The sequence below is a fragment of the Pseudophryne corroboree genome, chromosome 12 (assembly GCF_028390025.1).
Source record: "Pseudophryne corroboree isolate aPseCor3 chromosome 12, aPseCor3.hap2, whole genome shotgun sequence".
Lineage (NCBI taxonomy): Eukaryota > Metazoa > Chordata > Amphibia > Anura > Myobatrachidae > Pseudophryne > Pseudophryne corroboree.
Genome location: NC_086455.1, coordinates 163,239,080 through 163,311,168, shown reverse-complemented (window position 1 = coordinate 163,311,168; position 72,089 = coordinate 163,239,080). Strand labels below are relative to the sequence as shown.

Below are 72,089 nucleotides of genomic sequence, written 5' to 3'. Positions count from 1 at the left end.
ATTACCGTGGGGTGGGGGGGCAGAGCTACATCAGAGCGGGCTCAGCGACATTTTGGCTCCTTCCTCTGCATAAGCAGCAGCAGCCGCCTCATACAGCTCCTCCATAATGGTTGCAGGCTGGATCACTGGTACCGTGAGGACCCTTGGCCTCTGCCGCTAAGAAGAGATCTTCAGCAAGGATCGTCTGTCTACCCGGACTTACGGCGGCTTCATTTTACAGCATGGAAGTTGAGCGGAACATCCTAGCTCACAAAGGGCTTTCCAAAAAGGTCATTGCCACTATGGTGCAAGCCAGAGAACTTGTGACGTCAAAACACGATCATCATATTTGGCGGAGATATGTCTCTTGGTGTGAGGAACGCACATATCCGTCTGCGGAATTCCACTTGGGGAGATTCCTTCATTTACTGCAGACGGGAGTGGATAAAGGTTTACGGCTTGGATCCATTAAGGTTCAGATTTCAGCTCTTTCCGTCTTCTTCCAGAAGAAGTTGGCTCTCCTGCCAGAAGTTCAGACCTTCTTGCAAGGGGAGCTTCACATACAACCTCTGTTTGTGCCGCCTACGGCACCTTGGGATTTTGATGTGGTGTTACGCTTTCTACAGTCCTCCTGGTTTGAACCTCTGATGATGGTAGAAGACAAGTACCTCACAAGGAAGACTGTGATGTCACTGGCCCTTGCTTCTGCTCGACGTGTCTCAGAATTGGGGGGCCTTATCGTGTAAAAGCCCTTGCTTGTTTTTTTACGAGAACAAAGCGGAGCTGGGGACTAGACAGCAGTTCCTGCCGAAGGTTGTCTTGCATTTCACTTGAATTAACCTATTATTCCGTCCAGTTCTGGCGCTTCTGCTCCTCCGGAGGCATTTGATGCAGTGTGAGCCTTTCAAAATATGTCAAGAGGACGGCTTGGATCAGAGACTGATTCCTTGTTCGTGCTGTGTGATGCGCAGAAAAAGGGTTGCTCTGCTTCAAAGCAGTCCATTGCTTGTTTGATCAGGCTTACTATCCAACAGGCCTATGTGTCAGCAGCCTTACCGGTTCCGCAGTCTCTGAAGGCCCACTCTACGAGATTGGTGGGGGTCTTCCTGGGCGGCTGCCCGTGGAGTCTCGGCCCTCCAACTGTGCTGAGCGGCTACCTGGTCGGGGAAGAACACTTTTGTGAAGTTCTACAAGTTTGATATCCTGGCCAAAGAGGATACCCAGTTTGGGCAGGCGGTGCTGCAGATGTCTCCGCATGTTCCCGCCCGTTCTGAAAGCTTTGGGACGTCCCCATTGTACTAATCTGTCCCCAGTATCTCTTATGGATGCTAGAAAAAATAGGATTTTAAATACCTACTGGTAAATCCCTTTCCACGTAGTCCATAAGGGATATTGGGCGCCCGCCTCAGTGCGGTGACTTTCTGCAGGTTCTCTGGTATGTATTATCTGTTCAGCTGTTGATGTTGCTGGTCCGGTTGTGTTATGGTGTACTGGTGTGTAAATCTCACCACACTTATTATGTTCCTTCTCTCAAGTATGTCATTCTCCTTCGGGCACTGTTTACCTATAACTGACCTGTGGGAGGGGCATAGAGGGGAGGAGCCAGCACACCCAGTTGAAGAAATTGAAAGTGCACTGGCTCCTTTGGACCAGTCTATACCCCATCGTACTAATCTGTCCCCAATATCCCTTATGGACTACAAGAGAAGGATTTACCGGTAGGTATTTAAAATCCTATTTTCCTCATCTGCAGTATGCAGCCGCTGGCCTGCTAATGATCTATGTAACATGGTGTCTGCTATCTGAGCCTAGAGCAGTAGGCTCTGCTGTCCCTATTGCCTAATGGAATGCCCTTCTCCTAAAAACCTCTGTAGCATCTGATCCCTTCTTTCCTAACGTTCTGGCCACGCTGTAGGAAGGGCTCTCCTGGTATACGCTGGGTTTGTTTGTTTGTTTGTTTTTGTTTTGTTTTTCAATTTTATCTTTAGACCGATTTTTAAGTCTTGAAATATTAATGCATATGGCTTTGTTTCTTTACAGGTAATTTTTAAAGCCAGCTGCTCCCCAGAATTCAATAGATACAAGTAAGTTTCTAAACAGACCTCCGGTAACTGTATTTCCAACTTACCAGAATTGTGGAGAAAAGTTGTTAAAGGTGCTAGTTAATAAAGTACAGTACATTAATGGGGGAGGGGGGAGAGAGACGGCATGCGTTATGGCAATCCTTGGCGTGGTGGATACTTGAAGAGGGCACCATGGCATTTTATCTCTTCACCAAGACTTATTGCTCCATGGTCCAGTATCGTCCGAATTTAGAAATTTCTGGCATGAGAATTGGGCAGGATTTGCTCAGTGTTAAAGGCTTATCAGTCCGTCTATAATAGCCAACGCCTTGCCGCACTGCGAAGTTGAACGTAAAAATGAATTCAACCAAATCAACCAGTTCTTGCGTCCTCCGCTTCCTGCAAGACTGGTGGAAGTTAGACACCAGGGATGAGGTGGAGCGGCACTTTATCTGCTCCAGGAGCGTCTACTCTGGAAAGGGAGTTGCCCCATGTAATGAGTATTTCTAGGAAAAGGCATTATTAGTAAATTGCTGTGCTCTTGTGTCTTTACTGCAAACATGAAACTCTCCTAGGGATACGCTTTTCCTTATTTGTGGCTCCTTGTCTGCCATTGAGAATTGTGACTGTCTAAGGCCCCCCTGCTACAGGAACTGCAACTTCAAATTTAGTTTTTGCTTAAAAGATTGCTGAAGCCTAAAAACTGAATTTCCAGTTATGAACCCACAAAAGCGATAACACGTCTTTTTATATGTATGTATGTTACTGAAAAAAATGACGGATCACAGGGGTAAATTTACTAAGGTGGGAGGTGTGTGGGTTTTTTTTTTTTAACTGGCGATGTTGCCCATGGCAACCAATCGGATTATATCTCTTCTCTTCTAGAAGCAGCTAGATATATGTTAAGATGGTCATACACTATACAATTATCTGGCTGGTTGGAAGGAAAATCTGGCGATGGGTGACAATTGACCATTTGCTCCCAAACTCTGGGAAATGGACAACCCGTCATTCAGACAAAATAGTTAAATTATATAGATTTAACCAATTTGTGAACAGCTTTTGCCCATTTTCCAGTGTTTGGGAGCGAATGGTCGAATCCATCCATCGCCAGATTTTCCTTCCAACCAGCCAGATAATTGTGTAGTGTGTGTCCAACTGTAAGCAGACTCTGGTTGCTATGAGCAACATCACCAGTCGTCCCCCCCCCCCCCCCCCCCCCCTTTTTCTTTCCATTTTGTTTTTTCTGGTAACAGACCCTGTAGAACAGCATGCCCAGGCTTAGGCCTGGAAATACAGGTACATAAAATAAACAGGTGACACTTAAATGCTCCAGCACTTAATAAGTTTAATGGTCCATCTGCAATGGCCTGCGGCCACAATCTGCAATGATCCCCTGGCACAGCCAATGCCATCAGTCCCTGGCACTATGGAGACTCTGGCCTACTAACTGGCCTCTAGCAGGCATCAATGCCCAGAACTCTGGGTGAATGGGAGTTTTAACAGTTTCCTGTTCTGTGATGAGTTCCTACTGGATCTGGGCAACCAACAAAACCTGGAATTCCAAATCTCCACTGCATCTGCAGAATGTGCCGGTATTGTTTTCTTATCCCTTGGAGGGAGCTGACCCCACCAGAATGTGAACATATCGGGTGAGAGACCACCCTTTCCACCATATTTTGTTTGTTTTTCCTGCAACTTTTAACAAAGTTGTCTGCAGAGTCCATGAGACAGCTGAAGCTTCTCCACATCGTTGAGTCTAGGTTGCATCTTGTACAAAAGAAAATGCTGCCATGTTTGTAACATAGGTAGCTATAGGTACAATTGGTAGCCTGATGACAAGGAGTGAACCATCATATTGAACCTAATATACTGTATATATTGTTACTACTCGCTCTTCATTGTGCCCCGAAACAGGGGAATCCAGATGTGGAGGTCCTGTTTGCCACCTGTACAGGCTTTATACAAATGGATATGTGGGTTACTTTATCTGCATTCTGTCATATTGTCCTCTTATTTCTGTAGTTGGTCATGCTCACTTTGGCATGTCTTGCTTCTCCAAGTCCAAATGTATCGTGGGGATTGTTACATCCTAATAAAATAAAGTTACTGTAGCTCTAGGCGGAGACCAAGTGGTGGTGGGAGAAGATACATGGCTGTATCTCTACAGAGCCTTGTAGGGGGTGACTATGCTGGGAACATGCTAGTAGCAAGGTTATACATGAGCATACGGTGGTGGTGGGGAGGGGGCAAGGTTTAGGGGTAAGATGAGGGTAGAGTCTTCATCCTTCGTTGCAGGAGAACCTGAACGGAGGCTGGGCGGGAAGTGCAGGAGACAGTGGCTGTACAATATCGGGCATTACAGATTCTGTTGGTCTCTGAAGTAAGTGGCAGAGTTACAGGCAGTAAGTAAGGGGTGGGCAGAGAAGCATAGTTGAGGGTCATAAAGGATTGTTGATGGGTTTAGTAACAAGGTGGCCAACCTAATGGAAACACAGTAGTCTCTTAGCAAGAATGTGTTTTTCATAAATCTGTATTGCAGTATATACATTACAAAGTGTCGGCTTGTAAAACTCTGCGCTTCTATTCTTGTTTATGCCCAATATTTAAAAGGGCAATGCTTCTACTAGGAACGTGGACCCAGGGGCTTATGGGAAATGTCTTTTCTCCACAAAGAGAAACTAGACTCTACCCTTCTACTAGCTAAATGTGGCTAGAGCAATCATTGCCCTTTTTAAATATTGGACATTAACAATATGAGAACACCAGGTTTTACAATCCAATGCTTCATATATAATCCCCATTAGTGTCTGTATGTGGATGCACCAGATTACGCTATGAATGTTTTATGGGAATACGGAGAGTGGAAGAAGTGTGTGGTTTAAATCCCTGTATTGGCTTTTGTCGAGTTTACGGTAGTTTGTGAAATCAGAGATTTGTAAAATTGACAGAACACTGTTTATCCAGAATACTCTGCAGCCACCAAACAAATTTTAATTTATTACTTAAACCTGATATTACACCAATCCCAATCTGCTAGTGTGTGCAGCTTTTAGCAGACGTCTAGGAGTGCATGCCCAGTGGCCGGATATGCCACTCTAGTGTGTGTGTGGCAGATTGGGTGACGTGACTTGCATACCAAACATTACCTAGATTTTAAATACTCGTTCTGTGCTTTAAGTTTCTGGCTGTGGTGGGGGTAACTTTGTAAATCACTCAGTGACAGTGAGGGGCACGCCTGACATGTGGATTCCTCAGTATAGCACAATGTACGTGGTGTTTGTCACATTCCACATGTGTCTGACTTTTGTCTCTTCCTCGTACAGGGTTCCTCTGCATTTCGGATTCTTCCTGATCAGCCTGGCCTTCCTAGTAGTGAACCTATCCTGCATCATGATCAGCAGTGGATCCGATGACCCCCACGGATGGATCGCAATGACTAGGCTAATATTTAGTGACTTTCTGTTTGCTGCCTGTTCAATATGCCTGGCCAATAACACCTACAGGATTGCAAACACCTCCCCTGCGTACGTCTATCTAGAATCAAAGGTAACTAGTATTTTACACTTCTCTGACGTCCTAGTGGATGCTGGGACTCCGTAAGGACCATGGGGAATAGCGGCTCCGCAGGAGACAGGGCACAAGAATAAAAGCTTTAGGATCAGGTGGTGTGCACTGGCTCCTCCCCCTATGACCCTCCTCCAAGCCTCAGTTAGATTTTTGTGCCCGAACGAGAAGGGTGCAATCTAGGTGGCTCTTCTGAGCTGCTTAGAATAAAAGTTTATTTTAGGTTTTTTATTTTCAGTGAGTCCTGCTGGCAACAGGCTCACTGCATCGTGGGACTAAGGGGAGAAGAAACGGACTCACCTGCATGCAGAGTGGATTGGGCTTCTTAGGCTACTGGACATTAGCTCCAGAGGGACGATCACAGGTTCAGCCTGGATGGGTCCCGGAGCCGCGCCGCCGGCCCCCTTACAGAGCCAGAAGAGCGAAGAGGTCCGGTGAAATCGGTGGCAGAAGACGATCCTGTCTTCAGACTAAGGTAGCGCACAGCACTGCAGCTGTGCGCCATTGCTCTCAGCACACTTCACTCTCCGGTCACTGAGGGTGCAGTGCGCTGGGGGGGAGCGCCCTGAGACGCAATATAACAGATGATACCTTAGGTTGGCAAAAGAATACATCACATATAGCTCTTGGGCTATATGGATGTATTTTAACCCCTGCCATTATTACAGAAAAGAGCGGGAGATAAGGCCGTCGTGAAGGGGCGGAGCCTATCTCCTCAGCACACAAGCGACATTTTCCCTCACAGCTCCGCTGGAAGGACGGCTCCCTGACTCTCCCCTGCAGACTTGCTACAGAATCAGGGTAAAAAAGAGAAGGGGGGGCACCATTGGCAGCTAAAAATTATATAAACAGCAGCTATAAGGGAATAACACTTACACAGGGATAACCTTATATGTGTGTGTGTGTGTGTGTGTGTGTGTGTATGTATATATAGCGCGCTTGGTGTGTGCTGGCAGACTCTCCCTCTGTCTCTCCAAAGGGCTTGTGGGGTCCTGTCCTCTATCAGAGCATTCCCGGTGTGTGTGCTGTGTGTCGGTACGTGTGTGTCGACATGTATGAGGAGGAAAATGATGTGGAGGCGGAGCAATTGCCTGGGTTAGTGATGTCACCCCCTAGGGTGTCGACACCTGACTGGATGATCGTATTTAAAGAATTAAGTGATAATGTCAGCACTTTGCAAAAAACGGTTGATGACATGAGACAGCCGGCAAATCAATTAGTGCCTGTCCAGGCGTCTCAGACACCGTCAGGGGCCCTAAAACGCCCGTTACCTCAGTGGGTCGACACAGACCCAGACACAGATACTGAGTCTAGTGTCGACGGTGAGGAGACAAACGTAATGTCCAGTAGGGCCACACGTTACATGATCACGGCAATGAAGGAGGCATTGAACATTTCTGACACTACAAGTACCACAAAGAAGGGTATTATGTGGGGTGTGAAAAAACTACCAATAGTTTTCCCTGAGTCAGATGAGTTAAATGAGGTGTGTGATAAAGCGTGGGTTTCCCCCGACAAAAAACTGCTAATTTCTAAAAAATTACTGGCACTATATCCTTTCCCGTCAGAGGTTAGGACGCGTTGGGAAACACCCCCTAGGGTAGATAAGGCGCTCACACGTTTATCTAAACAAGTAGCGTTACCATCTCCTGATACGGCCACCCTCAAGGAACCAGCAGATAGAAGGCTAGAAAATATTCTTAAAAGTATATACACACATACTGGTGTTATACTGCGACCAGCAATCGCTTCAGCCTGGATGTGCAGTGCTGGAGTCGCGTGGTCGGATTCCCTGACTGAAAATATTGATACCCTGGATAGGGACAATATACTGCTAACTATAGAGCATTTGAAGGATGCATTACTATATATGCGTGATGCACAGAAGGATATCTGCACCCTGGCATCAAGAGTAAGTGCTATGTCCATTTCTGCCAGAAGAGCGTTATGGACGCGACAGTGGTCAGGCGATGCGGATTCAAAACGACATATGGAAGTATTGCCGTATAAAGGGGAGGAGTTATTTGGGGCTGGTCTATCGGACCTGGTGGCCACGGCAACGGCTGGAAAATCCACCTTTTTACCCCAGGTCACTTCACATCAGCAGAAAAAGACACCGTCTTTTCAAACTCAGTCCTTTCGTTCCCATAAGTACAAGCGAGCTAAAGGCCATTCCTTCCTGCCCCGGCGCAGAGGAAGGGGAAAAAGACTGCACCATGCAGCCGCTTCCCAGGAGCAGAAGCCCTCCCCTGCTTCTGCCAAGTCTTCAGCATGACGCTGGGGCTTTACAAGCAGACTCAGACATGGTGGGGGCCCGTCTCAAGAATTTCAACGCGCAGTGGGCTCACTCGCAAGTGGACCCCTGGATTCTACAGGTAGTATCGCAGGGGTACAAACTGGAATTCGAGGCGTTTCCCCCTCGCCGGTTCCTGAAGTCTGCTCTACCAAAGTCTCCCTCCGACAGGGAGGCAGTTTTGGAAGCCATTCACAAGCTGTATTCCCAGCAGGTGATAATCAAGGTACCCCTCCTACAACAGGGAAAGGGGTATTATTCCACGCTGTTTGTGGTACCGAAGCCGGACGGCTCGGTGAGACCAATTTTAAATCTGAAATCCTTGAACACTTACATAAAGAGGTTCAAATTCAAGATGGAATCACTCAGAGCGGTGATAGCAAACCTGGAAGAAGGGGACTATATGGTGTCTCTGGACATCAAGGATGCTTATCTCCACGTCCCAATCTACCCGTCTCACCAAGGGTACCTCAGGTTTGTAGTACAAAACTGTCATTATCAGTTTCAGACGCTGCCGTTTGGGTTGTCCACGGCACCTCGGGTCTTTACCAAGGTAATGGCCGAAATGATGATTCTTCTTCGAAGAAAAGGCATCTTAATTATCCCTTACTTGGACGATCTCCTGATAAGGGCAAGGTCCAGGGAACAGTTAGAAGTCGGAGTAGCACTATCTCAGGTAGTGTTACGTCAGCACGGGTGGATCCTAAATATTCCAAAATCGCAGCTGATTCCTACGACACGTCTACGGTTCCTAGGAATGATTCTGGACACAGTCCAGAAAAAGGTGTTTCTCCCGGAGGAGAAGGCCAGGGAGTTATCCGAGCTAGTCAGGAACCTCCTAAAACCAGGCCAGGTGTCAGTGCATCAGTGCACGAGGGTCCTGGGAAAAATGGTGGCTTCTTATGAAGTGATTCCATTCGGAAGATTCCATGCAAGAACTTTTCAGTGGGATCTGCTGGACAAATGGTCGGGATCGCATCTTCAGATGCATCAGCGGATAACCCTGTCGCCAAGGACAAGGGTGTCTCTTCTGTGGTGGCTGCAGAGTGCTCATCTACTAGAGGGCCGCAGATTTGGCATTCAGGATTGGATCCTGGTGACCACGGATGCAAGCCTGAGAGGCTGGGGAGCAGTCACACAGGGAAGAAATTTCCAGGGCTTGTGGTCAAGCATGGAAGCATCTCTTCATATAAACATTCTGGAACTAAGGGCCATTTACAATGCCCTAAGTCAAGCGAAACCCCTGCTTCAGGGTCAGGCGGTATTGATCCAATCGGACAACATCACGTCAGTCGCCCACGTAAACAGACAGGGCGGCACGAGAAGCAGGAGGGCAATGGCAGAAGCTGCAAGGATTCTTCGCTGGGCGGAAAATCATGTGATAGCACTGTCAGCAGTGTTCATTCTGGGAGTGGACAACTGGGAAGCAGACTTCCTCAGCAGACACGACCTCCACCCGGGAGAGTGGGGACTTCACCCAGAAGTCTTCCACCTGATAGTAAACCGTTGGGAAGAACCAAAGGTGGACATGATGGCGTCCCGTCTAAACAAAAAACTAGACAGATATTGCGCCAGGTCAAGGGACCCTCAGGCAATAGCGGTGGACGCCCTGGTAACGCCGTGGGTGTACCAGTCAGTGTATGTGTTCCCTCCTCTGCCTCTCATACCAAAGGTACTGAGAATCATAAGAAGGAGAGGAGTAAGAACTATACTCGTGGCTCCGGATTGGCCAAGAAGGACTTGGTACCTGGAACTTCAAGAGATGCTCACGGACGAACCGTGGCCTCTACCTCTGAGAAAGGACCTGCTCCAGCAGGGGCCTTGTCTGTTCCAAGACTTACCGCGGCTGCGTTTGACGGCATGGCGGTTGAACGCCGGATCCTGAGGGAAAAGGCATTCCAGATGAAGTCATCCCTACCCTGGTCAAGGCCAGGAAGGACGTAACCGCAAAACATTATCACCACATTTGGCGAAAATGTTGCGTGGTGAGGCCAAGAAGGCCCCTACAGAGGAATTTCAACTGGGTCGTTTCCTCCATTTCCTGCAAACAGGACTAGCTATGGGCCTAAAATTAGGGTCCATTAAGGTTCAAATTTCGGCCCTGTCGATTTTCTTCCAGAAAGAACTGGCTTCAATGCCTGAAGTTCAGACATTTGTAAAAGGGGTACTGCATATACAGCCTCCTTTTTGTGCCTCCAGTGGCACCTTGGGATCTCAATGTTGTGTTGAGTTTTCTAAAGTCACATTGGTTTGAACCACTCACCACTGTGGACTTCAAATATCTCACATGGAAGGTGACGATGCTGTTAGCCCTGGCTTCAGCCAGGCGTGTGTCAGAATTGGCGGCTTTATCATATAAAAGTCCTTACTTAATTTTTCATTCTGACAGGGCAGAATTGAGGACTCGTCCTCAATTTCTACCTAAGGTGGCTTCTGCATTTCACATGAACCAACCTATTGTGGTACCTGCGGCTACTAGGGACTTGGAGGACTCCAAGTTGCTTGACGTTGTCGGGGCCCTGAAAATATGTTTCCAGGACGGCTGGAGTCAGAAAATCTGACTCGCTGTTTATCCTGTATGCACCCAACAAGCTGGGTGCTCCTGCTTCTAAGCAGACGATTGCTCGTTGGATTTGTAGTACAATTCAGCTTGCACATTCTGTGGCGGGCCTGCCACAGCCAAAATCGGTAAAAGCCCATTCCACAAGGAAAGTGGGCTCATCTTGGGCGGCTGCCCGAGGGGTCTCGGCTTTACAACTTTGCCGAGCAGCTACTTGGTCAGGGGCAAACACGTTTGCAAAATTCTACAAATTTGATACCCTGGCTGAGGAGGACCTGGAGTTCTCTCATTCGGTGCTGCAGAGTCATCCGCACTCTCCCGCCCGTTTGGGAGCTTTGGTATAATCCCCATGGTCCTTACGGAGTCCCAGCATCCACTAGGACGTCAGAGAAAATAAGGTTTTACTTACCGATAAATCTATTTCTCGTAGTCCGTAGTGGATGCTGGGCGCCCATCCCAAGTGCGGATTGTCTGCAATACTTGTATATAGTTATTGTTACAAAAATTCGGGTTATTGTTGTGAGCCATCTTTTCAGAGGCTCCTTTTGCGTTTATCATACTGTTAACTGGGTTCAGATCACAAGTTGTACGGTGTGATTGGTGTGGCTGGTATGAGTCTTACCCGGGATTCAATATCCTTCCTTATTATGTACGCTCGTCCGGGCACAGTATCCTAACTGAGGCTTGGAGGAGGGTCATAGGGGGAGGAGCCAGTGCACACCACCTGATCCTAAAGCTTTTATTCTTGTGCCCTGTCTCCTGCGGAGCCGCTATTCCCCATGGTCCTTACGGAGTCCCAGCATCCACTACGGACTACGAGAAATAGATTTATCGGTAAGTAAAATCTTATTACTCATCCATGTAGGACGGATTCTTAGTGGGTAATTATGTAGTGGGTGGGGTTTTGCTTTTTTGTTTAGGTCAAAGAGCTATTGCTGTAACAAAATTATACATGAATACCTGTGTTTTATTGCATCGGTCATTGTGATGTGACTGACATTAGAGCTTCGGACTGGGCATTCAGATCTCTGTGCTGGTGGCCCCAGTCTTGCAGTGGGTGACTGTTACAGCCTGTATCCAGTCACTTTATTGGGATGGTCCCAGGAGACGTGAGCCACTCTGGTAGTAGGCTGTACCTGCCCGCTGTGGGACTATACCAGGACTGGAGGTGTGTGGGAAACCACCAAACTAAATTCTGTAATCCTAATAGAAGGTTGGTGGAAAGAGGAGCGTCCCTGTTCCAGCCAATAGTAAAGTGGCACTGCCATTCCTGATGGGAAGTATTTGAGTGGAAGATGCATCTTGGGAGTAACACTTGGAAAGTCTGGCAGCGGAATGTTGCCCTATGTGTAAGTAGACTGGCCCAGCTTAAGTGTATGGTCTACTTCACCAGTTGTGGCCTTAGGCCTCTCTTATCTGCTGTAGAGCATCAGAAGCAACGATTTAACTGTTTGGTTCTGTCCCTAGACAGGCTCTCGTTGTCATTCTGGCTGCGGGCTGGGGTTCTATGCCTATAATGGTTCACGTTGTCATTCTGGTTCCGGGCTGGGTTCTGTGCCTACAGGCTCCTTTATGTAATTCTGGCACAGATTCTGACCAGAGGCAAAACATCAGGTGATGTTTTACTTGAACACATGCGTCTAAGATGCCCTGCTCACGCGTCATGGTGACTTCAGGGACCCATGCAGTTCTGATAGGTGATGGTGGGGGGGTGACTAAGTCTGAGGTGTGCCGGGATCAGGTGCTGCATTGGAAAACATCCCTCCGGCAGCCAAATTCCGATGGGCATTTTGAGCAATCATAGGGTTGCTTTGATGGTGTGGCTGGTGTCTTTGCTCGAGGGTCTGACTCTGCATAGCATGGCGTACTAGAGTTGCAGCCATTGGGTGTCTCAATAGCCTGCACATCAGCTGCTGCAGCATTAGCGTAACTTTGCAGTGTCGGCCGCAGCAAAAGTCTCATCCGCCTCTGAATCTGCCCCTGGCCTGAAGAGATCCTTTTTATTCTCTCCATAGCTTTGACCCATTTTATGTGCTTTCCTCTTGCCCAGGGCACCTCGGGAAGCCAAGCAGTCGTGACGGGTTCCGTAATCAGCGTACTCTATATTTTGAGAGCCTTGTACAACTTTGTAGTTTCCATCCAGCCAGAGAACAAGCCAAGTCCTTTCAGCTATGGCTGGAATGGAGTCCACGATGAGGTAAGTCTGTCACCTGGCTATGCCTCCCTATAATGCATGATGATCATGTGACACTGTCACTGGCTCCTACTTTCCCTGTGACACCATAGATCGGCTGTGACATGGGTGGGGGGGATTGGGACGTGTGCAGCCCTGCCCACTGCTCTGCAGCCCTGGCCCCTCTTGACTTCCACATATAGGCTGTGCTAACTTACAAAGCGCTGCCTAGGATGCAATTTAGAGGACGTGACTTAACTGCTATTTAAGTGACGCTATTGCAACCTAATGCATCTCCCATTAGTACAGATGCAGTCTGTTTAAAAAAATAAAATAAAATAAAAATCTAGTCTGGGGTTCCAGTCAGTGGGTAGGCAAAGTCTAGTTCAGAGGTGGGCAGTAAGCAGCTCCCCAGCTGCTATAGAACTACATATCCCAGCATGCTCTGCTACTGTTTTGCTATTTTGGCAATGTTAAAATGGTTGCAGAGCATGCAGGGATGTGTAGTTCAACAGCAGCTTTATTGCCCAATGGCCACCCCTGATCTAGTTAACCAGTCCATAGGTTGGCATGGTCAAAGGGTCGACAAGATAATGGTCGACGCACAAATGCTTGACAAGTTTCTATCTTCAACTTTTGTTTGATTTACTATACACATGGACTGCAATTGGAAATAGTAACGCGAGTGAGGCACCTTGCCCGAATCGTGACGAGCGGAGCAAGCCCACAAGGGTACACGTTTACACTAATTATGGTCACAGGTGATGAAACAAATTAAAAAGAATTTAAAATTGTGTCTAACTTTGACCCTATATGGCCGACACGGTCAAATCTATTGGCGGTCTATCTAAAAACCTGTAGATCTATTATACCGCAGCCTTACATCTGACAGCAACTGCAACTACAAAGTGCGATTGTGCAGCTACCTTTAGCATTAGTGTGACCCGCTGGTTAGATGGGTCACATGGTCTGTTGCTCACACTGCGGTAAATCTTGTTCCTGTTTGATGCATGATGTAAATGTGCACATCTCACTCCTAGGCTGTCACAGAGAGCTTTGGGCTGGAGTATCTCACCTTTGGCATTTTCCTGGTATTCTGCGAGTTCTTGCCGGTGTGCTTGATGACTTATTTCTTCCGTGCCAAGAAGCTGGGCCAGAACTTGGTGAGTTTCACCGTCCTGCTATCGCAACGCAGTATTCATCTTTACCAGCCTTCATGCTGCGACTAAGGGTATTAGACTGTCATTTCACCCTTGTGCAACTCCATTCCTGCCACAACACACAGTGCGGGCCTAGCTGCCTTACACTTACAAGTCCTTATCGGACATACACAAGCTATCTATGGCCAAAAAGGGCAAGTGAGGGGGAAGAGGGGACTACCAAGCTTACTCTGGGATTATATACCAGCCTACAAAGGCATCTGCATGGCAGGTTTTCTGGTGCATTCATACTCTCTCCTCCTCCTGTAGGAAGCTGCTGGTATGGTAAATAGTCACAGCTTTGGCTCCAGAGCTTACTTCTTTGACAATCCTAGAAGGTACGACAGCGATGACGACTTGCCCAGATTGGCCAATGCCAGAGGGGAGAGAGGAAGGTGAGTAATCTACCTCTCGTAGAGTTCAGCATGTTAGGGAACTGAGATGACTCTTTCCTTAGACCAGGCATGTCCAAACTGCGGCCCTCCAGCTGTTGTGAAACTACATATCCCAGCATGCCCTGACACAGTTTTGCTGTCAGAGAATGCTAAAGCTGTGTCAGGGCATGCTGGGATGTGTAGTTTCTCAACAGCTGGATGGCCGCAGTTTGGATATGCCTGCCTTAGACTGTTAAAGTGAGAGAATATGTACTTAGGTTCCAGGGCGTTTTCCAGCAACATATTGGCAAGTATTACCAAAAAAAAAAAGCCCACGTTTGCTTTTGAGCATAATTTAAAAATAAATAAATACATTATTTTTTAAATTATGCTCAAAAACAAACGTGGGCCTTTTTTTTTTTTTTTTTTTTTTTTTTTTGTGTGCAATTTTATTTAAAAGATAAACCCTCAGTCTGCACCAAAAAGAGAATGTGGTGGATGGTGTAGAGTTTGAGGCTTAAGGCCCGTACACACTGGCCGATATATCGGTGGTCCGTCGGCCAGTGTGTACGGACGATATGTCTGTGAACTCAGTCGTTCAAACATATCACATCGGCCCCGCAGCACAGCTGACTGCCAATATGTCTACCAATATATTGGCGCATCGCTGTGTGTGTGTGTATGGGCAGCATGCTGCAGCAGCCGGCGGTGATTGACAGCTGAACTGGGGTCCAGTTCATGACGTCTGTCCCCGACGGATCGGGCAGTGTATATGCACAGCACACTGCCCGATCCGTCCATAGATATATCTGCCGATCAATTGATCGGCAGATATGTCAGTGTGTACATACCTTTTTAGATTAGCCGTTCTATGCACTGACTCTTCATAAACGGCTGCTTCCCTTTTCATCGGTGGATTAAAGCACTGTAGTCACTTAGTGCCTCATGTCTCTGTTCATACACTGTGACTGCACGTCTGGTTATGTGATCTATTTTGCCAGCATGTGGCTCTTCTCACTTGGACACAACACACTAACCCACTGCTCTCTCTGGCCACCCTCTGTGCAGCACTCTGCTCCTCTATATCTGTAGCCTGTTGGGCTAGCAATAGAAATAGCTTGTAGCTGGTGGTCCCTGGAGAAACCAAGGAGAAGGTGTATCAAGTGTTGAGTGGGGAAATTGCCCATAGCAACAAGCAGCTTTGAGGTATCAAGTACATTCTATAAAATGATAGGCAGGAGCTTGTTGGTTGCTATGGGCAACTTTTTTCCATTCTTTGGAACTTTCTGTGCAAACTTTTAGCATATACAAATAAGCTGTCAAGTCACCCACTGACGTTTAAATGTAGCGTCACCTGACATCCTAGTAGGATCATGTGATGGCTTAACCTGGCAGGTCCTCTAGGCTGGCCTCTAGATTTGGTTCACTCTATCCAGTCTTTGCCTTTTGGGATCTCCCTACCAAATAGACCAGATCATATGAAGTCTACCATCCCCTATTATAATCTACTGCAAGTCCCTGTAGTGAGCACTTATCTCCGTTAGATGCACTCTGTTAGACTGGGGAAGCATATAGGTTTTTGGATAGAATACTTTAAATCTGTGGTTCTCAAACTTCAACACTCTACCTTCACCCAACAGGTCACGTTCTGAAGATTTCTGCCTGTGGAAACTGGTGGAATACCTGTGCATGACTAGGGAAATCCACAAAACATGACCTGTTGGTGGTACTGGAGGACTGCAGTTGAGAACCACTCCCAGTCTCTCTAATCCTTCTAGTTACCAACTGCTTGGTGCAAGGGGGTTTTAGTCCACCCTAGGAATCAAGAATGGGTCCACAAACATCCACACAGGCTCCCATGATCCTATGATGAGGGACGGCCGTCCACTTTCTAATCGCAGGAAGTGTCCTGATCGTGTCTCTCATTCTTGTTGAATTTAAACCTTTGTAACTTGCAAAGCAATTTATTTTATTTAAGTGTATAATTTTGGTTGTTTACAATTTTTAAATGTGTTTTTTTTTTTTTTTTTTGTTTTCTGCCTCTTCAGTTTGTCATCTACCCCAAAGTCCTCTGGATGGTACGGAACGATATGCCCAACCAGTGGCTGTGCCCTCGGACCAAATTTACTGAATGAGCCTCCATCAGGGACTCCTATCCTCTTCACATGTGGAGCGAATACACTGGCGTGACCCTGAGGACGGGCCTGTACACCTGCACTCTTTGCTGGGACACCGTAAGCCGGGTCCAGTAGCTTTTTGTTTACGTCTGGGTTAATGCTGCATCTGCACATACATTCCGTTTTTTGAAGACTGAAACAGTCTTGGATGCAGCTTCCCTAAGACTTGCTGAGGTACTAGAAGGTTTCAGGCGCGGAACGGCAGCTGGCGACACTCGCGTATGTAACTTTTTGTCCTCTGCCATGTATGTATTTCATGTAGGGGAACAACTAATCTCTACCAACTCAAGACATTTCAGAAAGGATAAAGGCGTTATACCGCCGCTGAAGACAAACTCTTCACCGTGATTGGTCTGTTTCCTATTTATAATGAAGTTGCCCTATAATTAATTTACTTCTAAATATTTTATTATGGGGTTGTTTTTTGTTTCTCCATTTTTTTTTTTTTTTTTTTTTTTTCCCCCAAGAACGTCTAGGGCAGATCTGTAAAGGAACAAACATGGGTGCTTATTGGTGCCAACTTACAGGGCTTTGCACATATGTTCTGGATAAAAGCCCTAGACCATATCGGGCAGTTTAAATACAAAGCTCCCGTCACATCACGCACCTGACCCGTAGTGCTAGTCTGACCAGCCTCGAGTGATCCGGCAAAGCACTCTGATAAATGCTGCATTCCCGCTGCTGACTCGCGCTTTCCTGGTGCCATTCCGCTACTGTACAGCCAGCGGAGCTGAGGCAGGTAGGACAAGATTCCACAGGCTGCGTAAGACTACCCTTATACTGTGATAATGTATTTATCGGGTAAATGCGATCTAGCCATAAAAAGGAACTTGTGTGAAATATATAATGTAGCATTTTATTTAATTATCTTTGCAGCCAAATCCACATAGATAAAGATGTACTTTGTGACTTTCCTAAAGAAACTCTCTGCAGTTTTCTAAGTCTCTAGCAGCCAGGTCCAGAGTTCTGCATCCAACATGTAACGGGTGTATGGCTCTCAGACCTCAGGGCCTAACAAAGGGGCCCAATTTCCTGAAAACTCTACTTCTCTCTGCTCTTATAAAAACTCTTCAAGACCACCAGCCTATTACAAATGTCCATAACTACTATTGCAGTGACCTGTGCTGAATATTAATAAAGGAATATCATTATTTGGCAGCAGTAACTGCTACACGGAGTAAGGTGGAAGTTCAGGAGCATTGGGGGTTGTATTCTAGCATCTGTAAGCTTTAAGCCTTTCTGCTGGGCAATGTGGTTACATCCTGTATTACAAGTTGCCCTCTAAATAATGAACTTGGTAACTACAAAAGGCAGACGGGCGAATCGTTGTACCTGTGCTCTTGCCTCAGGAAGCCGTTGGCTTGTGGTCTGAGTAACGGGGATTCGGCCTTTCTGATCTGGTCTGTAACCGATATATCAACTCTGAGAATAAGATACCTTGTATTGAAGGCTTTTTGGCCCAGTTCCTCTAGTAGCATATCTCTAGTAGCCAGTCTGTCATTAACGTACGTTTAATCTCAAGACTGGCCGGCTTGCCCGGGTAGCTTGTTGGACTCTTCCAGTACTGCATGGAGCCAGTAGGGGTCAGTGTTCAGCCTGCAATGACTTGTAGCTGGCGTATTGCCCCTGTTGGTCGTTTCTTGACGAATGGGCAGAACCTGGTTTGGGGTTAATTGCACATGGCAGTGGTCTTAATAGTTTTGGAGACTGCTAGTGGAAGGTGCACGTCGGGACCATCTGTGTACAGGATTAATGTATATTTAAATGGTGGATGACTATATAGGTTTATAAACCTGCCTCGGAGTATAAATGCCAGTCTACAGTATGCCCTCCAGACCAGGTTTGACTCCCATCAGCTAAAGAATATCTCCACTTATCCTATTACACTCCTTCCAAACCTAAAATATCTCCATAATGCACAGTACTTATTACCTGGGGTAAGGGCCCCCAAAGGGCTCAGGTGTGTGTTTTTGTTGGATGCAACTTTTTATACTATTGCAGTGCCGCACATCTTGCTTGCCTATATCACCACTACTAATATTTGGCTATCCTGTCTAAAACGGGCCACATGTCTCTAAAATTAGAAGGCTAAATTCAGAATGTCTCTAGATTCTTACCTGCACCTTTTTATAAATAAGCACAATTATGAAGTCTGTTCCGTGGCCAGCTACCTGAAGGTGTGTACCTGTTTGCAGCCATTTTGTGGGCTGAACCACTGTCCGTGAACATGCAGTCCATTGATTTCTAGAAACAAATGTCCCCTGTGTTCTTGGCACAGTGGTATCATCCAGTCTCGCCGGGTTGGTTTATTGGTTCAGGCCCCAAAATGGCTGCCCTCAATGTGTAAATAGGTATGCTTCAGTGCCAACGTGTTAGTGTTTATAAACCTACATGACGTGACCAGTGTGAGCATTTTTGTTTGATGGAATTTCGTTGCTGTTTGTGTTCTCGCAAACGTTGCGTTACAAACCAAAACTGTGAACAACTTATACTGTGCAGTACACAGAAGGGGCTGTCGCCCATATTATCAGTGTATGGGTGAGCTAGTCTGCTGCAGTGGCCATAGTCTTACATGTTTCTTAATCTTGGCTAGATAAGATTGCTAGAGCATAGGTCCTCAAACTCAGTCCTCAGGACCCCCAACAGTTCATGTTTTCCAGGTAACCCAGCAGGAGCACAGCTGACTCATTTTTATAAAGGTCCACAGGTGAGCTAATTATTTCACTTGTGATTGTGAGGAGATCTGGAAAACATGCACCGTGTGGGGTCCTCAGTTTGAGAACCTGTGTTCCAGATCGTCCTTCATGGTGCCTGTCGTGGTCTGTGTGAGGCACCCTGTCAAGTTACTATTATCACTGAGGCTCAGTCTCCCTCCAGTTTTTGATGGTTCCTGATTGAATATTGGGTCCACTCATTTCAGAATAACGACTCAATTTTTATTTTTTGGTGTGTGCATATTGAATGTGCAATAATTGATTAATCTAGTCCACTTCAGGCAATTGCATGTGGCTTTTTTTTTTTTTTTTTTTTCCTCTTAATATATATTGGTCTTAGAATGTTAAATGTTTTATGTGTTGGTTGATTCTACAGTGGAGGAGGTGATGGGAATCTATCAGACTGGGCATTTGGGTTTGCACTACTGCCTGAATCCATACTGTTCGGTGGTCTCTCGCCCCCTTGCTAAACCCGGCTGGAATTCTGTTCCCTTGTCACACCAGAGAAATTAATTGGCTACACTGGTTTTAAAAGCTGCATTTCCCTGACGGGGGAGGGGGGGGGACAAATGTCTCCAATTGATTTCAGCGTTCCACTTAGGGAGTCCAGCTCCAATAACGCTCGTTTCCTAGCCAGATAATCTGTTCTAAATCGTCCTGATACAGTATAACTTGCACTAAGTTTACATCCATATCCTGTCATGTGTAGCTCTAAAAAAAAAAATTTTATGAAAAAAATCCTCCTATAATGATTGGCTGTCTGGCCTGCACATACAGTACTAATTGCAATGGGTGGCTTGTCCGCCCTCAGGCAACTTCCTCTTCCATGCACAATTCCGATTCTTTGCCTTTTTGATCAACGCAACTGTAGACTAATGCACAAAGCTCCACGTGTCTGTCGGGCAGTGGAAATCTCACTTTTAAACCCCGGACGTGGCATTCAGTTCTGACCTCCAAGCTGTAACCTGTTTGCCCTACACACAGAAGGAAGCTGAGTGCCCTTACTCCATGGGTTGAGCCCAAGGAAATCATCTCGCTGTGCCTCGTTCTAGTTGATGTGAAACGGGCCTATCTTTGTTTCATAATAGTAAACCTTTTTGCCAAAGAGTTACAAACATAAATTTGGCTTTCTTGCTATAAAATTTGAAGCACTTTAAAGGAATGTGTGGGCATGAGTGGAGTTTTTGAAAAACTAGTTTGATCATTATTAGTATAAACTATTTTATTTGGGGGGTGGGGGGGTTGGAGAGTTGCATTGGCACACGTATTTTATAACTTTGTTTGACCCAGGGACTGCCACCAGGCAACATTGTAATGTTATAAGACCCTTTTGAGCGGAGGATTACCAATGACTTCTATGTGCTGGTTTTAATCTAAATTGGCCAATGAATGTATGTATGAAGGTCTTTTCACTAAACTTGTAAAGAAGCTTATGTACTGAAATAAACGTATCTGCACTAAATCGTTTTTGCGTCCTGTTTTTGCGTCCTGTTTGTGTGTTCCAGCAGCTTCCGCACTGATGGTTTGTTGCAAAAAAATTGCATTTTTAATGTGCAGGAAGAAAGGTTATTAATGTCTAGCCCTGGCCTACACAGTGTTGCGTCTTCTCGCCGAGGTGGGGTGCAGAATATTCCTTTATCAGGGGCTTCCAGAAGTCTCATCTGACATTCAGGACACATGGGTTTCTATAGGCTGCACTTCTTGGATATTCTGGGTGCAGATGACGGGGAAAGCAACATTTTCAGACTCTGGTCATATCTTATTGCTTCTAGATATGACCAGTGTACCATGTAAGTGGTATGCAATATGAGCCTAATGCAGGTATACTGGAATGTGCGCTGGAAATACAGCCTACATTTATTGGGATTAATATAAAGGTGAAACGGAGGCTACTGTTGTCACTCTGCCATTAATGAAACCTCTTCCTGACTTGGTCAGTGTAGCTGTCCCTAGTACGCTAGTGTGTAAGTGTCCATACCAGTTACGGCAAGCATACTGAAAGCAAAGACTTCCACACAGGGCTCTGAGCCACTTATACAACTATGAGGCATAATGTACACGTTGATGGACGTCCTGATATAACTCTGGCTGTAAATGGAGCCTTAAGTGTCTTGAGAAAGGGGGCAACTGTTGGTCACATCTAGCAAGGAGTAAGGCTGGAAGCTGCTAGTGACTCACTAGCACAGTGAGCAGATGGTGACATGGAGAAGATGGCTATTGGTAAAAGGCAACAGTGGTTGTAAGTCTATAATACAGAACTGCGATGGCCGTAGTGTGTGAGAATAATGAAAAACCAGAGCCCAACGGAAGATCAATAGGGGGTCATTCCAAGTTGATCGCTCGCTAGCTACTTTTAGCAGCGGTGCAAACGCATAGTCGCCACCCACGGGGGAGTGTATTTTCACTTTGCAAGTGTGCGAACCCTTGTGCAGTCGAGCGGGACGAAAAAGGTATTTTGCAGTTTGAGTAGCTCTGGACTTACTCTCAGCCCTTGCGATCACTTTGTCTTTTTTTTTTTTTTAGGTCCTGAAATTGACGTCTGACACCTGCCCTGCAAACACCTGCGTTTTTCCAAAAACTCCTTGGAAACGGTCAGTTGACACCCACAAACGCCCTCTTCCTGTCAATCTCCTTGCACTCGGCTGTGCGAATGGATTCTTCGTTAAATACATCACCCAGCAATGATCCGCTTTGTACCAGTACGACGCGCATGTGCAGTAGTAACCTGTCTGCTGCGAAAAATGGCAGTGAGCTATCAACACGGAATGACCCCCCAATGTTCATTAAACCTTATATGAGATTGCTTGGATAAATGGATGTGAGCAATTATAGCCATATGTGCTGGTAGAACATCTTACCAAAACCATAGCCATGGATATGACAACATTCCGTTACACTGATTCAGCGGACTTTGGGAATGGTGGTCTGAGACTGGCTGCTTGGTCATGGCTGCGCACGCCTCCAGTGAATGGTTCTCGTGCTGATGTTATGTCCAGAAGTGGTTTGGAACGCTGTAGTGTGGTGACGCCGAGGGACAGTTCACGCATCTCGGTACTCAGATGTCTGCTTGTGTGGATACGGCTGAGCTGCTGCTCTTAGACCTTTTTCCATCTAACAATAACTGCGCTTAGTTGAGTAAGGCAGCAACATCTGGGCAAACATTATAAAGGTGTGTCATCCTATGATGTTGCTACAATGAGTTTCTGAGTTCATCAGTACAACCCATTCCCACTACTAATGTGGTGGTGGTTGAAATAGCAGAACACTAAGTAGAGAGGTTCTCGTCACACCTCTGTGTAGATGATTCAAAGCAAGTGCAGATGATTCCACTCCTCTCTCTTGTGGACAGGTAGTCTATACTGGAAGTGCTGTGGAGAGATGCACTGGCCAGTACTGCCATAGCGTCTGGTATAGAAGATCTAAAGTATCTAGAGACAGTCATTAGGGTGACAGAAGTTGTTTCAGTTTTCTTGGTGCCATTTTGTATGTTTTACCATATCTAAGCACAATTTATGGAAATGTGTACGTTCGCCACAGGTCACTATTCCCAATTGTAGTCCATGTGGCTTGTAAATCAAACAAATGTTAGAAGAAAAAAAAAACTTGGTGACCATATGGGGTCTACCAAATGCATGTTGACCTAGACATTGGAACCTATTGCCACGGAGTCAGAGTGTATTTACATCTGCTGAAACCAATAGGCGAATTTAAAATCTGTGTTACTCCTGCCCAGGGGCACCATACAGTGAATTGACGTGATTGGGCAGAGGCCAGAAGTATAGCCTGCTACAGTACACAGTGGTACAGGGGCAGCCGTTACCCCAACTGCATAAGAGGGTAGCTCTTGGGCAACAACACTGGTGTATGGCTTCAGATGGTACTAAAGAATGAAGTTTGAGAACTAGTCTAATGGTTTTGATTGTTGCAACCATATTGCAGATGGTCAATACTGGAGTATATGCAAGGATCTACTTTCACCCAGAGCTGGAGCAGAAGGTATGAGAACCATGCCGAAAGCCAATATACACCCACGCCACTTACCCTGTTATGTTAGGATGCAAGCTGTAGAACATGGGATCTCTTACCTCTCTATATTCTGTCAAAGTCGGAAAATATTCCAGTACACACATCACGTACTAACCACACACACACGCCCGCTGCGCGTGCACATATCTGCAATTTGCGTATGGTCGCTCCCGCGCGTGGGATGGGTATTTACGGCCGAGTTTGTGAACGCATGGAGGGTTATCAAAACATTACATATTTAATCCAAATAGTGCACATTGTACACACAGCCCCCCCTGCACCACATCAGAAAGAAATAGCTGTTTAAAACGGTTACAGAACAAAGGGATTCACCTTTACAGGATAGGAGGGGACAGAACAAGGTTACAAGGTGGTGTTTGGTATCCAGCTGTAGGGTGTTTTAAGGGAAACATTCTGGTGTTGGTTTTTGAGGAAGATCGCATGTTCCTGAGGATAGTTAGGTGCAGAATATAGGTTTAAACTGTATTTACTGTATATTATGTATGCGGCGGGAATCCAGAGGAGACCACCCACAAGAGCAGTTAAGAAAGACATCGCCCACCTTTTCAAATCAACCTATGACCTCTCTTGTACAGTAAAAGTGCATTCCTGTGTCCAATGGACAAAGGGATTACAGTATCCATTGTATTGTTTATGGAAGTAGTGCATAAAAAGCCTGTTGCTGCCTGGCCGGTCAGAAGACTCATAACGCTATCTACCTGATTAGCGGAGGACTGGACCAGGTTGCGCAAGCGAATATTCTCACGTATGTACATTGACTGTAGCCATTTACTCTGTTGTATTGTAGTGTATAAATTGTATTGTTATCCCCTTCCAGATATATACGCTGATGTGTCGGAGCCCAGTGTTTTAACTACAAATCTGTGTTGTGTCCTCTTTTCCCTGCTAAGGTTTAAAGCGTGTTACATTACCTAACTGTATAAGGTTTAAGAGTGTATTGATAAGTTGTGTACGCACTGCAGGTACTTTGTACCGTCAGCGCTGCATAAGGTTTAAGGTGTAACATCATTGCAGTGCTTTGCTGTATAAGGTTTAGAGTGTAATAATAAGAATTTACTTACCGATAATTCTATTTCTCGTAGTCCGTAGTGGATGCTGGGGACTCCGTCAGGACCATGGGGTTTAGCGGCTCCGCAGGAGACAGGGCACAATAATAAAAGCTTTAGGATCAGGTGGTGTGCACTGGCTCCTCCCCCTATGACCCTCCTCCAAGCCTCAGTTAGGATACTGTGCCCGGACGAGCGTGCATAATAAGGAAGGATATTGAATCCCGGGTAAGACTCATACCAGCCACACCAATCACACCGTACAACCTGTGATCTGAACCCAGTTAACAGTATGATAACAACGAAGGAGCCTCTGAAAAGATGGCTCACAACAATAATAACCCGATTTTTGTAACAATAACTATGTACAAGTATTGCAGACAATCCGCACTTGGGATGGGCGCCCAGCATCCACTACGGACTACGAGAAATAGAATTATCGGTAAGTAAATTCTTATTTTCTCTAACGTCCTAAGTGGATGCTGGGGACTCAGTCAGGACCATGGGGATTATACCAAAGCTCCAAAACGGGCGGGAGAGTGCGGATGACTCTGCAGCACCGAATGAGAGAACTCCAGGTCCTCCTCAGTCAGGGTGTGCCCCTGACCAAGTAGCAGCTCGGCAAAGTTGTAAAGCCGAGACCCCTCGGGCAGCCGCCCAAGATGAGCCCACTTCCTTGTGGAATGGGCTTTTACTGATTTTGGCTGTGGCAAGCCTGCCACAGAATGTGCAAGCTGAATTGTACTACAAAGCCAGCGAGCAATCGTCTGCTTAGAAGCAGGAGCACCCAGCTTGTTGGGTGCATACAGGCTAAACAGCGAGTCAGATTTTCTGACTCCAGTCGTCCTGGAAACATATATTTTCAGGGCCCTGACAACGTCAAGTAACTTGGAGTCCTCCAAGTCCCTAGTAGCCGCAGGTACCACAATAGGTTGGTTCATGTGAAAAACAGAAAACACCTTAAGGAGTTTTGACGAGTCCTCAATTCTGCCCTGTCAGAATGAAAAATTAAGTAAGGGCTTTTATATGATAAAGCCGCCCATTCTGACACACGCCTGGCTGAAGCCAGGGCTAATAGAATCTTCACCTTCCATGTGAAATATTTTAATTCCACAGTGGTGAGTGGATCAAACCAATGTGACTTTAGGAAACTCAAAACAACATTGAGATCCCAAGGTGCCACTGGGGGCACAAAAGGAGGCTGTATATGCAGTACCCCTTTTACAAACGTCTGAACTTCAGGCACTGAAGCCAGTTCTTTCTGGAAGAAATTCGACAGGGTCGAAATTTGAACCTTAATGGACCCTAATTTTAGGCCCATAGACAGTCCTGTTTTCAGGAAATGTAGGAAACGACCCAGTTGGAATTCCTCTGTAGGGACCTTCTTGGCCTCACACCACGCAACATATTTTCGCCAAATGCGGTGAAAATGTTTTGCGGTTACATCCTTCCTGGCTTCGACCAGGGTAGGGATGACTTCATCTGGAATGCCCTTTCAGGATCCGGCGTTCAACTGCCATGCCGTCAAACGCAGCCGCGGTAAGTCTTGGAACAGACAAGGCCCCTGCTGGAGCAGGTCCTCTCTTAAAGGTAGAGGCCACGGTTCTTCCGTGAGCATCTCTTGAAGTTCCGGGTACCAAGTCCTTCTTGACCCATCCGGAATCACGAGTATCGTTCTTACTCATCTCCTTCTTATGATTCTCAGTACTTTTGGTATGAGATGCATAGGAGGGAACACATACCCTGACTGGTACACCCACAGTGTTACCAGAGCGTCCACCGCTATTGCCTGAGGGTCCCTTGACCTGGCGCAATATCTGTCTAGTTTTTTGTTCAGGCGGGACGCCATCATGTCCACCTTTGGTTTTTCCCAACGGTTTACAATCATGTGGAAGACTTCCCGCTGAAGTCCCCACTCTCCCGGGTGGAGGTTATGCCTGCTGAGGAAGTCTGCTTCCCAGTTTTCCACTCCCGGAATTAACACTGCTGAGAGTGTTATCACATGATTTTTCGCCCAGTGAAGAATCCTTGCAGTTTCTGCCATTTCCCTCCTGCTTCATGTGCCGCCCTGTCTGTTTACGTGGGCGACTGCCGTGATGTTGTCCACTGGATCAATACCGGCTGACCTTGAAGCAGAGGTCTTGCTAAGCTTAGAGCCTTGTAAATTGCCCTTAGCTCCAGTATATTTATGTGGAGAGAAGTCTCCAGACTTGATCACACTCCCTGGAAATTTTTTTTTTTTCCTTGTGTGACTGCTCCCCAGCCACTCAGGCTGGCATCCGTGGTCACCAGGACCCAGTCCTGAATGTCGAATCTGCGGCCCTTTCATAGATGAGCACTCTGCAGCCACCGCAGAAGAAAACACCCTTGTCCTTGGAGACAGGGTTATCCGCTAATGCATCTGAAGATGCGATCCGGACCATTTTCCCAGCAGATTCCACTGAAAGGTTCTTGCGTGAAATCTACCGAATGGGATCGCTTTGTAAGAAACCACCATTTTTCACAGGACCCTTGTGCAATGATGCACTGATACTTTTCCTGGTTTTAGGAGGTTCCTGACTAGCTCGGATAACTCCCTGGCCTTCTTCTCCGGGAGAAAACATCCTTTTCTGGACTGTGTCCAGAATCATTCCTAGGAACATTAGACGTGTCGTCGGAAAAAGCTGCGATTTTGGAATATTTAGAATCCACTCGTGCTGTCGTAGAACTACTTGAGATAGTGCTACTCCGACCGCCAACTGTTCTCTGGACCTTGCCCTTATCAGGAAAGCGTCCATATTTCTTTTAGGAAGAATCATCATTTCGGCCATTACCATGGTAAAGACCCGGGGTGCCGTGGACAATCCAAACGGCAGCGTCTGAACTGATAGTGACAGTTCTGTACCACGAACCTGAGATACCCTTGGTGAGAAGGGCAAAATTTGGACATGTAGGTAAGCGTCCCTGATATCCAGTGACACCATATCGTCCTGGTTCGCTATCACTGCTCTGAGTGACTCCATCTTGATTTGAACCCTTGTATGTAATTGTTCAAATCTTTTAGATCTCACCGAGCCGTTTGGCTTCAGTACCACAATATAGTGTGGAATAATACCCCTTCCCTTGTTGTAGGAGGGGTACTTTGATTATCACCTGCTGGGAATACAGCCTGTGAATTTTTTCCCAATACTGCCTCCCTGTCGGAGGGAGACGTTGGTAAAGCAGCCTTCAGGAACTTGTGAGGGGAAGACGTCTCGAATGTCCAATGTACACCTGGGATACTACGTGTAGGATCCAGGAGTCCACTTGCGAGTGAGCCCACTGCGTGCTGAAACTCTTGAGATGACCCCCCACCGCACCTGAGTCCGCTTGTATGGCCCCAGCGTCATGCTGCGGACTTGGCAGAAGCTGTGGAGGACTTCTGTTCCTGGGAATGGGCTGCCTGCTGCAGTCTTCTTCCCTTTCCTCTAACCCTGGGCAGATATGACTGGCCTTTTGCCCGCCTGCCTTTATGGGTACGAAAGGACTGAGACTGAAAAGACTGTGTCCTTTTCTGCTGAGATGTGACTTGGGGTAACAAAAGTGGATTTTCCAGCTGTTGCCATGGCCACCAGGTCCGATGGACCGCCCCTTTATACGGCAATACTTCCATGTGCCGTCTGGAATCTGCATCACCTGACCACTGTCGTGTCTATAAACATCGTCTGGCAGATATGGACATCACATCTACTCTTGATGCCAGAATGCAAATATCCCTCTGCGCATCTCGCATATATAGAAATGCATCCTTAAAATGCTCTATAGTCAATAAAATATTGTTCCTGTCAAGGGTATCAATATTTTCAGTTAGGAAATCCGACCAAGCTCCCCCCAGCGCTGCACATCCAGGCTGAGGCGATTGCTGGTCGTAGTATAACACCAGTATGTGTGTATATACTTTTTAGGATATTTTTCAGCTTCCTATCAGCTGGCTCCCTGAGGGCGGCCGTATCTGGAGACGGTAACGCCACTTGTTTTTATAAGCGTGTGAGCGCCTTATCCACCCTAAGGTGTGTTTCCCAACTCGCCCTCACTTCTGGCGGGAAAGGGTATACCTCCAATAATTTTCTATCGGAGGAAACCCACGTATCATCACACACTTTAATTTATCTGATTCAGGAAAAACTACAAGTAGATTATTCCCACCCTTCATAATACCCTTATTTGTGGTACTTGTAGTATCAGAAATATATAACACCTCCTTCATTGCCCTTAACATGTAACGTGTGGCCCTAAAGGAAAATACGTTTGTTTCTTCACCGTCGACACTGAAGTCAGTGTTCGTGTCTGTGTCGACCAACTGAGGTAAATGGGCGTTTTTACAAGCCCCTGACGGTGTCTGAGACGCCTGGACAGGTACTAATTTGTTTGCCGGCCGTCTCATGTCGTCAACCGACCTTGCATCGTGTTGACATTATCACGTAATTCCTAAATAAGCCATCCATTCCGGTGTCGACTCCCTAGAGAGTGACATCACCAATACAGGCAATTTGCTCCGCCTCCTCACCAACATCGTCCTCCTACATGTTGACACACACGTACCGACACACAGCACACACACAGGGAATGCTCTGATAGGACAGGACCCCACTAGCCCTTTGGGGAGACAGAGGGAGAGTTTGCCAGCACACACCAAAAACGCTATAATTATACAGGGACAACCCCTTATACAAGTGTTTTCCCTTATAGCATTTTTATATATGTAATCATATCGCCAAATAAGTGCCCCCCCTCTCTGTTTTAACCCTGTTGCTGTAGTGCAGTGCAGGGGAGAGCCTGGGAGCCTTCCTCACAGCAGAGCTGAGCAGGAAAATGGCGCCGTGTGCTGAGGAGAATAGGCCCCGCCCCCTTTTCGGCGGGCTCTTCTCCCGGAGTTTGTGAGATCTGGCAGGGGTTAAATACATCCATATAGCCTCAAGGGCTATATGTGATGTATTTTAGCCATACAAAGGTATTATACATTGCTGCCCAGGGCGCCCCCCCCAGCGCCCTGCACCCTCAGTGACTGTTGGTGAAGTGTGCTGACAACAATGGCGCACAGCTGCAGTGCTGTGCGCTACCTTATGAAGACTGAAAGTCTTCTGCCGCCTGTTTCTGGACCTCTGGACCTTTTCAACTTCGGCATCTGCAAGGGGGGTCGGCGGCACGGCTCCGGGACGAACCCCAGGGTGAGACCTGTGTTCCGACTCCCTCTGGAGCTAATGGTGTCCAGTAGCCTAAGAAGCAAATCCATCCTGCACGCAGGTGAGTTTACTTCTCTCCCCTAAGTCCCTCGTAGCAGTGAGCCTGTTGCCAGCAGGTCTCACTGAAAGAAAAAAAACCTAACTTAAACTTTTATTCTAAGCAGCTCAGGAGAGCCACCTAGATTGCACCCTTCTCGGCCGGGCACAAAAATCTAACTGAGGCTTGGAGGAGGGTCATAGGGGGAGGAGCCAGTGCACACCACCTGATCCTAAAGCTTTTATTATTGTGCCCTGTCTCCTGCGGAGCCGCTAAACCCCATGGTCCTGACGGAGTCCCCAGCATCCACTTAGGACGTTAGAGAAAATATCATTGCATTACTAATAAGGTTTAAAGTATATCAAGAGTGTGTACTTTGTACCCCCAGCGCGGCGTTTGTACGCTAAGTCCGTACAAGGTACAGGACTCTGTACGCAAATAGCGTACAGAGTACGTAGCGTGTGTACTAAGTCTAGTGGCCTCATGGTAAAAGTATGTTTAAAGGTATAGCTTTATGGTTTAAGATAATATCGACATTTATCAATTCCTAGGGATTAACCATATACAGCTTCAAACTGCGAGTCCCCCTGATTCTCATGGATCCTGGCAGAAGCTGGTCACCAAAGCTACGTCCACTTATATGCTAATAGCGGAGGCAGGCAATTGACTGCCGGAATAGATCCCAGCGGTTAATATACTGATGCAGGAATCCTGACACCGCTGTCTGGTTTACCCACATGGGTGGTGGTGCATGCCACCACTTGAGGGGGAAATAGAACCCGGTGTTGACACTGGGGCAGTGTCGCGAACCTGCGAGGGGACACGCTGCACTTGAAGCCAGGATCCTGGCCGCTGTCTTCCGATCGCATACTGATCCAGCTATTGGAATAAGCAAAGCAAAAAAAATACTGGTCAATGTCTGAGTATTGCCCAGGCTAGATTTTGATGAGTGAACCCCACTGTCTGAAGGGGGAGATACACCAAGCAGTGGAGAGTGGAGAAGTTGCCCAAAGCATCCAATCTTATTATTTACTAAGTCTTCAAATTGACAACATTTGATTGGTTGCTTTAGATAACTTCTCTACAGTATCGCCCACCAAGACTTGATGCATCTCCCTCCAGTGAGATGCACCAAATCATTTGTTACGAGGCAGATGGAGCCAGGCTCATCTTACGGCAGTGGTGCATGGCGATCAGTTTGTTCATTCCATTAGGAATTAATGGAGCGTTTACTGGTTGCAACACGGCATCCCTGATGAAATGAATGGACTGATTGCCATGCAGCATTGTCGTAATCAACCAGACTGCAGCCTCAAAGTTATACCTCTTTCACACTGATAAAACATAGTCGTGCGCAAGTCCTTCCCAGGTGTGACTTTGTGAGACCTCTTTTAGACAGGCGGTCTGACTCAGATTGGTGACATCACCACCAACGCATCCAGAGGCGGTGCTTGGCAAGGAGATGATGTCCAAGTGCCACCTCTTCCTATGGTGTGAATGAGTGCCACATTGACCCATTCACACCGCACGGAGAGCCAGGTCCAACCTTACTCGCTGCCAGAGATGAAATACTCCACCTGGATTATTTCATCAGGCCCCTTTCAGAGGGATCCGGTTGGAATCCCAGCTGTTGAAATACTGACGCTAAAGAGATCACAATGCCAGCGTCTGCAGTCTGACCAACAGGATCCCAATTGAGTTATTTTTGGAAAGACAGCTAATGCTTTCTAGCCGGGGAACCATACCGGATTACGGCACGTCACTGTATCCTTAGTATACATGAGACCACACAAACACTCATCATTTAAATGGCTGTAGGAAGGTACAATGACATATCAATAATCAGACTTATCAACTTGTTTATTCAGTGTGCCAACATTTTCTACAGTTCTGTAGCTGGGGGAAGGGGGCGAGAAGCGGGTTAATAAATGACACACAAACATCACATCCGGACAGATACAAGAGGCAGGTGTCTGCTCTGCTCCACTGAGCTTACAGTCTAGAGAAAGAACAAAGTGAAACATGATGGCTGCATTATAGACGCTCTGTACACACAAACAGAGCTGGGACGTAAGGGGAGATGTATCAAAGCAAGGAGAGAGAGCACCAACCAATCAGCTCTTGACATTTTGTTTCCAAACAGTCTATAACATGGTAGTTAGGTGCAGATCGGCTGATACTTTATCTCTCTCTCTTTGATAGACATCCCCTAAGTCTTAGATCAGGTGGGAACAGTCAGTGGTTACACTGCGCCAGCCTGTAATTCTACCCCAGGTGGCAGAGCCATATTATACACACATGAACATCTGGTCATAACTGCCAATGCCACATACTGTAGCAACTCATTGGGCGCTATGCAATTCTTTTCACCCCTTCCACACCTGTTCTGTTGCTGCTGATGGGCGTGGTATTGTTATTTCAGCGCGCTACCCCCAGGGTAGCGAGGGCACCCAACCCTTTACCTAGCTAAACCTGATTACTATGGGCGCAATATGCACGATAACGGGGATCACTTTAGAACGGTGATTGGGCATGGCCTATCATTTGAATAACGCAGATTGTGTTCCTGATTTTTCTCTACTTCGTTTGCTATAGCGCAACAGGTGTAGTGCAGAGAACCTCATATCGAACGCAGTCTGGGCTAGATCATTATAATGGCAACTACACTATTTGCCTCCTTTTATAGTAAGTAGGTCAGTGCACACAGTAAGAGGGTTTCTTCATCTGCGCTGAAATCACATTGTGTAATGTGAGGGCAGAACAAATAAGCAAGAAATTACTGCAAAGCGGGATTTGTGCAAATACTGAAGACTGACCAACAGCGATGGCGTCTGCGTTGTGCTCCGAGGCACCAATTCCGAAATGCATAAACGTCAACTGCATCCCGTGCTCTAAAATAATTGCAGCCCTCTGCTTGTATTGGTTTATGCAGCCACAGTGGGGGTCATTCAGAGTTGATCGCTCGCTGCCATTTTTTGCAGCGATCAGGTCGCTACTGCGCATGCACGTCATACGGGTACAAAGCAGATCGTGGCTGAGCTATGGATTTAACAAAGAATCCATTCGCAAGGAGATTGACAGGAAGAGGACGTTTGTGGGTGGCAACTGACAGTGTATAGAAAAACGCGGGCGTTTCCAGGGCGGGTGTCAGACGTCAATTCAGGCATCACAAAGACTGAAGTGATCGCAGCAGATAAGTTCAGACCTACTCAGAAACTGCACAAAATGTTTTTGCACAGCTCGGCTGCACAGGTGTTCGCATACTTGTAAAGCGCAAATACACTCCCCCGTGGACGGCGACTAGGCGTTTGCACGGCTCCTAAAAGTAGCTAACGAGCGATCAACTCGGAATGAGGGCCAGTGCCCCTACTTGTGACATTATTCAGCATCAGCCCTATCCCTGGTGCAAGAAATCACTGTGAAATAATGGAATACTGGTTCTTCTTTTAATTCTTCCCTGTTTAAGACAATGGAAAAGGTGTAGTAGCAGCTTGGTCGCTGTGAGTTGCACTGTGTTCCCCTTTATTAAGGTTACAGAACTCTGTCTGCGTGCAGCCCAGTATAATGTAAAGTGAGGCCCAACGCTCTGTGTGAGCTTGTAACACTTACCAGAGTCAGTGCACATCTCAGGGACAATCGGAGGGGCCTATGGATGGAGTTAGTGCACAAAGCTCTGCCTTTTATCTGACAGTAACCAAGAACACAGGTTCCATCAGAGCAATTTCTTAAATGAAAAAAGTGTGAGTACATCATAAAAATTTATATTATATATATATATATATATATATATATATATATATATATATAAAAAATATAGCCCCTATAAGTTGCAATTACATGTAAGTAAATACCAATGCAATCATTTCTTTACATAGTACATGCATGACTCATTTATTCCACTAGAGGGCAACCTCTTGACGTTCCTGTTCTGGATTTTAATTCTGTGCCGGTAACGAGAGAGGTGAGTAACACAGGAAAGAGAACCAACTCGCCAGGCAATAGAATAATAGCGCATTTATTAAACTGCATTTAAACAGGGTTATCCTTAAAATCCAAACTGTTAGTGGTCCCTGAGTACCCGTAGTAACAACACCCACCCATCGCTCTTCCAACAACACTCCAGGGAAAAGAAAATAAATACAATTATATATCCCACTATTACACAATATTTAAAATGATAGATTAACTAACAAGAAACAAAAAAGTCACTTTTTAGGATTCCACTGTTACAGCGACCTTAAATACTATACCAGTTGTCAGTTGGGTCAGACTGGGCCGTCTGGAGGCTGCGGCCACAGCAAGCTGTTGTGCGGATGCTTCTTAACAATAAATAAAATCTTACGCCTTGGCGACTATTATTCGGCTTTGCTTACAGCTGCAGCATTCGTACAGAGGGTGCCAGCTGCCAACGTCCTGGTACGGTATGGAACCATCGTGTGAGGACAGAGAGAGTACATGTAATATACACACTGGACAAAAATGGTGAGGCATGTGGTTTTAAATTAGTCAAACGTTCTTCTTTTCTTCTTACTTAGGATAGGGGGAAAAAAATAAGTCTGTCCTAAATGCAATTTGGTGGTTAACGCTTGGTTAGGACATCCCACGGAACTGCAGTTACAAGTCACAGTAAATAGAAAATCGTAAGCATCTTTTATTTTACAATATACACAGGAAGGTCCTGCAAGGACCAGTTTCACAGCGAGAATCTAGATTCTCAAGACTTTGACCAAAGGTTTGCTGTCAAAAAAATGTATGAGCCTGGATAGTGCAAAGTTCTGTCCTCCTAGGTCTTCTCTCCTTGCCCGTCACACGTTCTGTAGAAGGCTTTTAAAGTTCTTCAATTCTCTAATACTTGTGGAAATTCTGCAGGGAGAGATGTAAGGCGTGAGCAGGGAAATGGGACACCTGTGCGCAACCACTACAAATACCAGCAGTGCAGGCCCAGTTACGGATTGGGTATGCGTAACCGCCAGTCACTATACAGACGCTCGCCTCGTTCTGTTCCCACGCTATGAGAATAGTCCCCGCTAGTCAGCGTACCGGCTGCCCGGATTCTAAGGGGGCTGGATGAGACCGCCGGTCACATAACTACATCCCCCTAGTTACATGTACACAGCAGAGGCCGTACAACCTAACGTCATCATCGTCGCACCACTCCCTCTTACTGTGTTCTAGGTCAGGCATTCCCCAACTTCCGTCCTCAGGCATACTATGTACACACCCAGGGCATACTAGGTACACCCAGTCAGATATTTTTTTTGGTCGGCCGACAATCGGACAATTTTTAGTGAATTTTTTTTTTTTTTTAAAGTCACTGATTTTCTGCCACACTGCATTTGCATATGTCTGCCCACAAGAAGGATGACAGTGACAGGACGACACAGGAAGTATGGGCAGATTGAGAATGCACATACACTGCTAGATATCAGGAGATTGTGGACGAGATTTTTGGTTTGGGATGACAGATCGCAAAATAGATAGCTCGTGTGGCCAAGATTTTCCAGAATTATTAGCCAAACAATCTTTCGTCCACACTATACAATAAATTTGGCTAAGACAATTAATGGCAAATCGGCTCAATAATTGTATAGCTTGTACCTAGCTTAACAGTTCATGTCCTATTTCACATTATACCATACAGTGAACCCAGCTCATATTAGATCATATTCAGGAGCGGTTCTTGGTGCGGGCAAGCAGTGCCTGCTGTCACCGCCGCAGCCGGCTCCAGTGACAGACACTAGAGGTCATTATTGACCTCTAGTGTCTGTTCGGCGCTGCTATGGGAGAGATGTCATGACGTCTCTCCTATAGAGAGGAGCCACGGGAGGCCAGACGGAGCAGCAGCAGCGGTCGGGAAGCAGGAGTGGGGCAGTGGTAAGTATTGTTTTTTTTTATCTTTGTGTGTGTTTGTAAGCGGCTACTAAGGGGCACAACTACTGGGGGCACAACTACTGGGGGCCACAAGGTGTAGAACCGGCCCCGATCATATTATAGTGCCCCAAGTTACCAATTTGCCTCCAGTACACATTACACCACACCGTGCCTCCAGTACACATTACGCCACACCGTGCCTCCAGTACACATTACGCCACACCGTGCCTCCAGTACACATTACGCCACACCGTGCTTCGCAGGCAAATCAGGGAAGCTAGTAGGGAACATTATGACCTGGGTATTTATTTCCACTTTTATAGCGTAGAATTTACAAATAAGTAGACTACTGACACTGGGTTTCAAATGTTTTGCTTAAAACATCAATAATTACGCCATTTCCCCAGAGACCGTATTATAAGACCAGCGCGGACAACAGCTCTGTCTCGCTGCCGTATACTGCACTCACACTCACATACTTGGTAGCACGCATAATACGTGATTAGTCGGGTATAGACCTATTTTCTACACACACACACAATTACACTACAGACCTATGGGGGGGGGTCATTCAGAGTTGATCGCTAGCTGCATTCGTTCGCTGTGCAGCGATGAGGCAAATAAACGGTACTTCTGCGCATGTGCAGCGTACTTTTACAACGGCAGAAGTAGTTTCCCACAGGGTCTAGCGACGCTTTTCAGTCGCACTGCTGGCCGCAGAGTGATTGACATGAAGTGGGCGTTTCTGGGTGTCGACTGAGTTTTCAGGGAGTGTTTGAAAAAACGCAGGCGTGGCTGGGCGAACACAGGGCGTGTTGCGACATCAAAACAGGAACTGAACGGTCTGATGTGATCGCAAGCGCTGAGTAGGTTTTGAGCTACTCTGAAACTGCACAAAAAAGCTTTGCCACCGCTCTGCGATCCTTTCGTTCGCACTTCTGCTAAGCTAAAATACACTCCCAGTGGGAGGCGGCATAGCGTTTGCACGGCTGCTAAAAACTGCTAGCGAGCGAGCAACTCGGAATGACCACCTATGTACATAACATAGAACTCGTTTTTCTACGCACACAGCATCTCTGCTGAAGGCAGCGTTACAATCTACTGACCTTCCAAAAGCATTGAGCAGGGCCACAATCTCCTGGCGCTTTAGATGGAAGCCGTATGAAGGGCCATTTTCAGGCATATTCTGGATTTGCTTTTCAGAGAAGAGGATCTTCAGGGCAGCGCCCAATCCCTGAGTCTGCGGGACACACAGTAATGAGAGCGAGTTATGGTGACCAGAGCCCCAGGGGATACCAGGCTGTGCTCACGGTACTGACCTGCAGCTTTCCCCAGAGCCGACACTTAAAGCAGCCGACGCAGTCCATTATCCTGGAAATGTTTCTGAAGTGATGCCTGAAATCATCCTGCAAGAAATAAATACACAGAACATTGGCCATTCTCTGCGCGGGGATAAATACAGTAACAGGACAGTGATCAATGTAGCCGAGAGGGGCAATTCCCAAATGTTAGATTTCTGCATATATACATTTTCTAGTTATTTACATGTATGTTAAAGTAATAAACTCAAATAATGTTGCCAACAGTGTGAGGCTGAAAGGACGAGGATTATCCAAAATAATACAAGATCTAAGTTCTTAATCTTGTATCAACAGGTCCCGGTCAATTACAGACCGGCAAACATGCCTGAAGCGGCAGATACCTTCCAGGTACAAGCAGAAATAAGCTGCCTCCAGTGCACCCACAGGACAGACTGGGAGGCAGGTACAATTATATATGTAACATTGGAGAATCAGCAAGCAAAACGTTCTGGTTACCTTTAAACGGTCCGCCTGCTTCTTATCCCCCGCAAACAGGGAGTTCTCATCAAAGTGCAAAGGGAAATCTCTGGAATAGAGGGTTATTATTAGATATAGCGGCTCACAGACATATGGGAAATCAGAGTGATAATAACCTCCTGGTTGTGCATTTCTCACGGTACAAGAGATATACTGTAATTCAGGCTGCCGGTCCATGGTTGTGTTTCATCCAGACAAGTCACTTGTACAGTACAATCCAACATAGCTTGCTATATGACATTACGTGAGCGGTATGTAATCCCGCCGCACGGGACGCATATTGTCAGTATACCGACATCAGCATCCCGGGTGCTAGAATGCCAGCAAGAGTGAGGGGGCACGAGCGCAACAAAGGCCCTTGCAGGTTCTATTCTCCCTCTATGGGTGTCGTGGTATAGTACCCCCGTCGGGATCCCGGCGTCGGTATGGAGACAGCCGGGATGATCCCACCCAGCGATATGTTAAACGCATACCGACCTTTCCAATGTAAGCGTAGGCAAGTAAAACTTCTGGGTAAACTCTTTTCTCTTACGTCCTAGAGGATGCTGGGGTCCATTTTAGTACCATGGGGTATAGACTGTTCCGCAGGGGCCTTCGGCACTTTAAGACTTTTCAACAGTGTGAACTTGCTCCTCCCTCTATGCCCCTCCTCCAGACCTCAGTACAGTAACTGTGCCCGAGGAGACTGACAACCGAGTCAGGTTGCCATCGGGCGTGGACCGCAGCGTCATCGGGGGCGTGTGCGGAGGCGGCACTGGGAGAGGAGATAATCTCCGAGCCACCGCTCTTCAAGCTGTGACCGGGTCGCATCGATTCACACTACACCTGACCCGGTAATAACCTCTCTTTATTCCCAGGTTGAATTACCGTGTCAGGCAACCCGGGATTTCTGGAGTGACCCTTTCACACCACACAGCGATCCGTGTCATTTTACCGGGTTGATACTGGGTTATTTGTGCAGTGAGAAAGGGGTATAAGTGTCCTGAGCCACGCGATGTAAACCCGGTGCCGCTGTGTCCCAGTGCAGGCGCAGTTAGGTCCTACTAGCCGTAACTCATTCACTGGAAGTATCGCACCTTCCCAGGATCGCTCGATAGGATGTGATTTATAGTGAATATTAACCCTTTCCACACTGGGATGTGTATGATTAGACCCCAAAGTACCAACCAATCGGCTCCTGTTACTTTATAAACACAGCCTGTTAACATGGCAGAGGCCGATTGGTTGGTACTTCTCTCCAAGCTTCCCCAAATATATTATTTTAATGTCCCCCCAAAGGAGGGTTTACGGTCATTAGGTTGTCAAGACTTAGGGCAACAGTCTTTAGGTCGACCGCTATTGGGCAACATGGTAAAAAGGTCGACATGAGTTTCCCATTTTTTTAATTTTCATACTTTACGATCCACGTGAACTACAATTGGGAAAGGTAACCTGTGCAGAGCATAGTGGTAGCGGAGTGAGGTACTTTGCCTGAAGCATGGCGAGCGGACACGGGAGGGGCATTCCGAGTTGATCGCTAGCTGAAAATGTTCGCTGCTCAGCGATGATGCAAAAAATAAGATTTTACTTACCGATAAATCTATTTCTCGTAGTCTGTAGTGGATGCTGGGGACTCCGTAAGGACCATGGGGAATAGACGGGCTCCGCAGGAGACAGGGCACTCTAAGAAAGAATTAGGACTACTGGTGTGCACTGGCTCCTCCCTCTATGCCCCTCCTCCAGACCTCAGTTAAGGAAACTGTGCCCGGAAGAGCTGACATTACAAGGAAAGGATTTTGGAATCCAGGGTAAGACTCATACCAGCCACACCAATCACACCGTATAACTTGTGATAACATGCCCAGTCAACAGTATGAACAACAACAGAGCATCAGACAAACCTGATGCAACCATAACATAACCCTTATTTAAGCAATAACTATATACAAGTATTGCAGAAGAAGTCCGCACTTGGGACGGGCGCCCAGCATCCACTACGGACTACGAGAAATAGATTTATCGGTAAGTAAAATCTTATTTTCTCCAACGTCCTAGTGGATGCTGGGGACTCCATAAGGACCATGGGGATTATACCAAAGCTCCCAAACGGGCGGGAGAGTACGGATGACTCTGCAGCACCGAATGAGCACACAAGGTCCTCCTCAGCTAGGGTATCAAACTTGTAGAACTTTGCAAATGTGTTTGAACCCAACCAAGTAGCAGCTCGGCAAAGCTGTAATGCCGAGACCCCTCGGGCAGCCGCCCAAGAAGAGCCCACCTTCCTTGTGGAGTGGACCTTTACTGATTTTGGAAGCGGCAATCCAGCCGCAGAATGAGCCTGCTGGATCGAGTTACAGATCCAGCGAGCAATAGTTTGCTTTGAAGCAGGAGCACCCAGCTTGTTGGATGCATACAGGATAAACAGCGACTCAGTTTTCCTGACTCTAGCCGTTCTGGCTACATAAACCTTCAAAGCCCTGACTACATCCAGTAACTCGGAATCCTCCAAGTCACGAGTAGCCACAGGCACAATAGGTTGGTTCATATGAAAGATGACACCACATGAGGCAGAAATTGCGGACAAGTCCGCAATTCTGCCCTGTCCATATGGAAACCAAATATGGGCTTTTATGTGACAAAGCCACCAATTTTGACACACGCCTAGCTGAAGCCAAGGCTAATATCATGACCACCTTCCACGTGAGATATTTTAACTCCACGGTTTTAAGCGGCTGAAACCAGTGTGATTTCAGGAAACTCAACACCACGTAAAGATCCCAAGGTGCCACTGGAGGCACAAATGGGGGCTGAATATGCAGCACTCCCTTTACAGACGTCTGAACTTCAGGTAGAGAAGCTAGTTCTTTTTGAAAGAAAAATGGATAGGGCCGAAATCTGAACCTTAATGGACCCCAATTTTAGGCCCAAAGTCACTCCCGACTGTAGGAAGTGAAGGAAACAGCCCAGCTGGAATTCCTCTGTAGAGGCATTCATGGCCTCACACCAAGCAACATATTTTCGCCGTATACGGTGATAATGTTTAGCCGTCACGTCCTTCCTAGCCTTGATCAGCGTAGGAATAACCTCATCCGGAATCCTTTTTCTACTAGGATCCGGCGTTCAACCGCCATGCCGTCAAACGCAGCTGCGATAAGTCTTGGAACAGACAAGGTCCCTGCTGCAACAGATCCTGCCCTAGAGGCAGAGGCCATGGGTCCTCTGTGAGAATTTCTTGCAGCTCTGGATACCAAGTCCTTCTTGGCCAATCCGGAACAATGAGTATTGTTCTCACTCCTCTTTTCCTTATGATTCTCAGTGGATATGAGAAGAGGAGGAAACACATAAACCGACTGGAACATCCACGGTGTCACCAGTGCGTCTACAGCTATCGCCTGAGGGTCTCTTGACCTGGCGCAATACCTCTGTAGCTTTTTGTTGAGGCGGGATGCCATCATGTCCACCTGTGGCAGTTCCCACCGACCTACAATCTGCGCAAAGACTTCTTGATGAAGTCCCCACTCTCCCAGATGGAGGTCGTGCCTGCTGAGGAAGTCTGCTTCCCAGTTGTCCACTCCCGGAATGAACACTGCTGACAGTGCTCGTACGCGATTCTCCGCCCATCGAAGAATTCTGGTGGCTTCCGCCATCGCCACCCTGCTCCTTGTGCCGCCTTGGCGGTTTACATAAGCCACTGCGGTGATGTTGTCCGATTGAATCAGCACCGATTGGTTGCGAAGCAGGGTCTCCGCTTGACTTAGGGCGTTGTATATGGCCCTTAGTTCCAGGATATTGATGTGAAGGCAAGTCTCCTGACTTGACCACAGCCCTTGGAAACTTCTTCCCTGAGTTACTGCCCCCCACCCTCGGAGGCTCGCATCCGTGGTCACCAGGACCTAGTCCTGAATGCCGAACCAGCGGCCCTCGAGAAGGTGAGTACTCTGCAGCCACCACAGAAGAGACACCCTGGCCCTGGGGAATAGGGTGATCAGCCGATGCATCTGTAGATGCGATCCGGACCACTTGTCCAACAGATCTCATTGAAAAGGTCCTCGCATGGAACCTGCCGCAGGGAATAGCCTCGTATGACGCCACCATCTTTCCCAGGACTCTCGTGCAGTGATGCACCGACACCTGTCTTGGTTTTAAGAGGTCTCTGACCAGTGTCATGAGTTCCTGAGCCTTCTCCGTCGGGAGAAGAACCTTCTTCTGGTCTGTGTCCAGAATCATGCCCAGGAAGGGCAGACTCGTCGTAGGAATCAGCTGCGACTTTGGAATATTCAGAATCCAGCCGTGCTGTTGTAACACTTCCCGAGAACATGCTACACTACTCAGCAACTGCTCTCTGGACCTCGCCTTTATGAGGAGATCGTCCAAGTATAGGATAATGGTGACTCCTTGCATTTGCAGGAGCACCAGCATTACTGCCATTACCTTGGTAAATATTCTCGGTGCCGTGGACAGACCAAACGGCAACGTCTGGATTGGTAATGACAATCCTGTACCACAAATCGGAGGTGGATAAACGGGGACATGAAGGTAAGCATCCTTTATGTCCAGAGACACCATAAAATCCCCCTCCCTTGCGATGACCGCTCTGAGCGATTCCATCTTGAACTTTAAGTATATGTTCAGGGATTTTAAATTCAATATGGGTCTGACCGAACCATCTGGTTTCGGGACTACAACATGGTCGAATAATAACCCCCTCCTTGTTGAAGGAGGGGAACCTTGACCACCACCTGTTGAAGATACAATTTGTGAATTGCATTTAACCGTTTCCCTCTCATGGGGGGAAGCCGGCAGGGCAGTCAGTGAGGAGGCATTTTTTTTTTTTTTTTTTTTTTCAAAGTCCAGCTTGTATCCCTGAGACACAATATCTATTGCCCAGGGTTCTAACAGGGAGTGAACCCCCTTGTGGCTGAACTTACGAAAGTGTGCCCCCACCGGGTCTAGCTCCGCCTGTGGAGCCCCAGCGACATGCGGTGGATTTTCGTAGAGGCCGGGGAGGACTTTTGTTCCTGGGAACTAGCTGTGTTGTGCAGCTGGCTTCCTCTGCCCCCGCCAAGAAAGGACGCACCTCGGACTTTCTTGTTTCTTTGTTCGAAAGGCTGCATTTGATAATGACGTGCTTTCCTAGGCTGTGCAGGAATACAAGGCAAAATATCAGAATCACCAGCTATAGCTGTGGAGACCAGGTCCGAGAACCCTTCTCCACACAATCCTCAGCCTTCCATATGCCACTTAAGTTGGCATCATCTGTCCATTGCATATTCTACAGGACACGTCAAGCAGAAATAGACATAGCTTTGACTCTAGGACCCAGTATACTCATGTCTCTTTGGGCATGTTTTATGATATATATCTCTTAAGACAGCATCTTTAGTCTATATATACTAGGGTCTCAATTTCTGCTGATAAGGTACCTGTCCACGCCGCCACAGCGCTATAAACCCATGCCGACACAATCGCCAGTCTGAGTAGTGTATCAAAATGTGCACGCTATCTGCAGGATCCCTGAGAATAGCTAGGGCTACCCTTTGGGCAAACGTGACACCCTAGGGGAAGATTCCCCATCACATCCTGGCCCTAGTGGGGAAAGGATACTGCCTGAGAATTCTTTGTGGGAACCTGCAGTCTCTTGTCTGGAGATTCCCGCTCTTTTTCCTCATGAAAGGAGGGAAATTTACCTCAGCTTTCTTCCCCTTAAACATGTGTACCCTTGTGTCAGGGACAGATGAGTCAGTGATATGCAAATCATCTTTATTACAATAATCATATATTGAATACTTTTCTGCCACTTTGGCTGTAACTTGCATTATCGTAGTCGACACAGGAGTCAAACTCCGTGTCGATATCAGTGTCTATTATTTTGGATAGCGAGCATTGTGAGACTCTGAAGGTCTCTGCGCCATAGGGACAGACATGGGTAGATTTCCTGTCTGTTCTCTATCTTTTGTGCAATAAATTCACCTTAGCACTTACACATATCCAAACAGGTGTCGGCGTTGTCGACGGAGACACCCTCTCACACACATATGAGCTCCATCTCCTCCTTAGGGGAGCCTTTTAACTCAGACATGTCGACACACACGTACCGACACACCACACACACACACACACACACAGGGGATGCTCTATTTGAAGACAGTTCCCCCACAAGGCCCTTTGGAGAGACAGAGAGAGAGTATGCCAGCACACACCCCAGCGCTATATGACCCAAGAATCACACAGTAACTTAATGTTAACCCAGTAGCTGCTGTATACATTGTTTTTACGCCAAATTTATGTGCCCCCCCCTCTCTTTTTCACCCTCTATCGTGCTTCTGCAGGGGAGAGCCTGGGGAGCTTCCTCTCAGCGGAGCTGTGGAGAGAAAATGGCGCTGGCGAGTGCTGAGGAAGAAGCCCCGCCCCCTCAGCGGCGGGCTTCTGTCCCGCGATTTTGTGTAAAAATAATGGCGGGGGCTCATGCATATTACAGTGCCCAGCTGTATATATGCCCTATTTTGCCAGGAGGTACTCAATTGCTGCCCAGGGCGCACCCTACAGGGACCGGAGTGTGTGGGTTAGTGTGGGAGCAATGGCGCACAGCTGCAGTGCTGTGCGCTACCTCATATGAAGACAGGAGTCTTCTGCCGCCGATTTTGACCTCTTCTTGCTTCACCCGCCGGCTTCCGTCTTCTGGCTCTGCGAGGGGGGACGGCGGCGCGGCTCCGGGAACGGACGACCAAGGTTAAGTTCCTGTGTTCGATCCCTCTGGAGCCAATGGTGTCCAGTAGCTTAAGAAGCGCAACCTAGCCGCAGTTAGTAGGTTTGCTTCTCTCCCCTCAGTCCCACGTAGCAGAGAGTCTGTTGCCAGCAGAAGCTCTCTGAAAATAAAAAACCTAACTAAAATACTTTCTTATTAGCAAGCTCAGGAGAGCTCACTAAAATGCACCCAGCTCCGTCCGGGCACAGATTCTAACTGAGGTCTGGAGGAGGGGCATAGAGGGAGGAGCCAGTGCACACCAGTAGTCCTAATTCTTTCTTAGCGTGCCCTGTCTCCTGCGGAGCCCGTCTATTCCCCATGGTCCTTATGGAGTCCCCAGCATCCACTAGGACGTTAGAGAAAAAGGCACTTCTGCACATGCGGCGCAATGCGCATGCACGACGTACTTTTACACCAGCCGATGTAGTTTCACACAAGGTCTAGCAAAGCATTTCAGTCGCACTGGCTGCCGCAGAGTGATTGACATGAAGTGGGCGTTTCGGGTTGTCAACTGACCGTTTTCAGGGAGTGTTCGGAAAAACGCAGGCGTGCCAGGAAGAACGCAGGCGTGGCTGGTTGAGCGCAGGGCGTGTTCGTGACGTCAAAACAGGAACTGAACAGTCTGAAGTGATCGCAAGCGCCGAGTAGGTTTTGAGCTACTCTGAAACTGCACAAAATTATTTTGTAGCCGCTCTGCGATCCTTTCGTTCGCACTTCTGCCGAGCTAAAACACACTCCCAGTGGGCGGCGGCATAGCGTTTGCACGGCTGCTAAAAACGGCTAGCGAGCGATCAACTCGGAATGACCCCCACAGTGCACTAATTGGGGTTCCTCGTCACTTTACAAAGAAAACGACACCAAAAAAATAATAATAAACAAACAAACCAACCAATAGTGGTCGACCGGACACCTGTCGACCTAATGACGCATACCCCCATAGACCACAAATTATAACCAGACACACTCGGCTTACTTGGCGTCATGTAGAATGCCAATCAGAAGCTTCTTTGTTTCCAGGTCTTGCGTTTTATTTCCCGTATACAGCAGGAAAGACTGACGCTCGAAAAACGGCAGCACCTTGGAAATGGCCCGCAGCTCAATCAGGTAAATAAAATACAAGTTCTTCAATCTCCTCGGGCCTTCGTTCAGGGTTTGGGTGGCGTCAAAGCGTCTCTGAAACTCTGTCACATTGTGACCCCACCTCTTGTTCATCCAGGTGTCTGCGGCAAGAGAGGGAATATTAACGTACAATAGGCAGCAGTATCATTATACAATATTAATGTACAATAGGCAGCAGTATTATACAATATTAATGTACAATAGGCAGCAGTATCATTATACAATATTAATGTACAATAGGCAGCAGTATCATTATACAATATTAATGTACAATAGGCAGCAGACGCCGCTTACATCTGAAGTCTCTGTAGGCCACTAGCAGTACGGAATAACCGACAACAGTAGGCCCGATTCCAAGCCTCACATAAGTCCCAATGAGGCAGCATCTAGCACCACTTCTCATACTGCACATGTGCCACGGGCGGCCTACACGGGTTGCTATCAGAATCCCGGTGGTTGGGATGCCGGCGTTCAGAATAGTGTGGAGATTCCAGCGTCTGTATTTCGACTGCCAGGAGATCCTGACCGGATCCCGCCTACACATGCGCTAATCAGGTCCAGTCCATAGTATAAAGGTAACTAATATGAAGGAGTCTGCAGCCGCTCCAGCAAAGTCTCATACGGACGCATGCTTACACTTTACACGTGTCCACTTTATTGGGTGAACACGTACAACTGCTAGTCATGTGACAGCGCGCCACTGTAACCGCATACAGGCATAAGAGGTCACCCGCTTACCCTTAGGTAATACTAGGCGTTATGGTTTACCATAAGAGAGTTTTGGTGGAGAGAACATGTAATGGACGCTTCCATGATAAGTCCCTCTTTGCAGAACGCAGAGTCAGGTACCAAGAAAAGTATGTTTCCTTACCTTGCAGCAGATATCGTGCACTAAGGTGAATATTGATGCTGGCGTGCAATCCTGAGATTAGCCTGTAGAAAGCCCTCTTCTCAACACAAAGGCCTGAAAGAAGAATTACAAAAAAAAAAAAAAAAAAAAAAAAAAAAAAATCAGCAAATGCCTGTACAATAACATAAATCAGGAAAAAAAGGCTTAATATAGGCTATGGGGGTAGGGGAAACATACTTAATAGAAACAGGCCGCACACATCTGCAGAACATCACTTAGTAGCAAGAATGTACAAGTCTCAGCCGATCACCGCCACTAGCTGTGAGGTGAAGGTACCGAGAACGCCTATAGGAGGCGGTTTACACCAAGAGGCCCGGCAGACGCTTGAGCAGCCAAGAACAATTTCAGTGTAAAAAGAGAATAATCAACAAATATGTGAGAGCTAAGCGGGGTGACCGCAAATAACCACAGAAACAGAGAATATGACAGCGAATGAGAACCACCTAGCCCAACTAGTGGAGGGATCCAAAAGACAAGACCCTAAATCCATGCAAAAGGGGTCAGGACTATAAGAGGGGGTTTAATAGCGTCCGTTATGCATGGATCTGCCACATCCGGCCAAAGCATGCATAGTACAACATGCCAGGCAGATAGCAAGAGCCGGAAAGGGAGGAGAGGAGACAGACATTCTCTCACATCCAAGGAGACAGCCACTTTCCTACTACTACATTTTTATAGTGTAGATTTCTGAAAAAGTGTGAAGTTGCCTATAGCAACCAGCTTTCATGAAGCATTTATCAACGACATTCTGTAAAATAAGTAGAAGCTGATTGGTTACAGCAGGCAACCAGTCTTTAGAAGGCATGTAACATTGCCCCTTGTTTGTACCATTGTGTAGTATGTGTCACGGCTCTGCATTTATACACACACAGCGACGGCTGGAAGAGGACTGTAGCTCTGTGAGGTTCTACGCTGTTCTGTATATATAACAGGCCCATTCTACACAGTCTCTCAGGTCAGGAAGTACCAGGAGGGTGTATGCAGTGACCCAGGACGGTCACGCCACTCGCTTCCCAATCCCCTTCCCCACATACACAACACTGCTATCTGCAACCAGGACATCTGAGTACCTACCTTCCAGCCAGCTGGAGAACATGGTCTCTGCAATACACAGAAAGACGGTTACTTAATGCACAAAAACACACACAGACTATACAATACATTGCCTCCGATGCTTCTAGCTGTGCTCTGAGAACATTACTCAGCTTACAATCTAATACGCGGTGTGATAGATGCAGGGAGATACAGAAACTCACAAGGAGACAATGGGGATAGGACGACCACTAAGGTTTCAGAACAACCACCTATCACAAACAGTCTATACAACAAAGTCCAGCCCCTTCTTTTCTGCAGATTATCTCAGTAACAGCTCTGCAGAGTCTCTTCCTCTACGTAGTAGGTAGCTCTGCACACAGACCTATACAGTCACTGCGCCGGGCTCACGGCGCAGGAGGAGGAACAAACATTACCTGAGAAGCTCTAGGATAAAAGGATATTCCGCTTACCGTCATTTTCTCCTGTAAACAGAAAAACAATGGATCACATACTCTGTCCGGTATACTGAATTTCTCCCTCCCCCTATAGAGTCTCATGAGCGGGCTGACTATACATCCACCCTCTGCCGCAACTACTGCGAATGTGCATTTCTAATTGGATCTCACAGTTCTCAGATGCGCGAATTGGTGCGATGCCTGCAAGTTTCATGAAACAAAGTCACAGACCCGCACATAACCGGATCAAGCCCTCAATGTACTGGAGACTTAGTATTTGCACTTTTCTCACAATCATGGTAGTGTAAATTGCATGATGCTGCTTGGCGTAATGCGCGGCCACGCAACGCAGTCATCAGTCCCTGGTCTCTTGCTTTTGTTCCCCGCTTAGAGTCTTTATTACACCGCTATGGCATGCAAATCTACTAGTGGCGTACAGATCATGCGTACCTTGTGCTTTTGTCACCTCAGCAGTGTGAAAGATGCAAACAGTATATTATGGAGTGTAAAAGATGCATGCAAGGGCTTAATCGCATTTTTCATGGTGCACCAAGTGAGAATGGGGGTCATTCCGAGCTGATGGCTGCGTAGCGATCAGTGAAAAAAAAGGCTAATCTGCGCATGCGTACGCGCGTCGTACGGGTACAAAGTCCGTTGTGTGATTTGAGGATACGTCTGGATGGTGGACCAGCTGCTGCAAACAGAATGCTGGGATATGCCAAAAGCAAAGACCCTTCACCGAGCACTTCTATTATAAATTTACACAGTTAGCCGTCACCCACTATGTAAGCCATAAACCAGTAGTGGAAATGATAGCTAAAATCTGGAAGCAAAAATAACACAAGGTTGGAAGTGCCGGGCCCCTGCCACCTGCTCTACTCCAGTCCTGCACTGCCACCACCAGGGACTCATTCCCCTGCTCCTCCCAGATTAGGAAGGGAAGAGCAGAGTGGGTGCCGCAGGCGAGGAAGAGGAGGCTGTCGGCTGTTTAAAGGGGAGGGGCCCTGTGAACCTTACAGAACACCTTTAACACTTTTCCGCAGTGCCCCCAAAGAACTAGTTACAGCTGCGGCCTGACAGGTTACTCTTGCTTAAGGCACATGTGCTCCACTATGCTTAATAAGCCCAACGCCAAATCACGTAGGCTGGACCATCAGATTATCATTATGCATCCCGATAAAATACCTTTAAAAAAAAAAAAAAAATGCACATTATAGTTCTTTCAAACAAAAACCTGCCTAGAAAAAAAATAGTTAAATGCATCATTTTCAAGCTTAAGCAAATTTGGATGTTCTTTGTAGTACACATGTAAAATGGAGGCTTCCTGGCGCCTTAGGAACATCCGACAGCAACATGGCTCATAATAAGTGTACGGTATAATCTAACGTATGTACTATTATAGTAGGAAGAGATATGAATGGGATCTTTATAATGACGCCAGGTAGAAGAAAAGGGATTATAACCCTCAGAGTTCTATTCTTCCCTCCGGACGCTTACTGACAACTGAATAAAGGACAATGAAATGGCAAACGTTTGCAGAAGTTTGTCATTTGAGATTTGGTAATCTCCTTCACATCACAGTTCCTTATATAACAGCCATTGCGGCTTTGGCACAAAACAATGTGATAAAAATGATTTGGTTTTATTTTAAACCACCAAATATTTCGTAGAGGGAGAGAAGCCCAAACAAATACCTATAGGACAAACACATGGAACAGAGGTGCAACTAAAACAGGATTCTATCAACCTACCTCGTGCAGAATTCAGGGGATTCAGCGGCAGATTCACCGCTTTTGGCCTACGAAATAACAAAAGTTACATTTCACATTTACTGACAAGAGGATGCTTCCGCCATGAAAACCTACATTTTGTAACAATTATTAAAAATGGTGCACAAGGGGGGGGTCCGGGTGTGCAAGTGTCGTTTCCAAGACTAGCGAAAGTAATTAAGCATTTGCAGCACTTTTGCACCAATGTTGCTAAATAAAACCTTATTGTCTCATGAGTAAAAGGAATGTCTATTAGCAATAGCCAAGTCGCGAAGCCAGATCCCTGTAACTCTCTCCCTGGTTTGAGGTTACGAGGTCACTTCCTCTTCCAGGGCTCTGCAATCACTGTCAGTCTGTCGTTATGTCAGCATTTGTGAAACAATACACTATTACTGCTCAGCTAATGGTGCAACGTCTAGAAACTCAGCATAATTGTAGGACGTATTTTCAGCTCTCAACGATTTCACATTCAGGAAAGGTTCTACAGTTAGTTACAGCGTTTAGCACCCCTCACAGGGTTAATCCTGGCATGGAACATTTACAATAGAATTTTCATACACATTCAACCCTGACAAAGAGTAAACAGTTTCCTGACAGGACATAACTCAGAGCGGCTGATGGTGCCTCCAGGCATGACTGCACAAGAGACAGCCAATCACCGGTTTGCTCTCATTAGAAGATGGAAATAAGCAAACTCCTGAAAGGCTGACGGCGGTGAGCTGGCTCTAAGGGGACCCTTGCATCTACAGAAGACATTCCCACCTTCCTTTACCAACTGCTTTTTGAATATCGTCCTGGCGATGTGGTACACTTCTTTTTGCAAAAAATGTTAATTAAAAAATAATGCATTCCTGCACCGATCTAGAGCTCGAACTTCTAGATATAAAATCTGCTGGGGCCGAATGCTTGGATGAGCCCCCGCTGACAAGTGATCGCTTCCTACTGGCTGCTGTAACGCACAGCGGACAGCTAGGGCAAATAAGGAGCCGGGAAACAGGGCCTGATTAGAGGGTGGATGCCGTGGCAATGGCGCAGCCAATGTGTTGCAGTGTGCATATGCAGAGACGCACTGCGCAATACGTTCCAACTGTCTATGTACAGAGACGCAGGACAGAATCTGACGCAGGGTCTGTGAATTTTAGTGGGCGCTGCTGGGAGGTGGCAAAGTTGACACTGGTGTGTCGCTGAAAGTAGCTACGTTCAAAGTTCCACAACTGCTCACAAGGGGGTCACTCAGAGGGAAAAAAACTGCTCCCGACATAGAATGGTAGAAATTCCGATGGCGCTTCTAATTAACCACAGCGACGGAAGTCCACGGTCCAGAGACGCTGCAAGTTGGAGGAGTCTCAGTTGTTGCGGCATTTGTATAAAGACACAGACAAAACGGCTGCAAATGACGCGTCTGCATCCACCTCCGTATCAGGACCATAATGTTCTGCTCCGACAATCCGACATATTTTATGCCATAAATAGCTGCAGTAGCCGCCACCAGCCACGTATATTACACTGGTGTTGGAGCCTTGTATATAATATTATTTTGGACAAGGAGCAACATAATACAATTCACATCGACCAATTACAGCATACGGGCTCCTGCAGTGCTGGATCAGGGGATCTCTAGATCACTGGTTCTCAAACACGGTCCTCTGAACCGCACACAGATCACGTATTCCATGTCACCTAGCTGGGCACAGGGCTATCACCAGCTGTCACGTTTTTAAGATCCACGGGTGACCTGGAAAATATGAACTGCGTGGGGACCGGAGGACTAAGTCTGAGAACCACTGGGATAGACAATTACAGTATTTTTCCCAAAAGAGGATGAAGTGGAAACCTGACCATCGCGCACATTTTTTCTTCTTTTTCTTTAATGAGTAGAGAACATATTCCTCTTCCTACATACTGGCTGTCATTAGTTTGGCAGACGTCTATCGGGCATTAGGTGTTCTTTAATCATCCTGTGTTTGACTTGGATGAAGTTACGGCCGGGAAGGGCGGGCACAGTTTTGCGATTGTTCCGTACACAAATAGTAAATGATACACCAGCTATAAAAATACACAGAAAGAGCCTGGAGCTAAACACATACAGACATTTAAGATCACCTTAGGCTAATTAGTGCTCTTTGCATCAGACCGCTGGTGAAATAAATATATAAATATATATATATATATATTATATATATATATATATATATATATATATATATATATATATCTATATCATTCTCTCTGCAGATTTAAATAGACTTGCCACTTTAGTTTCCTTTTACTAGTCACCTACTTGAAACAGTTTTCCTCATATATACTGTTCCAGATCTTCCAGGCGTCAGCTCCTTTGTAACCAGTGTAACGTTCGGGGTTAATGAGCAAATCGACATATTCGGCATCCGGAGACTCCTCATCTATAAGCAGACACAGGGGATACGGGCAGTTACTCACCTACACACAACCTGTACATAGCGTACATCCGTTACTGAATCACTGCAGTGTCTCCGATTTTCACCATCACAATAGTGTTCATTGCCCTGAAAGCTGCTGTCTGAATATTACATTTATCCAATAACGGGAGTGCAGCAAAGATACACTTCTCCCGTTATATAAATGGGCACAGATGCATGCTGCAGACTTACAGCAGTATAGGGCACGTACATAGTGACAGGAGGACGTTTACAAGTGCAACAAATAAACGTTTTCTGGCTGCAGAAATCTCCTAAAAAGGCAGTCACCAAATCCACAGACCCGGAAAAATAATAATAATAATAATAATAATAATAATAATAATAATAATAATAATAATGTCAGCTTTTCTGAATTAATGCTGGAGTGTGGGCCCATTACTGACTGTATAAGCAAGCACTGTATCCGGCACACAGACACAGAGCACACACCAGCTGCTGGCCTAATTCAGCAAAAAAAAAAAAAAAAAAAAAAAAAAAAAAATTTAGAAAGTGCATAAAATAAGTTCTTATCTTATGGGTGTAAATCAGTCTAAGGAGCGATCAGGGAGCAACTAACGCGTTTCGTCCGTTTAAGACTTCATCAAGGGGGCGGGGCGTGGTGTGGGTATAATATATTATATATATATATAGTTTTGCAAAAGTTTCTGACAGTGAACAACTGGAAGACGGAAAAGATGACAGATTAGCAGCATAGGACAGAGTTATCTTATCAGACTCGTTACATACCATCTAGCTCACAGAAGTTATCATCTGAGGAATCGTCGTGCTGGTTCCACTGCACGAGAGCTTCCTGCGCGGCTTCGCTGCAAGCAGAGACATCACAGTCATCTAAAGGCTCCTTCTACAATATGTCCCATTATAGCATATATGTTACACAGACATCAGCATGCGTAACCCAGGCCTGAAGAACCAGTGAGAGGACTGTCAGATGTTAGAGGGAAGGCGAGACGGAGAAGAGAGATATCCCCGTTTTCCTACAGGTGGCGCAATAGTTATTGCACGCGGTGCACCTGAAAGGCCTCTCATTACCAGTCCCCAAGCCCTGACACAGGTAAGTAACAATGAAGGATCACTCACCTCAAGGACTCATCCACTGCACCCAGCCTCTTCTCCGTCTCACACTCCAGCTCCCCACCGGCGGTATTTGCAGCCTCTGTGTACTGTGATATAGGAAGGATTTAGTCTCTTACATTATACAGCAGGCATGAGCACAGACATGGGATGGGAAATCAGCCAGATGGAACCACAGAGGAGATGCAAACAAGCCCTCCAGCATGTAACATCTATTTATGTAATGATTACAGAGCATCCGGAGAAGGCGCAGTCTGCGGGATATTACAGGAGGATAACGCTGAATAGAGCGTGCCCCTATACTGTACAAGCACTGAGACGCAAACCCCAGCTGCAGTCACAGACTACGTCCATACATACAGCAGTAGAATCTGGCTGCACACACACAGCGACTCAGTCATCAGCCCACGTTAAGGTCACAGGACAAATATTACAATCAGTGGTGGATTTTACCTAGTCTCTCCCTCCCCAATAAAATATATGTTAGGTGCTCTCTCCCCCTGGGACTGCCAGTCCGGACTGCAATATAAGAGGGAGTGCTTCCCATGGGAAGACACTCCCCTGCTAATACGGCAGCCCTTTCTGGCTTCTAAGGGCTGCAGCCTATGCAGTCCATACAAGCCAGGCTGTTTCCAAGCAGTGCCGACTTACGCCCACCCCCTAGTGATGTCAGCCATCAATCATCAAGAGGGCAGGAAGCCGGTGAGGAGACTGGCAGCAGACAGACTCCCCAGTACCAGAGCCAGATTTACACCCTCTATATGAGCCATGGGGTTCATGTGGGCATTATACACAGGTGCAGCGGTATATACATCTGGGCATTATACACAGGTGCAGCAATATATACACATGTGGGCATTATACACAGGTGCAGCAGTATATACACATGTGGGCATTATACACAGGTGCAGCAGTATATACACATGTGGGCATTATACACAGGTGCAGCGGTATATACATCTGGGCATTATACACAGGTGCAGCAGTATATACATCTGGGCATTATACACAGGTGCAGCAGTATATACATCTGGGCATTATACACAGGTGCAGCAGTAAACACATGCCGCGGCATCACAAGGCTCTGCCCCATGTTTTTTGTGCAACTGATGTAAAGTCCTGTGAGTGCCATCCAGTCTGAGTATATATGTACAGAAAATGAGTTAAAGAAGAGACTACGCCACAATTACCAGTATGTCAAAGGATTGTGCTACAAAAAAAAATAAAAAATAAACCACACAACAATTCCATGTACGAGTATAGAGTTTATAGCAGGTATACCAATTTCTTAACATAACACTCAATACACCTAAAAAAAAAATATATGTCTAAAACCCTAAAAATTCGAAATAGCACAAGAAAGTGTCCTCTCTCATTTAGAGCATGACGTCAGCGAGGGGTGGGCCAATAGGTTTCCTCCAGGGGACTTCATCAAGGCTATATTATATACTTTACACACAAACTAGTTATCATCCAGTCATCATGACGAAACACCATAACAGTAATGTGCGCGCCTGAACGGAGCAACAACTGGACTGCTCTGTCGGCCGCCATCTAGTGGCCACAAGCACGCAAAACACTTGAATTTCCCCCATAAAGGTAAGGAGTAGCATTAACATTTTATTACATAAGACACATTATATTATACACACACACACACACACACACACCAGTATATACTCTTGATGACGTCCACTCGATGAAAACTCTGACGTAGCTGCCTTCCATGACTTGTGAGGGAACTGTGAGGTGGTCAGAAGCACGGGGGGGGGGAAGGTGGGGGTGGTGAGCAGGGGAAAAGGTGATGACAGGGACCGGCGATTGTACACATACATAGCACATTAACCATCTACAACCGGCCTGGCCAACCTGTGGCTCTCCAGCTGTTGTAAAACTACAAGTCCCATCATGCTTTCCCACAGTTTTGCTATTCGGGAATGCTAAAACTGTGGCAGGGCATGCTGGGATGTGTAGTTTCACAACATCTGGAGAGCCACAGGTTGGCCAGGCCTGACCTACAATTACACAACCCGTAACATTTTCACCTAGGATAAAGTATTATGGAAAATACATGTTTCACGACTACTAGATTTCCATAGTCCGCTTATAAACGGCCAGTCAGTCAAGTCAGACTGGACAAGTATCCGCTTGATGCTTAGGCAGAACCCTGGACCTAGTGAGCAGCGGTGCCGGAGCAAAGCATGAACCTGACAAGAGGCCCGATGTTTTTATTCCAGGAATCCTATATGGGAAAAGGGGGGAGGGGAAGAGCGTTCTGTAACAAATATTAGCTGGAATCCTCCTTAGATATGTGCAAGTACGTCCTGACTGTCGGGGCAGCCACGTTCCATCTGCCCACAGGACAGCGTGGTTTTAGTACAGGGAGTTTAACTTGAAAACAAAGATTTTCACCTACATAAGCTTCCAAAACAATCATTTAATCCACGTGGCAGCAGCACTTTCCACCGCCGTTCTAGATTACCAGATAACTAAGTAAACAATCAGCTCCTTCTGACCTTCATGGAGTGCGACACACACGGTCGCGCACCCAATGTATGCACGGCCATCTCCCTCTAGAATATTACAGGCGCAAGGCGAACGCTCCATAACCATATGGGGAACTAGGACAGGAAGCCTGCACACAGGGGAAGATGTATCAATACTAAGAAAGTACCAACCTATCAGCTCTTAACCGTCATTTTTCAAACACACAGGTCTTTTTACTGTGCCCTGGAGAGAGCTAAAGTACCAGCCAAGCAGCTCCCAACTGCCATGCTACAGGCTATGTTTGAAAAATGAGTTGGGAGCAGATTGGCTGGTACTGTGGCCCTCATTCCGAGTTGTTCGCTCGCTAGCTGCTTTTAGCAGCATTGCACACGCTAGGCCGCCGCCCTCTGGGAGTATATCTTAGCTTAGCAGAAGTGCGAACGAAAGATTAGCAGAATTGCGAATAGAAATTTCTTAGCAGTTTCTGGGTAGCTCGAGACTTACTCCTACACTGCGATCAGTTCAATCCTTTTCGTTCCTGGTTTGACGTCACAAACATGCCCTGCGTTCGCCCAGCCACGCCCTCGTTTCTCCAGACACTCCCGCGTTTTTCCCTGACACGCCTGCGTTTATTCGCACACTCCCAGAAAACGGACAGTTTCCGCCAGAAACACCCACTTCCTGTCAATCACACTACGATCAGCAGAACGATGAAAAATCCTCGTTAGGCCGTGAGTAAAATACCAAACTTTTGTGCAAATTTACTTGGCGCAGGCGCACTGCGAACATTGCGCATACGCAGTTTGCGACTAATCGCTCCATAGCGGAAAAAAAATAACGAGCGAACAACTCGGAATGAGGGCCTTTATCTCTCTCCAAGACTTAGTACATACTTCCCACATTCTGTAACACGGCAGATAGGAGAGGATTGGTTGATATACTTTGTCTCCCTCCAACGCTTAGTACATCTGTCCCTTTAGGAGAGCCAGAGAACATGGCAGGATGCTCGCTATTAGAGCAGGTCTGCCTTAATGGGTAACTGTATACAGTGGACTGCGGAAGCGCAGGATGTAGGTAACTTCATAGGGTGACTTGCTATACACACACACACTCATCTGGTCGCATTGTTACCCATCATGCAACTTTAGATTATTCTGATAAATGCAGTGCTGTAACCATGGTAACAGACAATAGTGTAACCATTAGAACGCAAAATAACGATGCTAGTACCAAACAAAAAGGGGTTACATAGTTATAATGAGGAGGGGGCAATTGGTTACGATATATGGACATGTAGCTCAAAAACATTTATCCGTTCCAATATCCACTAATCCTAAAGCAACAGAATCGCCTTAAATCGCTAGCTCCTGGCAAATGTGTCCCAGCTCCCAAATCTCGCCCCCAGATCCACTGAGGTCTACACCACTGTAGCTACGGCAGGCAGCATTAACCACACTTATGAAACTGGTGCACAGGGGAGAAAAGGTGGTGTACTCACAGCAGCCAATGACAGTCAATCTATAATGTTTGTGTGTTGCTAGGTCCGTGAAAGCAAGATTCTCATTGGTTGCGTTGGGTCACACCTTAAGGTGCACCTAATTTGGTCAATATGCCCCTCAGCGCTGGCCAGATGAGCAGTTTCAAACAGGACATTGGGGTTTTTGTACAAAACTGAAAGTGTCACATGAAACCGCATTCAAAATTAATTATCAGCGTAATCTTATCAGGTTACTGAGCACATCGGCGGCGGCATCCTGTTTAGTCAGAGCTGCTGCCTAGTTCAGCTGCAAAGTTCCAGAAGGAGCAGCAATGAACATCTTCATATTAGACACATGACGACCTCTCCTTACCTGTGCGTAATGCAGGTACAGCAGCAGCTTCCGTCATCAGACGCTGTAGTACCAGCAGAACCCTAGTCACTGCGTCTCTTGGGAAACCTCTGGCGCAGCAGGCCACGTGGATGTAAGACCTCCGGTTGGCCAAGTGCAGATAACCAGGAAGTTTTCCATCACTTGCTTGTACACATGCTGAGAAGCAAACCTCTTCCCCCCCCCCCCCCCCCCCCCCCCCACAGCTTTGAGGAAGATGCAGTGTTATACTGAGCTGTAGTGGTCCGGTGAAACTTAATATCCCTCCAATCCCCCATACTGCCCAGCTCAGAGAGAGAACGGATATAGAGGGTCATCAGAGTCGCAGGAGAACGTCCACGCAGCACATTGCACTTCCTCGGAGAAGCTTAATGTGTGTTGCTTGTGCATTATCACATCCGTCTCTCGTCACATGTATTCCTACAGGCCAGAACCTATAGTCCAGCGTTTCTCAAACTCAGTCCCCAGGATCCCAAACAAGTCATGTTTTCCAGGTCACCCGACAGATGCATTCAGAGGTAGATTCCAAAGTCGACCAGGATGCAGGTGACCAGGAAAACACGTACTGTTTGGAGTCCCTAGGACCAAGTTTGAAAACCACTGCTATAGCCCAATATGTGGCGCTTGCAAACTCTACACAAGGGATACCCCAGGGGCTTACATATACTTGTGTCAGTTTGCAAAGCCTGTGATAGTCTGAGGCTTTGACTGAACATTTTAAAGCGGCAATAAAAATAAGTGTAAACCAAGCCTGTTTAGTATTTATTTTTGTTGCATTTTTAAATCCACCATGAGGACTTTATTTAAGTTTATATGAAAGGCGTCAAAGACCTACCACCGGAAAGTCCTATAAACTCATCCTACCATCCCAGAGAGACTCACCCAGCCTCCTAGAGAGACTCACCCAGCCTCCTAGAGAGACTCACCCAGCCTCCTAGAGAGACTCACCCCACCCTGTAAATATTCCCCCATCCTAACATGGAAGCAATACCATTGCTTCAACATAAAATCCTTGTTAGGGTTTATAGAATAAGGAATGACCACATCAGAACGAGAACATAAAAATATATAAATAATAATAATAATAATAATAATAATAAAGGGGAACTCTTGCATAATAGAAGACCCTGCTCATCTCAGGAGCATCTGCTATTGGTAAACAGCCCAGTAGATTAGGGTTACTGGATAGTAGTAACATACCAATGGCCTTTTAGGGCAGTTTGCCAAGAGACTCTGAGGTTACGGATTCCTAGTGAATCTGCGGACGCCGGGGGCGCACAGTCATGTGGCAGCAATCACTGCCGCGCGATATACCAGCCTACAAGCCTCCCGGCTAGACGCGCTGGCACCGAGAATGCCAGTGTAGCAGCGCTATTACAGAGTGGTTATAAGAAGAGAAGAGGCCCACAACACCTGACAGAGCAGGTTCCTGATGAAATCGCATCAGAATAGGATATATATCAGTTAATAAAGGCGTCTTATAATATGGGAAGACCATGGCTCTTTATAGGGTTATGTAGTCTAACTCGTACATCTTACACCTCATCTGGTCCCACTTAAATCAGGCTTACATTTTTGACTTTACAAGTAAAAAAAAAAAAATAAAAAAAAAAAAAAAAAAGTCACACAAACCTTAAAACCAGGAGATTTTATGCCAAGCGGAACGGAATCCTACAGAAGGAAAAAAAAAAGTTAATATAATATAGGAGATAATGTATACATTCACAGTCATTGGTAACGATGCAGATATAACACTCACCACCAGAGCTGACAATCTTTACATGAAATGTACTCAACTTCAGAGGATTTAAGATTCTTAAGGGCAGAGGTTCTCCTAGAAATGGTCAGCTATGATAAAGAGCCACCTTCTTACTTTACAGTTTGTACGGCAAAGCCTAAAATCTTCTGAATTTTAACAGTGTATCTGAAGCTATTTGGTAATTTCAAGACACCCCCAAGAAGTTGCTCCAGCCATATTTATCAGCTACTAAGGGGACTCAGAAATATACTGAGGTCTAGGGGATATAAGAGGATACCATGTTGACATTTGTTAAAGCGAATGATCATTGGCGGTTTTGGGCAATAGTTTTATATTCCTATTCAGAACATATCAGGTACAAGCGTGGAGAATAAGAATCTCATCATTTTAGGGGGGGGGGTTGTGGAAAGTTTCTATAGATTTTAAAGCTTAGGAAGAGTTCTAGTCTAATATCAGAAAAGGCTGCAGGAGAATAAAGGAATTGATAGATTAAGACAGATATTTCACCATTTTAGGGTAAATTCAATAAGCATCAGTTTTGACTCTTTTTTTTTTTAGCCGCTATCCCACCAATGGTCCAACGAGAATACACCACGGGGGTTCACTACGATATGCCGGCGGTCGGGCTCCCGGCGACCAGCATACCGGCGCCAGGAGCCCGACCGCCGGCTTACCAACAGTGTGGCGAGCGCAAATGAGCCCCCTGCGGGCTCGCTGCGCTTGCCACGCTACGGACACGGTGGCACGCTACACTATTTTATTCTCCCTCCAGGGGGGTCGTGGATCCCCACGAGGGAGAATAAGTGTCGGTATGCCGGCTGTCGGGATCCCGGCGCCGGTATACTGTGCGCCGGGATCCCGTCAGTCGGCATACTGAAGACCACCCCACCACGGGTGGGCGGGGTACCCTACACCATTTTTTTAATTAACATTTTTTGCAATATTTTATATTTTAGCACTACAGCGTGTACAGATCCTATTAATCTGCGCAGTGCTTTCTTCAAACTCGCCTGTCTGAGGCAAGAGAATTAGGCAGGTTTGGCGGGGGATTTGCAGTAGTTCTCAAAATGCCTCTTAGTAAATCCACTGGTTTCTATACTTCCGTTAAAAACCATCAACGGTGAACGGATGTTCAGTTGTAATCTAAACTGTAGCTGCTCGGCAATTTCCCATCGGTTTGGGTTTTAGTAAATAAGCGGATTCCAAAACTGCCCAACAAATGAGATTTATGGTAAAGAACTTACAGTTGTTAAATCTCTTTCTGCAAGGTTCACTGGGATCCACAGGGAATGATATTGGAGTGTAGAGTAGGATCTTGATCCGAGGCACCAACAGGTTCAAAGCTTTGAAAGTCTTCCCAGAAAGCCTAGCACCGCCTCCTCTATTACCCCATCTCCATGCACAGGAACTCAAGTTTTGTAGTTGATGCCGTGCAGTAAGCAGGCATACAACAGGGGGGCTGCTCCAGCAGCCCCGAGAAGAAGCTTTTAAAAGAAAAATTAAGACTTCAAGGGCTGCAGCAGAGGCACTGTGTGTTGGAGATGTCTGACTGACATCTCCATCACCTCCCGCAGTGGCGCTGTACACTCCCGCGCCCTGGTTGCTGGGTACTTACAGTGGAGGCTCCGGTTTTCTTCCTGTGTCACACACACACACACACACACACACACACACACACACACACACACACACACACACACACTTCTCCTGGATCGCGTGGCCGCACTCAGGGAGGAGATAAGTGGGTCGTCCCCCGTTCCCCCCCTGGCGGGACCCGCTGTAAATCGCGATCCCGCACAGCCGGTGGGAGGCGTGGACACTGTGGTAGTACAGGGACCCTACTAGACCACCACGGCAAGGTCACAGGTCAGTTTTCTCTCAAACCGTTTATATAAGCGCACAGTACCCGGTGGTGAAGTTCAGCAGTGGGATAAGGCTTTGACCTGTAGCCCCACCCCCAGGGCGCCATTTAGAGTAAATGTTCCCGCCCTGGAGCTGTTTATCTCTCTCCCTCACTCCCCGTCAGCGTTTGGGCGCCATTACAACAAGCAGAGCTGATCCTGGGACTGTTTGGGCAAATCCTCCTCTGTAAAGCCTACTCTACACCCCAATGTCGTTCCCTGTGGAGCCCAGTGTACCCCGTAGCAGAAAATAAAAATAAAAATGGTACCTAGTAAATTAGGCTGGTCTTAGACTGGGAATTAAAACACCTGCAACCAGAAGTAAATTTAGAAAAGGTGGAGCCCAAATAACACCTCCCCCCCCCCCACCCCTCCCCCTCAGACTTTTCCTCTACAGGTCGGTCCTCCAGGTGGTAACCGCAGGCTGCCCAGCACACTTCAGATGTTGCTAATCTACAGTTCCCATGGGAACAACAGCAGCTGCTACCTGCGAGGTTACCTACACAACGTTAGTGAGGGTACAGGGAAACTCTACTGCAAGCCTAAGCAGTGTGCTTCTCCAGCGGCTGTGGCACTACAAGGCCTAGCATGCCCTTTCTATCCATGGGACTTTAGGCTGCTTTACAGAATGAAGTGGTACAGCCACCGCCAACGCCCTACAAACTATGTTCGAAAGGGGTTAAAAAAAGGTGTACTTGAAAAATGCTCATTACACATTATAAAAATAATTATCTGTAGTAAAACCGTGGTGCTTACAGTAGGGCAGGGCTGCACGGCGCAGTCTCTTATCCCGCAGTGGCTGCTGTCATTCCAGAACGGACAGGGCTTCTTCAGATTTACCTGCAAGAGGAACACATTATTTTATCTGCAGCATCCAGGCGTTTCCAAGTGCAATGCAACAAAGCTTGAGCCCACAGATTCCACATTTTAACCCAAAGTACATATAGCCTAAGCTTCCCAGTAAATTATAGGCCCTTACAAACACATACATGACAGTACTATACAGCTCCTGTAAAATGCCGCAGAATATTTGAAAATAAGCAACGTCAAACGACGCACTTCAGAGGCGTACTGGGATGGAGCGTACAGCAGTCAGTAAAGGTAAAATACGCCTGGATATAACGCACACGTCATACAAGTAGCTTACTTGTTTGCAACTAAAACTTATGCAATACAAGTTATAAAGGCACCCTCAATGTGACCAGAACATTAGAAGTCACGGTCGATTCCAGCCACAGGTATAAAAGCTTGCAGTATTGTGCAAGTCATTGGTCACACATCTACTCAGGTGACTTCTAACATCCTTATAATTAGCAAGAAGGGGGTATTTTAACACGTAGCCTTCTGGTCATCGACAGGAAGTAAGAAAAAATGCTAACTTCCTGTTACACTGTAACTTCCCGACTTCTTTCATTGCACTTGCCCCTAAGATCACCACCACATACTCCCTGCAGCTCTCACAAGACAGAATTAATAATCTATATTTATTGTGACAAAGACAGCACAAATCGGACAGGGGTTTAGAACGGCAGGACTGTGGCTGGAGGGATTCCAGGCCAGGTGTTGCCGTTAGCCAGGGTTGAGAAGCTGCTATTTCCAGGCACCTGTCAGGTTGTGCTGCAAGGGTTTCGGACACAACAAGCATTGCGCCTGATGATGGACAAGCTGCCCAGGTGATAGGGGAACTTGTGTTTGTGCATTTTGAAGGCTCTGAACTCTGCTTTGCTGTAACCGACCTGTGAATCCTGCCTGTGGTTGAAAATAAACGTATCGTTGATTCTACTCTAGTCTGATTCCAGTCATATAACACATACGTTATTTTTTATTTATTTTCTCTCTCTCTGACAATTCATGTGACCACATAAACAGGTTATACAAAAGTGTGTTGTACGGTAAAGGGGTGTAGTGATCCTTATAAACGCTGACGATAGATAAAACAAGGTGTGGAAACATTAGTAAGGCATGAGCCGTCAGCTAGATTTTCCATCTACCTGAGATTTCACAGCAATTACATCAGTACTCTAAGTCAAGGGATGACTCAACCAGTATGAAAAATATCATTTCACACATATCCAGGCCACTTGTAATAGAATATTTCATTCTGTGATAAAAGGCATTTGCAAATAAGACACACACACACACACACACACACACACACACACACACACACTGATTTACAATAAAATTTCAACAAAACAATTTTGGCTGCGAGAAGAGAGGGGATAGGGGGCCATTGGGGAAAGGCAACTATACCTTACCTTCCTCCTGTCGGGATGCTCACTATCCCGACCATCGGCATTTCCAACCCAATCTGTACAGATGTGTCCTCGTGCATCACTGCTGTAGTCGCAACAAATAGCTCCTCTAAGCGCGGCAGGTCCTGTGAGACTCTACTGGCATCAGTCGTATTTTTGTTATAAAATGCGTCTTAGTCGCAACGTAGGGAGACAGTGCCGAGTAATGCGATAGGACACTTGTATATTTGTGTGTGGCAGACTCTGAATCTGCGTACAAAGTGCTGCAATGTAGCAGCCGCAGATTTTTCGAAGTTCCGTTGTGCTCCGTATACAGACTCAGACGCACATAATATACAAGTGTCATATATTACATTAGTCAGCAATCTCCTGGTGCATCTTAGTCGCATTGTGTTGCGACTAAGACCAGGGCCGGCGCAGCCATTGAATAACTTTAGGCAGCTGCCTAGGCGCACACGCCAATGATAAACGAGCTTACATTGTACTATGGTTGTACAGTCTAGTGGCGGCCTCAGCACTGGTCTTGACAGCTGCAGCCACCACCGTCAATCACAGTGTGCACCCACCGTTCTCTCTCCCTACAGCACCCTCCCTGGGCCCGGATGTCTGTCACGTGCTTACCCCTTGTGCGTCCCAACGGCGTGTACCCAGTCAACAGGATTTCCGTGAGCTGCTGTTTGACCAGAAGACACTGCTGCTTCTCTCCCCACATCAGAGTACCTGTAGGCATGGCAACCCATGCACCGCTGCAGATCACTCGTGTACCGCTGAGAGCCGCAGAGGAGTGACCCACTATCCGCTGCAATTCAGGGGTGCCCTGGCATTTACCGCTCTGTGCTGGGAGATGCGGGTAACTGGCCTTTCTTAAATGGAAGTCATACTTGTCCCACCTCATGTCACTCTGCAGCTGGTTGTGGAACTAGAAGTCCCAGCACACTTTGAACCCAAATAATATTAATAATATATTATTATTAATATTATTATTATATACCCCCAGATCTATATACACCCTCCAGCTCAATACACACACACACATCTACCCTCCAGTGTATTCCCGAGATCTGTAACCGAACATAGAAAACACCCATCCTCTCCCCCATTACAATGTCACCCTACCCTGGGGGCTCCCACCCTCACCCTATGCACAGATTACCTTGTAGTATCGGAAATAGTCCGTTTCCAGCAGTTTCTGCAATTTGGGAAACAGCTTCTTATTATTAAAGATATCTATGGTCTCCACGTCACAGATGCAGTCGTCCAGGTAGCCGGCCACCTAGATGGGAGCGAGGGAAAGGGTTACACAGCGCACACACACGCCTCAGACCAGTCACCCTGGTAAAACATTAACATCAGCACAAATTCATTTCCAGGGAAACCGTCTGTAATTGCATCGCTCCATCAATATTACAGCACCGCGCTGCAGGTACACTCCTGGGGGGAGGATGGATGAGAAATACGGAACATGCCAAGAAAAATATTAGTCTATAGGGAGTTACGTCCCAATACAAAGGGGACAGGAGCACAATACGGACAGTAATGCAGATTATGGACAACGCTGCTGCTGCTGCCTATTCCCCATTCATTAACCTGTAATAAGACACTGAGTGCAAATGAATGTGATGGAAAGAGATGAGTGGGACACATCAGAGGGAGGTGACATTACTGTATAAGGGGGAACCCAGACCCTGCCCCCCTCCTGTACAGGCTGGCACAGCTCTCACCTGGCAGAAGCAGCCATGGGCACCAGAGCCTGGTCCCTGCAGGTGGGATTCCCAGGGCAGCAGGAAGCACAGGGTGATGAGGAGGATGAGGGCGCTCATGTCCAGCAGCAGCTGCAGCAGCTCCAGCAGTCCCAGGTCTCAGCCTGAACCCGGAAGAGGCCCTGGAGAGTGGGCGTGGCCGGAGGCGTCACTCACTACGTGCGTGGTGCAGGGCTCTCTGGACGTGTCTATAAACACATGGAGGCCACGCCCAGTCATGGTGGGGGTTTCCTCTGGGTGGCTTCTGGTTATGTAGGTGTGACTGAGCAGACATTGCATCATGGTCACAGTGTGTGGGCTGCTGCTGTGTGCACAGTATAGCACAGTTTTGCAGATATCAGTTGCAGACCAGGGGGTAAATTTACTAAGATGGGAGTTCTATTTAAGATGGGATGTTGCCTATAGCAACCAATCAAATTCTACTTCTCATTTATCTAGCACCTTTTAGAAGATCATACCTAGAATCTGGTTGGTTGCTATGGGCAACATCGCATCTTAAATAGAACTCCCATCTTAGTAAATTTACCCCCAGCCCTTATTGTGATTGCCATTGGCATATAAGTAGCCTGCTCCCATATCAGCCCTATAAATGCAGGTGCATATCATGGGAAAGGTGCTGCATTATTGACCTGCAATGCAGATGCTTGTTGCAGCCTGTGCAGTGCATACAGGGAGCAGCAGGTGCATGCCTATGAGTTTCTGGGAAGGCTTGAGGCATGGTCAGCGTGGCCCGATGAATTGCATTACGTCTGCGTTGTGAGGTTTTGGGTCCAGTTTCCAGCAAGGCCATATTGCTGTAGAGTTTGCATGTGCTCTCCATGTTTGCCTGGGTTATCTCTAGGTCCTCTGGTTTCCTTCCACAACCCAAACACATATTGATAGATTAATTCAATGCTGACACTAAACAATGGAAGTCTTCTGTGTGCGTGTGTCCATGTGATAGGGAATCTATAGATTGTCAGCTCCGCTGGAGCAGGGACTGTTGTGAATGTCCAAATATTCTCTGAAGCGCTGCGGAATATATATGTGTGCTATGTATAATAGGATGAGTCAAAATCCTGCCTAAAAAGATCACAGGGATATCCTTACTAATCTCCCGGAATGTTGGGGAGACTTTCTGTATTAATGTATATCCCACTCTTTGTCGTTTTCACGTTTTTTTATCCACACTTGTAAAGTGTGTTAAACATAGGCTTAGCGTATTATCCCTTTTACCTGGGACGCTCATGGATTACACAGGTTCTGGGGCTGGCTGACTACAAGCCTGCATGTCACCTGGTTTTAAGCAGCCACAGAACCTGTGTAATCTATGAGCGTCCCAGGTAAAAGGGATAATATGGTCACCCTAGAAAGTCAAATATTAAGATTGAATGAAGTACAATAATAACAAGTTTCTGTACGGATAAATCAGACTGGTTACCCGCGTATTCTGTGTTCTACAATGCGTTCATGTAAAGTTTCCTCTATCCTGACAGTTTCCTGCATCCCGAAATTTGACTATCTCGAAAGTGTTAAGGTGGGTACATACTGGGGATCATTCAGACCCGATTGCACACTTTGCTTCGTCGCAGCCGTGCGATCGGGTCGGAACTGCGCATGCGCTGCATCCGCATTGCTCAGGCTGTGTCGTTGCCCGGCTCCGGGCAGCAACGCCGCTAGCGAAGAAAGAGGTCACAGCGGCGACCGCAAGAAGATTGACAGGAGGAAGGTGTTCCGGGGCATCAACTCACCGTTTTCAGGGCGTGAAGATCCGACGCAGGCGTGTGGAGGCGTTTGGAGGGCGGATGTCTGACGTCAATTGGACCTGCAACGCTGTATTCATCGCGCACGGTAAGTAAGTCTTACCCTGGGCTTGTTCTACACAAAACTTTTTTAGCATAGCAGGGCTGCACAAGCGATCGCAGCCCTGCTATGCAGAAATACACTCCCCCATAGGCGGCGTCTAGTTGATCGCAGCAGCAGCAAAAAGTTGCTACGTTCGATCAACTCGGAATGACCCCCACTAGGCGATGTGCTCCGTGAGCGACATCGCCTAGTGTTTCCCGGCCCGGGCCACCCGACAGCGGGCATACACACTGCAAAGTATCGCTCGTGATGTCGCACAGTGATGTCATGCCACGGCCGGCCGGAGCATGCAGCTTTGGACGATGAGTCCAAATTGAGCTGCATGTACTGCTGACAACGAGGGTCGTTCACGTCCCGCGGGGCCGCACATCGGCCGTCGTCAGCTGCATACACACTGGGCGATATAGTAAACGATATCGCTCAGGAGGGGAAAAATGAGCGACATCGTTTACGTTATCGCTAAGTGTGTATGGGCCGTAAGAAAGAATTCATTATAGCAGCTGAACTTAGGGCTTTGCTGCAATTTACAACCTAGAGGGGGGAAAGCGCAGGCCCCTCACTCAATGCTTTTTCTATGGGAAAAAAATCATGACTTTGACGCATTATTAACAACCTGACCACTCCTTATTTCACATCTACATCACACACCCTGTAGAATGACACCTGAACCATCAAAACTAGCATTGCCATTATAGAGTAGTTACTCTCACACAAAAAATAAAAAACGCGCTGAGCCGATTAAATATATCGATTTCTTTTATTTTCCATAGACTTAAATGCCCTTATTCAATATCACACATTACCGTAAAGTAGCAATTGTATTCTTTATGATCGTTATACAATTTCCCGCATAACACTGTGTAAATATTTAAACGGACATTCATGTATGACGATATAAGTGATCGCAGATCCGTAGACATTTTCTTTATCCAAGGCTGCTTGTAGTTACAGCTTGGTTGTTACACGCCTATGCTTCCATGAAGAACCTGATTTTAACTGTAAACTTTTGTACCTGACACTTTGCCGCTTTGAGTGGCGATCGCCTGAGGACATAGGTCCACGTGGAAAGGACAACGATGACCAGCAAGAGGCTACCATGACTCAGGGAGGCAGGTGGAAGCTTGGCCCAATGCATTGTTTTCTCCTGTGACCTATTGTGACCAGTTTATCTACTGTACTATAGGGGTCATTCCGAGTTGATCACACGCTAGCTATTTTTTGCAGCGCTGTGATCAGGTCAGAACTCTGCAAAACCACGCAGGCGTATGCACCGCAATGCGCAGGCGCGTCGTACGGGTACAAAGCGGATTGGTTCTGGGCGATGGATTTAACGAAGAATCCATTCGCACAGCCGATCGCAAGGAGATTGACAGAAAGAGGGCGTTTATGGGTGTCAACTGACCGTGTTCAGGTTATGTTTGGAAAAACGCAGGCGTGTCCAAGCGTTTGCAGGGTGGGTGTCTGACGTCAATTCCGGGACCGGACAGGCTGAAGTGATCGCAGCGGCTGAGTAAGTCCTGGGCTACTCAGAAACTGCACAAAATGTTTTTGTACCGCTCGGCTGCACATGCGATCGCAACACTTGTAAAGCGAAAATACACTCCCCCATAGGCGGTGACTATCTGATCGCAGCGCTGCAAAAAATAGCCAGCGAGCGATCAACTCTGAATGACCCCCTATGTGTTTCTAAGGTTTCTGCTATATTGTTTGCTGTGTATAAACTGTACAACACCGACCCTTGGAAGTTAGGGCCTAATTCAGACCTGATCGCACGCAGGCTATTTTTTGCAATGCTGCGACCAGGTAATCGCCGCCTAAAGGGGAGGGGGCTATGGCTTTGCAGTGGTGTATTCGCTTGTGCGGAGAGCTGCAGTCTCTGCACAGCTCAGGACTTACTCAGTCGCTGCGATGATCCTTCCTGGAGCTGACGTCAGGATACCTCCCTGCAAATGGCAGGGCACGCCTGCGTTTTCATGGCTACTCCCAGAAAACCATGAGTTGACACCCCCCAGATGGCCTCTTCCTGTTAATCTTCTTGCGCTCGCCGCTGCAAACGCTTTCTTTGTTCTTTTCATCGCTGCCTGTTGCCGGACAGCGATGCACCTGCGCATTGCGGCCCGCATGCATGCGCTGTTCAGACACGATCGCATGGCTGCAAAAAAATGCAGCGTGCGATCAGGTCTGAATGACCCCCTTAGTGCACTGAGAATGGAAGCCTTGTGTTGGCGCCTGCATTGTATCGGTGGAACTCTTTGTATTTCTTTCTGCAAATAAATCTTTTGGACTTTGGAAAGTGAGCTGATCGGACTTCACAAATATTTGACTCTAATAAGTGCAAGACAATATGTTGTGTATAAATAAATGTTAATAAATAGCTCTACTGGATGGTATGCAGGCATGAGGTTATCACTCACTGTAGGGCTGTGACTGTTTCAATGGAAATGGTGCAAATACACATCTTTTGTTTATATGTAGTTACATTTACTGCATTTGAGTTAGCCCCCCCCCCCCCCCCCACACACACACACACACACGATCCTCCTGAATCAAAGTAAATCCCCTCTGCACATATGACATCCTGACCACCTGCAGTGCAGCAGGTTTTACCAAGGTGATACGTTTCTTGCTCTTTTTTGCTTTACGCCCATCTGAAAATCATCCCACTTGCGACATTGTGCAGTTGAGGAGTTGTGGCTTGATGATGCAAATCGTGTTGTCTTGCCCACCAGCCCCCCCATCCTTGCCCCTCGGACTTCCCCGTAGAGTTTCTGTTCTTCAGTGCTTATTTTATTTTGAAGAATTGAGGATTTATTTTTCCTGTTTCATTTATTTTATGTTTTTCCAACTGAGGAAAACAAAATAATTAATTTGTCTTTAGTGTCTTGTTTAATACACTGCTCCGTATGTCAGTGTAAGGAGGGGGGAAACCATTATAATAAGCTTTGTTAACCACAGCTATTGGGCCCTACACACTGATAGATCCGCCGCCGAGCTGGCCGACGGCGGATACGGCCAGCGCTGTCACCCGGCTCCATAGCAGTGCAGGCAAATATGGGCGATCTCATCCATATTGGCCTGCATGCACAAGCGACGGGGCACCAGCGATGAACGAGCGCAGGGCCACGCATCGTTCATCGCTGGTGCCTCCACACTCAAAGATATGAACGGTATCTCGTTCATTAATGAACAAGATCGTCCATATCTTTCAGTATTATCTGCCAGTGTGTAGGGCCCATAACACTAAGGGAGTGATTCAGATCTGATCGCAGCAGCAAATTTGTTAGCTAATGGGCAAAACCATGTGCACTGCAGGTGGGGCAGATGTAACATGTGCAGAGAGAGTCAGGTTTGGGTGGGTTATATTGTTTCTGTGCAGGGTAAATACTGGCTGCTTTATTTTTACACTGCAATTTAGATTTCAGTTTGAACACACCCCACCCAAATCTAACTCTCTCTGCACATGTTACATCTGCCCCACCTGCAGTGCACATGGTTTTGCCCATTGAAGAACAAATTTGCTGCTGCGATCAAGTCTGAATTAGGCCCCAAGGCTTTAACCCTCCTTTCTGGTATACTTGCAGTGCTACAATCCTTCCTAGCCAGGGGCAGGGGTGGTGGCCAGAGTAGAACAAGGATAGAGTAGCATTATCATGCTCTCTCCCTGGTAAAATGCGTAGGGCGTCACAGGGAGAGATGTGTCAGCCTTGGAAAGAGATAAAGTACAGAAAGACAGAACACCAACTAATCAGCTTCTGTAATTTTACAGGCGGCGCAAGTTCCTTATCTCCAAGGCTTGATGCATTTCCCCCAGTCTTACTGATAACTGTATATTCACCAGAAGAAACTTTCACTAGCTTATGATGGACTGTTAGTAAATTGCTTAATAGTTGCAAAACAGAAATACAATCCTTAAGCTTGAGGTTAATTACACCATAGCAGGATGAGGTTTCCACTGTCAGAATGTAGCAAGGACCCTGATTAATATTTGTTAGTAATACTTACAACAGATGTATTCCCTGAATATAAACGGAGACAGGTAACTCAGCCGGTTGGCGGTTGCTAGGCAACAGAGACCATTTACAAAAGCTGGAGGGGATAGTGCAATGAAAGTGTCAGGTAGCAATTAGTTCAGCTAGATACTGAGAGAAATGGGCGGTTCTCTAATTAAATTTACTTAGAACTAACGTAATGACATGGAAAGCTCAGATGTGGACAGTTTGTCCTTTGTATTTACTTTTACTTTATAAACCATTAATTCACATTCAGGTCACTAGAGACACTACATAGAGTAAATATAGGAAAATATAACGTTTATTTATATCGCTATAATTAGTGCTTAAAGAGGTCCTAGTGGACTTCCGGTTCCGGGTTTGCATGGGCTAGCAGGCTAACACCGGAGCTCCTCTACCCACCCGCGAACGCTACCTTTTAACGGCTGTTTACAGCCTCCAACGCCGCCAGCACACCACCGCGATCCGTGTGCTACATGATGGATCGCTTTGTGACCTCTGCCGCCCAGCCGGGACAGCCCGCGCCACGTCAGGAGAAACGCCGCTCTGAGGGGAATATGGCGCCGGAGCGAGGCGCGGACACTGCAGCCCCTGCTTCCAAAAAGACGGCCACTGAACTGTCAGACTCCCCACACAAGGTATGCCGCTCTCCTGATTCTCCTGTTACCTATGGGGAAGTTGTGGAAACAGTACGGTCCACTATGGCACCGCTCCTCTCTCAGGCCGTCACAGATATTTCTTCTCAATTTAAAGCTCTTACACATAGAGTGTCCCAGGCCGAGAATCAACTACTTTACATGAAGTTGCTGATATGCGTCACAGTGTTAAAGAATTGACATCTGATAACTACCAGATAATATGGAACAAGTTAGACGATATCGAAAATCGTTCGAGACGTAATAATATCCGTCTGGTCGGTTTGCCTGAATCCATTAAAGGGCCGGCGATTGCTCACTTTGTCAGAAACATGCTACCTGATTTGTTGGGAATGACTCAAGAATGCCGGGACTTAGTGATTGAACGGGCACACAGAGTGGGTCCTGCCCCAACTCCTTTGAAACCGAGGCCGAGTGTCACGCTATTTAGATGTCTAAACTACCTGCGCAAAATGGCGTTTTGGTCGGCATCCCGACGTGTCAAAGATTTACAGTGGGAGGGAAATAAATTGTACATTTTCCAGGACTACTCCGTGGAACTGACTAGGGCTCGTAAGGCTTTCTCTCCGATATGTTCGAAACTTGTCACTGAGGGCCGCAAATTCAGCTTGCTTTACCCAGCCCGTTTACGGATCTACGATGGCTCCACCCACAAATATTTCCTCTCTCCTAGGGATGCTGAGGACTATCTCCGTGACCTCCTTCAGGATAATGCAACTGACATCAGTAATCCCGTGTCCCTACCCCCCTGATTATTTCCCATAATCCTCTCTATTGCCCTTAGTACAGATGAGTGTTTCATATTCACTCTCGTAAAGCTTTTATGGCTTCACTTAGTTTCATGCAGTTATTCTGTGTTATATTTTG

At 46.8% G+C, this 72,089-nt stretch overlaps 2 protein-coding genes across 2 annotated transcripts in view; one reads left to right on the top strand and one right to left on the bottom strand.

The window, feature by feature from the left end:
* Positions 1-20,561, top strand: part of GPR137C (G protein-coupled receptor 137C) — a 26,192-nt gene extending 5,631 nt beyond the window's left edge. The window contains exons 2-7 of the mRNA XM_063948401.1: positions 2,020-2,063; positions 5,369-5,591; positions 12,513-12,659; positions 13,676-13,798; positions 14,105-14,229; positions 16,257-20,561. Coding sequence (XP_063804471.1) covers positions 2,020-2,063; positions 5,369-5,591; positions 12,513-12,659; positions 13,676-13,798; positions 14,105-14,229; positions 16,257-16,398 — 804 coding nt within the window. The 3' untranslated portion in view covers positions 16,399-20,561. The remainder of the gene's footprint in view (positions 1-2,019; positions 2,064-5,368; positions 5,592-12,512; positions 12,660-13,675; positions 13,799-14,104; positions 14,230-16,256) is intronic.
* A 12,865-nt stretch (positions 20,562-33,426) lies between these two features.
* On the bottom strand, positions 33,427-64,892 carry ERO1A (endoplasmic reticulum oxidoreductase 1 alpha). Its single transcript, XM_063948400.1, has 16 exons — positions 64,673-64,892; positions 64,105-64,224; positions 61,453-61,536; positions 58,669-58,707; positions 52,688-52,770; positions 52,337-52,413; positions 51,433-51,553; positions 49,134-49,180; positions 47,398-47,409; positions 46,967-46,993; positions 45,854-45,946; positions 44,837-45,083; positions 37,119-37,188; positions 36,621-36,707; positions 36,408-36,541; positions 33,427-34,293 (listed from the first exon to the last, which is right to left on the bottom strand). The coding sequence occupies exons 1-16, from the start codon at positions 64,769-64,771 to the stop codon at positions 34,236-34,238; spliced, it is 1,398 nt and encodes a 465-aa protein (XP_063804470.1). The 5' UTR covers positions 64,772-64,892; the 3' UTR covers positions 33,427-34,235.
* Positions 64,893-72,089: the final 7,197 nt, after the last annotated feature.

What these genes read in the sequence shown, in the direction of transcription:
- ERO1A (XM_063948400.1), bottom strand. Translation starts at nt 64,771, where the DNA reads ATGAGCGCCCTCATCCTCCTCATCACCCTGTGCTTCCTGCTGCCCTGG. An exon ending in TATGAGGAAAACTGTTTCAA is followed by an intron (nt 49,181 to 51,432) that starts GTAGGTGACTAG and finishes GTTATTTCGTAG; the next exon opens with GCCAAAAGCGGTGAATCTGC. An exon ending in AGCAGGCGGACCGTTTAAAG is followed by an intron (nt 36,708 to 37,118) that starts GTAACCAGAACG and finishes TATTTCTTGCAG; the next exon opens with GATGATTTCAGGCATCACTT.